The 72,089-nt window shown below is 37.1% G+C and overlaps 1 pseudogene; it reads right to left on the bottom strand.

The window, feature by feature from the left end:
• Positions 1–29,061: 29,061 nt before the first annotated feature.
• On the bottom strand, positions 29,062–71,106 carry LOC100682675 (annotated as a pseudogene).
• Positions 71,107–72,089: the final 983 nt, after the last annotated feature.

Here is a 72,089-nt window from a genome sequence, read left to right as displayed (position 1 = left end):
TGATCAGCGGTTAGTTATGTGACTTTGGTTCTCGTCCCCGTGGCTAAATTCTCGGGAACATTGCCAATATTAGCAGACCATACTGTATTTATCCTACCTTGTTTATTTTCCCTTTTCATATCTCTATCATTATCATCTGTTGCCCTTGATCAAAACCTAATTCTTTTCTTCAGCTCTGTCACTACAGAATTATGGGGAATTTTTTTTCTTGACCTTTATGTAGCTGTACTGAGTTTTTCTTTTTTTAGGTATAAAAATATTTCCTTCCACCACTTGAGTATAGTACTCCACTTTTAGGCCTCCTCAATTTAAACTATGTATACATATATATATATATACACATATATATATATACACACACACACATATGTGTGTGTATGAGATATACATGAGATATACATGTGATATATATATTTTTTAATGATAGGATTTCACAGAAAATCAACTGTAAAACCTGAACTAGATCATACTGGTTGATATCTAGCTTGTTTCATATAAGTAAAATAATTTTAACAGCTTATGAAGTGCTAACCGAGTGACCTAAAGACATAACACACTTCCTTTGACATAACACCATAGAAGCCCAATATTTCTAGGCTCAAGTTAAATAGTACATTTTAGAGCAGTATTTAATTAATAAGGACAAAGAAAGACTAAATCATGCACATAGAAGAAATAAAGAATAGCATGTTTGAGAGCCTAAACTGAAATCAGACAGCCAGGGCTGGGATCCCACCTCTATCACTTATCATCTGTTTGAGCTTGGGCAGGTAATTTAAACAGCTTCAGAGCTCAAGATTTCTCATTGAATAGAAGAAAATAAAAATATCCTCCTTAGATGTAGTCATGAAAATTAAATGAGATAATATCCATAAATATTTGACATACAGTAATTACTCAAAAGCTGGGAATTTAATATTTGCTGCGGCATGCTTTTAACAGGACTAGACCTAGGTCTGCAGCCAGCCAAACAACAGGGAAGAGGACCCCTCATGCAGCCTTGGTGGACAGGTTGGGGAGGCGCCACCTGACAGTGTGATCTTTTTAGTGGATCCACTAACAGGTAACACTTAATGCATATATTCTTTCTGCCTGGAATCATATTAAGACCCTAAATGCATTATCTCCTTAAATCATCACATTAACAGTATGATACAAGCATGGAAACACATTTTATTTTAAGATTTTATTTATTCATGAGGGACAGGTTGAGAGAGAGAGAGAGAGAGAGAGAGAGAGGCAGAAACACAGGCAAAGGTAGAAGCAGACTCCATGCAGGAAGCCTGATGTTGGACTCGATCCCAGGACTCCAGGATCACGCCCTGGGCCAAAGGCGACTCTAATCCACTGAGTCACCCAGGCTGCCTTTTTTTTTTTTCATGGTAACACATTTAATAGGGTGGGGGGAATCTCCAAGTTAATAAGGAGAAGCAACTTCTATTACGCACTGCCAATTGGAGGTATAAACAGAATATACAAACCCAGGTTTCTGACCCCAGAAACTGTGTGTTAATATTTCAGACCAAACTATCAGCTTTCTCACAAAGCAACCCCTTCTCCAGACACCTCTGGCCTTTCCAATCATGTGAAATTCTTAGTGATTTCTTTTTTTAGGGTAAATAGAATAAAATATGCATATACCCTGACATAAGCAAATGAGAGTGGCACGTTGTATCTGTAACCTATTGCAGCATAACAAACAACCCCAAAACATATAGCTTAAGCAGCTGCTTTATTAGCTGTTGGTTCTGTGGGGCTGGAGCTCAGTAGGTGCTCCTCCTGCTTCACCCAGAGCTTCTCAGACCCCCAGATAGATGAATGGGGCTCCATGTCTAGCTCCCTCATGCTCCTCTCAGCAGCTTCATGTTTTCTGTCTCCCCAGGAGAGTTTATTTTTTATTTTTTTATTTTTAGATTTTATTTATTTATTCATGAGAGACACAGAGAGACAGAGGCAGAGACACAGGAGGAGGGAGAAGCAGGCTTCCTACAGGGAGTCTGATGGGGGACTCGATCCCAGGACCCTGGGATCATGACCTGAGTCGAAGACAGATGCACAACCAATGAGCCACCGAGGTGCCCCCCACCAGGAGAGTTTACTTTTTTAGAACAGCTTTACATATACAGAAAATTTGAAGAGATAATATAGAAAGTTTCCACACTTAGTCTTCCGTATTACTAATATCTTACATTAGTATGATACTTCGTTAGAACTAATGAATCAATAATGATGCATAATTATTAACTGAAGTTAATATTTTTTTTTCTGATTTCCTTAGTTTCTAGATAATGTTTTTCTCTGTTCCAGTATCTCATCAAGGATGTCACATTACGTGTAGTTGTCATGTCTCTTAGGCTCCTCCTGGCTGAGTGTATTGTGGTCTTGCTTTTTGTTTTGTTTTCGTTTTTGTTTTTGTTTTTTTGCTGGTATCTTGTCTTCCAGGTCCTCTCCAACCCCAAACCTTGCAAGCAAGAGAACTTGAGTTTCATACATAGTGGCTCAAGACTCTAAGACCAAGGAAGTGAAAGTTATCACACTCTAAGGTCTGAATTCAAAAGTCCCAGAGCATTACTTTCTCTGTATCCCCTTGCTCAAAGCATCACAGAATTCAAGTAGAGGAAAAAGTCCCACCTCTCCATGGGCAAAGCAGCATGTGTGTGATCAGAGATCATGGTCAGGATTGTCACATAACATCTTTAGAGGCAAGCTACCACATGTATGCCAGGCGAATGTCCTCAGTTGTTTAGTTGATTTTAAGCAGGTAATGATGAAATCATTATGACAAAGTGAGAACAGAACTGCATATTGATGTTGAATTTAAATTCTTCTCTAAGGTATATATCTCAAGCTGTTGCCCTAGGAATAGCACATCTTAACACAAATATATATTTTTCATGGAATTAAATCATTCATAAAAACGTTTCATGTGCCATGTGTGAATATGGTACTTTTATTCTTTAGTAAATATAAAAATCATATGTACAACGTTAATAAAATCAGTCTTTACTTTTAGCATAGATTTAGGAACTGTGGCTCTCTGTAGAAGTGTAGGTTGTCTCCTAAGGCCTAAGAATGGAAATACTGATACTATGACAACACAGCCTAAATTTTCTGCTTTGCAGATGCCAGATTTATTTTTAAATGGTGTGAATCAAATCTGTGCTGAGAGGCCAACTTCAAAATATAAAAGAAAAATTGGCAATGGAAGGATTTTGCTGGTTTGGCTGAAGTGAAGTGCTCTACAGCATTTCATTCTAGTGGAGCGTCTGACTGTGAAAATCTTTCCAATTGTAATTCTTTTTGGCTCGCCAAAAGGGGATTATAAACTAAAGTCAATGTTGCAGGAAATGTCACCTGTCCTTTAAAGGAAAATAATAAATCAAAATGCTTTGTTCATCATATTTAAAAGAAAAAAAAAAGTATTGATCTACTTTAGGATCTTCTCTCATTCCTTGATAAAGTAGGTAAATAAACAAAACAGAATTTCACTGTAACTTTTCATTTTAATTCTTGCTCCTCTCCAAACAGAGAAGAGGAAATCTTTCAATAAATATTCATAAAAAGAGGAAAAAGAAGAACAGAGACAGAGAGGGGACAAGTGAGATGAAGAGTGTAACATGACCCAGTAAGTAGAAATCCTCAAGTCAGATATTAAATTAAGAAAGATACATTTTTTTAAAGAATTATTTATTTATTTAATAAAGAGAGAGAGAGAGAGCACTGGGAGAGGGGCAGAGGGTGAAAATCTCCCAGCAGACTCCCTGCTGAGTGTGGACTCTGAATGGGGTTCTCAATCCCAGGACCTTGAGATCATGACCTGAACTAAAATCAAGAATCAGACATTTAACTGACTAAGCTACCCAGGTGCCCCAAGAAAGATACATTTAAGTCATGTTTTGTTCCTTTCACAGATACCATGGTACAAATTCAAGAATAAGAAGTGAATAAAAACAGAATCTGGAGACCAATTCTTCGAAAATTTGAAGCGTTTGTTTTAAGCAAATCAAGGCAAACCTAGAAAACAAATACAACAGAACTGGAAACTATGAATATTTTTTTGTGCTTTACTATTTTTTCCAAGGGTTTTTAGCAATTACATGGCCTATGATGAGTACTTGCTACTTTCGAGAAAGAAAGTGACATCTCTGGCTTAGGTCAACATCCTACCTATGAGGATACAACTCCTTCTTTAGAAAGGTAATTGGTAATGCTACTGTTTATATTTTAATCTGAAAATGTACAAGAGCAATTTTAGAATTGACATTACTACACAGACCCCATTTGCTGTGTTGTTCTTAACCATCTAGTACTGATCACATTTGGAATGTTAATGTGGTGAAAAACTTAGATATGACCATAGACTGGAAAGATGGAAGATAATGGATTATGACATTTGCTGTCTAATATTGCAATGATGTGATTTATTTAGTCAAAGAAGCCAATAAGCCATTTACAAAGGGTATATAGAATATTTGTCGAGTGTTACTACTTTGTGCATTTTCTGGTATGGTTTGTTATAGTATAAATAGCTTTTCATTTGTGATTTTTAAATCAAGACATATTGCATTGCTTAATTTTTATTTGTTGGTTTTTTTACTGAATCAAATAAACTGAATCAAATACAACTGTGGAAATTTGCATTTGAAAAATGCACAAAAAAGAAAATAAACATTCTCTATTTTTTTATCAAGCCAATATGATGACTCAGACAAATAGCAACATTTGAGTGTGGTGATGGCACAGGCTTGTAGTCTTGCTCTGTCCCTTCTCTGGCACTGATGATCAATACTGTCTTTATGATTATATTGTTATCATATTGAGATAGATCACAAAACAGCTATCAGGTTAGGAGGAAGTCAACATTTTTTTAAAAGATTTATTTATTTATTTATTTATTTATTTATTTATTTATTTATTCATGAGAGAGAGAGAGAGAGAGAGGCAGAGACACAGGAGGAGGGAGAAGCAGGCTCCATGCCGGGAGGCCGAGGCGGGACTCGATCCCGGGACTCCAGGATCGCGCCCTGGGCCAAAGGCAGGCGCCAAATTGCTGAGCCACCCAGGGATCCCCGGAAGTCAACATTTTACATAAGTTCTGATTTTGAAAGTAAAAGGTAGATAGAAAAACAGACAAAATCCTCAGCAAAAATTTGCATGTCTTTCACATAGTTGCTGTCTTTATTTCTTCCTTGACTCAGATTTCTAGATACCGAGAGCAAATTTTATTTCTCTATTTTTTCCTTTAACTTTTTACTATTCAACCTTATTATCATTGAGTGTTGGATTATCTGTTGAAATTTTTATTAGCTATTGATTCTGGATCAGCTTCTCACCCCTCTGCTATCTCATCTGAATACTCTGTACCGACATCAGAAGGACTTCCTTTTATAGGAGCATTAGTGAACCAGGGAATCCTTCCTAAATCAGATGAGTACATTGCCCAGTTTTCAACACTTCTGCATATAATCTACTCCACTGCGCACAGCACCCAGTGAGAAGCCAATAAATGTTGTTGACTGACTGCTTCCTATCTAGTTAGAAATGGGGATAAAAATTAAACATATTTTTTGGTATACTTCCCAGCTTCAATATTTTAATTTCTCAGAGGAGCTAAATGTGGTTAGAAATGCTGTAAGCCACTTCAATTTTGTTACCAGAAGTGTCGGAGAAAAATAAATTTATTTAGAGATAGACCAGAAAGTATAAAAAAAGAAAAGAAAAAGAGAAACAGCACAGCATTAAAGTCAAATTACCCGGTGTTTCTCTATCAACATTTTGACCAAGTTGAAGGCATTAAATCTAATTTTAAAATGTGATTACATATGGAAAGCACCAAGTATAATCATGTGTAACAATAGCAGGGGTTGGGCTGAAGGACATACCATTCTTTATTCAAAATGAAAGTTAATTTTAAAATGTATGTGAATAAAAGAGAAATATGGCATGAGAAAGTTTTGAAATAGGATATTGTGAAGTGAATACATTACTTTTCTACTCTGTTCAACAAAATGTAATCATTTAAAAACCTCCTTATTATTCAAGTAATAAAAAAATGTGCTTTCTGAACAGTTGTAAAACACTAGTCCTTGCCTATGCTTCTTGAAAATGATAGTATTGATAAATAAAAAAGGACAAAAGAATAGCTCATGAGTATTGATCGTAGATATAAGTATTTTATTCCAATTTTACCCTATATGTTAACATGTTCTTCCTTTATTCAATTTTAAAATTGCAAATACTCGGGAAATATGTTTATATTACACTTTTAAAATTTTATTTCCCCTTTCTTCAGAACTTAAAAGGTTCTCTGTAGTGTCTAATGATTTTCATTCTTCTACTTAAAATCTACTTTAACATGACTGCAATGTACATGTTGTATTTATACAAATGGCTTAAAGATTTGTAATAATTCAGATTAAATGGTCAAATAATGTTTAGATGCAAGTTGCATATTTAGCTATAGCACTGATGGAAACATAACAAAATATGCAGGAATTATATCTCCATGTTGATATGATTTCTATCACCTTCCTTGTTTGAAAGCATCTAAACTTAAAAGTATGTGGCTTTACCAAATGAGATGGAAGACGACTTTAAAAATGAAAGATTGCAATGAGTTAGTGATCTGGCATTAGTCTTGAGGACAATGGTTATATAAGCAAATGAATTATTTTTGAATTCCATGAAACTGGTTTGTGTATGCTGATGCAGGGAATATATGTTTGCTAACAAGTTACTAATCTTGACCCATGAAGAGCTGCTAACATTTCTGTTGATTGGTCAGTGGATTACAGATGTTTTGGGGTCACTTTCTTCCAATTCTCTCTGCTCCCTTGAACTTTATCCTTTTGGTTCCTTTCAGCTCACTTCCCCTATGTGCTCTGGAGTCAAGTGAAATCATAACTCTCAACCAAAATAGCTTTCTAAGAACTGGGTGCCCACCTACAGTTCATTTTCTGACACTAGTTGCCAAAAACATTTTCTTCAGCAACTGAAGTTTAACATTCCAACAGTAACAGACATTACTAAATATTTCACCAACTTTCCCAGAACTGTGTTTGCAATCCTTTGAAGCCACGCAAGAACATTCGCCTCTCTAAAGAAATGAAACTGTTCACCCCCACTGTCCATCGCCAGGTGCAGATGGAGGAACCAGGAAGCACTGATGGAATCCACGGTCCTCAACAATAAAGCAATTGCTGTTCCCAATCCTTAGCTCTCTTTTGAGTGCTTCAAAAGCCCTTGTCTGGCCTTGTGTGAATGATTTCTTGTCCAAATGACCTCTTTCTCATCTTTTCAGTTCCTCTCCTCTGTTCAAACTCCTCCCTTATCTGGGCAGGGCAAAAAGGTACAGTTAACATGTACCCATATACCGTAACTAGGGAGGGACACTCACCACTCATAGTACCATGTGCCCACTGCAGGGTCCACATCACAAGGCTAAAGATAGTTAAGGATTGCTCTAAAGATCTTTAAAAAAAAAAAAAAAAGTCATCTCTTTTTCCATTTTAACCCTCCTCACTTTACACAAAACTAAAGTAGTTAAAATTCATTATTAAGCATTTGTAATATAACATTTTTCCTGCAAATATTACAATTTAACCATTTTCTTTATGTCATCCTTGTGAGAGAGATTACTAGTTTTATAGCTTCATTCTGCCTTATGGATTTAGAGAGGATTTTTTTTTTTTCAGATTTGAAGTGGATTCTAGATATATTTTGAAGGTATCATAAATTAGCTTTTCCAACCTGGAGTTATTTTCCTGTTCTAGAGTCTGCAGGAATTAGAAAGCTTGAGGAAAAGAATCATTGGTAGTTTGGGAAACAATTAAGGTAAAGATCTCATTTCCCACATTTAAGTAGAGAATGAGTTAGTACAAAGCTCAGTTCCTGGAAAGACTCTCTGTTGACTCTGATTTAAAAAAGAAAAAAAGTTGCCAAGAAAAAAATTGCTACTTCTATTCTGTACAAATGTCTTTCATTCAAACTTAAACATAAAAAGCTGGTAATATCCAGAATGATCATTTGGATTATGTAATCAGTGTTAAGTGGATTTTTAAATATGGAAAATTTCACTAACTTTCTTAGCTTTAACTAAAAATAATTTGAACATGGTGAAGATTTTCATATGTATGTATTACTATGCAGTGTGGCTCTGACTCTGATTGCATTCAATATTCCATCTGGTTCAAACCATGTTTACTCATTTCTCCTCTAACTCTGTACCCTTCTTGAAAACTTGGCTCACTTCTCCTCTTAGAAGCCTTGAAAGTGCTCTGGATCTGTCACAGAAATATATGCCCAGGAAAGTTAAATGCAACAAACCTCAAAGTAACCTAAATGGCTATAAATAAGGAAGTGATTAAGTTTAAAAATTATATGCTCCTATCATGGGAATTTTGCAATGGGGAAAATAGGAGGTGAGACATGATTGCTGGTTTGAAAAGATGTCCAGACATGTTCTTAACTTTTAAAATAAAAGAGAAAGTTGCAGAATGGACTGTGTAATAAGTTCATTTACTATGTATTATATATATATATTATACATTGCATATAATATATATATAGTAATCCCATACAGCTATAGAGAAATATAAAGAGATTAATATCTATAGCTATAGATAAATTAAAAGAGAAATAGGTCGATAGGCAGGTAGACATGGAAATAGAGGTGGAGGTTTTAAGAGGGAATCAACAGACACTGATAACGAGTGTTGTGTTTGTTTACCTCCCCCCCAACAGAGTTCAAATGAAATGTGGGAAATCAGACCTTTACTTTCCTCCAAACAGCTTTACAGAGTGTCTGAATTTTTTCACCAATGTGTATCCTACTTTAAAAGATTATGTGTTTCTATAGTATCTAGCATTTACTTTGCATTCCAGATATTTTGTGTATCTCATTTCTGAGATGCTTTTATTTTACTCAGTCATCTGTTTTCCAACTTAGACACATTACTTATACGTACTCATTGTCCTTGGTCTGAAGCAGCTTCCTACTTTGATTCTGTCCTTCTTCCCTTTTTTGAGCTTTAAAGTTTATCTCTCCCAAGAAAGAAACTGATTAAATAGATTTGGGCAATCATTCTCATCTCCTGAGCATGGCTTAAAGCATATTTTCTCTTAAGCCAGAGACCAATTAACTGCATTTTAACTTAGATATTCAAATTAAATGCTTCCAACATGAAGCACATGACTTGAAATAAAGACTGTTTCTCTAACAGCCATGAATACACATTAAAAATTCAACAACTAGAACTGTCCTCAAAGAATCATGTGATAGGAGAGAAAAGAACTAATTAAAAATGTAAATATAATTTAGAATACATTCTCTCAAGAGGATTGATGCCCGACCAGTTATCAGCACAGCATACAACAAAATGAATGTATGCTCCATCTTTCTGGATGCTTCGGGCATGTCATTCAACTTCTAAAATCTTGCTCTTCCAATTAAATCAGTTTTTATGAATTTGCGGAGGACTGGAAGACTCCTTGAAATGTGCACTCCCTACTAGAAACTTGGTCATTAGTCATCACTTCATTACTGGCACGTCACACCAACCCCAACCCTTCTGCCATCTATACCTTCAACAGAGTTGACCACGTCAATGTTACATCTCATACTGTGATTCAATTCCCTGCGCTCAGCATCTACCACTGTTTCACAGAGAAGTGGGCACTTAATAAATGCTGCCAACCATGTAAAAGTAATGAGAACAGTTAAATGAGCAGCTGAACTCCATTTATTCACCAAGTGCTTGTTGCATATTTACTCTGTACAGTATGTTATATGTTAATGGGAGGCTGTAAAGTGATTCCATTTACTTATTGTTACAATGAGGCCATTGCACTGGATGATTTCTAAGGTGAATTGTGAGTCTCATACTCTATGATTCTGAACATAAATTTCTAAATGAGAAAACAAAGCCTCTTTCTTTGATTTAACCTTATGCTTGGGAAATACAATATTTGTATGTAAAAATATTTAAAATATGAGCACATACTTAAGCAATGCAAAGAAGTGCTGATGAAATGTAATTTGAGGTGGATCAGTAAACAGTGCTTTTTATTTTTCATTTATTATTATTTTTAAAGATTTATTTTTATTTATTTTGGGGAGGGGAAGGGAGAGAGTGAGTCTCAAGCAGACTCCACACTGAGCAGGGAGCCCAGGGCCAGACTCTACCTCACAACCCTGAGATTGTGATCTGAGCAGAAACCAAGAGTCAGATGTTTAACTGATTGTGCCACCTAGGGGCCCCAAGAATGCTTTTTGGACCACGTATACTCTAACTGTATCCTGAAGGATGTGATGAATGGAAATAACAGTAAACTTGAATGGATTCCAAGTAGAACTTGGAGGAATACTAGAATGTTCATTTTTGTCCCTTCCACACTCAGAAGTGACACCCCTTCTGGGCAGAATGAGAAAGTAGAATAGTTTTGACTTACAACCAGTGATAGAAGAAGCAACAGTTTACAAAATATAAGGATGGAGGGGTGACTCCACAGATGTTGAGAAATGTGATCGAGCAGCTGGCATGTGGGGGAAGACTGGAATTTCAGAGGAGAAAGTGTGGAGGAGGAAAACAGAGGAGGTCTGCATGACAGCCAGAGAATTTCCAGGAGAACATCTAAGCATCTAGACTTGGACGTCTATGCCTTTGCATGATGCTGGTAGGCAAGAGATTCTTAGACACAGAAACATTAATCTCCCACCCCAACTCAACTCTGTATAGTAAAAGATAACTTGAGTTAAGGGTTGCTTGAAATTCTTTGTCCCTTATGTAGTAAGGTGTTAGATGCAAGCATAGGTAATGCTACCCAGAGAAATAACTGGCTCAGCATGGCTAATAAAGATCTTTCTTGGTCAAAAAGGGGAGGATGAGGACAGCATGCAACCTGATTTCCCTCCCAAAGCATCCTATAGGGGCCCCACACAGGGCTAACTGCAGGAACAGAAACAGAGCCAATGATGTAGTAGACCTCATTTTAAAACATCTGTATGTCTCCCCCAAATGTATTAAATTTGTTGACTCATTCTCAAGTTTTTTTTTCCCAATAATTGCTCATAAAGCTTTAGAAGCTGACACAGTCTAATTGAAATGTGCTCAGTCTAAATAGTCCTATTCCGTATCGCCAGTAACAAAACTTAAGTGACCTCGACTCTCTTTCTTTTACTGAATTAAATGGTATTCTCTCTGCCAATCCAGAAGCAACTCAGAATTGAACATGAAAAAAGTGGGATTTTCAACTGAGTGCAGTTTTCTTGTGGGTTAGACCTGCTAGAAATGTATCCTCCAGCTTCATTTTGTTCACATGTCAGCCTTGGAAGAATGAGTTTTAAGGAGTTCCTCGGCATAGAACTAGTAAAGAAGGAGAACGACCTAGCTGGTGTTATCTGTGTAGTCATTTTCTAAAGATGATGTTATCGAATAACTAACAATTGTGGAAAATGATGACTAGGCTGTCTTGTGGCTGGAGCCAGAGGATGCGATTTGGGCCTCAAAAAGATGTGCAATATTCGACGAATTGTGAATTTGGAGATTTGTTAGCATCGTACCACAACAAAATTGGAAAGAAACATCCAGGCTTCCTGGTTCAAACCCTTGTGTGGCTATGACAGATGTGGATGCAGTTGGGTTGTTCTGTGAGTAAAAACGCCTCACTTTAATATTGATCTTAAGGTTACACTTGATGTATCTGTCCTGCCAAATGAGTAGGAGTTATTATGGCAAAAACATAGAACAGAAAGCCAGAATATTTCTTCTGAATAGCCACAATGGGCATAATCTTTCCATGTCTGCTCACCTAGCAGGCACGTGACATTGTTCTGCACCAAGTGAAGACTTTGGTTATTTATTTTTGGTCTCTGAATTTCTCATGGAAACTCATACAGCAAACATGATTTGAAAATGCTTCTTTCCATGGTGTAATTTAATCAACCTGAACTGTTAAGCCTCTCAAGACCTTACGGACAGGTTGATGTAATTCCCTGCTAGTCAAGCTTTTAAGTTGAAGAACTACTTGATACAGTCCATTTGTAACTGTTCTTTGTGCCTTAATTGTAACAGACTTAGATGAAGTTGGCTTGGCAGATTATAAAATGCAACAAGACAGAGTCCCGTGGGGTTTTTTTGCTGAATAAACCCTGAGAGTACACTTCCTCAGATTCTAATATAGAGATGTTCCTGTGTAAAATGCATATGTGTCATTTATCTATCTACGTATACAGTCACATTTTCCTTCATGCTCTCACCAGGTGATGAAATTTCAGCATTTTAAAATCTTTCCTATGATTAAATAACAATTTTGCATTGTCAAAATAAAATACTATTGTATCTTGTGAATTTGTTCTTCCTCCTACCTTACATGTTAAGTCTAAATAGCTGATCTTCAAACTGTCTACAGTTTCACTAATGCTTTTAAACATGTTCACAGTCCTACCCACATACATTATGATTTATAAAATATTTTTATTGAAATTTTCACTCATTCTTTCAGACATTCATCCAACAAAATGTAGAATATTATCCTGTGCTGAGCACTGATCTCGGCTCTGAGGATCCAGCAGCTGAACAAAGCAGACATTTCACTCAGATGGATAGCAGGCATTGCAACACAATGTAAATGAGTAAAAAAATAAATATGCTGTTGGAAGGTAATGAATATTGTGGAGAAAAGTATAGTAAGTGAGAAAGGGGAACAGGAGATGCTGGGATGTATGATATTAAATGGGATGGGCAAACAAAAGATCTCAATGAAAGCATAACATTTTTGACAAAAATATAAATGTAGCCAGGGAGTGGACATCTGAGAGAAATGGGTTCCAGGAAAAGGACCAAGAAATGTGGAAACTCTGAGGCAGGCACATTCGGAGAAAGCAAAGAGGTTGGTGGCTAGAACAAAGAGTGAGAGGAATGAAATGAGATGAAGTCTGAAAAGTGAGGAGATGAAGACACAAATCCCTTAAGGTCTTGAATCTCCTTAGGGACTTTGGTTTGCATGCTTGGTAAGTAAAGAAGCTACTGGAAGGTCTGTCCGAGCAGAGAACTGATGTGATCTGACTTATGTTTTAGTAGAATCACTCTGGCTACTGAGCTGTGAATAGACTGCTGGGAGTTAAGGTGGAAGCAGGAGAGACCAGTTATGACATTAATGAATATCAGAATATGTACTATTTCTAAGAAAAAAGAAAGAGAGGAGGAAGAATAGAGATGAAAGGACTCTCAGATCCTTAAAAAAGAAAAATGATGAAAATAATGTCATAAGAAGTTCAAATGAGTTTTGATCACTTAAATTTGGAAATTAATATTGACAATAGAGAAGTTAAAGATTAATAACTTTCTTAAAATATTTCTTTATTTAAGAGAGAGAGCACACACACGTGCATGCACAAGCAGAAAGTGGGCAGAGGGAGAGGGAGAGAGAATCTCAAGCAGGCTCTGTGCTGAGCCCAGAGCCCAATGCATGGCTCGATCTCATGACCCTGAGCTCAAATCAAGAGTCAGATGCTTAACCAACAGAGCCATATAGATGCCCCTTAGGTAAAGACTAATAACGAAGCAATCAAGGTTGAGAAACCTCCATAATCCAATCAATGGATCCCCAAAATGTGTTTTTATTAAAATAAATAAAGAAATGGGTCAATATTAAAAGATTGCTTAATGGTTAAATGCTTCAGCTTTATGCTCAGAGGGATACAAATTTCAATCTGCAAACTGTACCTATTACCTGTGAGATCCCTGAGAGATTACTTTATATTTTTGAGTCTCCGTTGTTTTCTCATCTGCTAACGCTGATAACTTTGGCTTCATATTTGCAGGGCTGTTAAAAAGATTAAATAAAAATAATTGATTAAAAATACTGAGCATGGTACCTATTAAATTTTGAGTGCTTCATAATGATTGGTAGTTCTCAGCTTCAGCTTAGTTTATTATGAAATGTGCCAACTACTTAAAGGCAAAAGAAACTGCATTTTGGGAAATTATACAGGATCAAGCTAGCTCATCTGTATTACATGTGGTTGAAATAAGCAACTACTTAGAGATTCAGTAAGAACCCAGGTGTTGACAAAGCAGGGAGGAAAAGCATGTTTAATCAATCCCCTCCTAACTAAGGCAAGAGTTAGCTGATCTCCGTTTCTTACACTGAACCCCTTGCCACAGAGCACCGAGGTCCTACGGCTGGCCAGTTCCAGGCCACTGGCTCCCATGCAATTCTACTGCCATTTGATGAACCCTACTTTTAGCAAGTGCTACTTGTATTTTTCCCCAAACCTGTTTAGGGCAGGCTTACTCTCATTATAATGATATATTTTAATTAGCTGCTTAATAAAGTCATGAAATAGTACAAACAAGAAGAGTTGTCAAACTAATAAAACTTCGTTTGAAGGTTTATCAACACTAACTGTTAAATATGCTATTATCCATGCATGAGCAAGACAACCAAAACAGGCTGATATGGAGGAGAAAGTCTCGATTCTGCACCCATATTGCTGTCTGATTGTCATTAAATTCTAATTCATTCTAAAGAAGCCATAATTCAAGGTGTCTGCCTTGAGCTCTGGTCAAGATCTCAGGGTCCTGGGATGGAGCCCCATGTTGGGCTCCCTGCTCAGTGGGGAGCCTGCTTCTCCCTCTACCTGCTGCTTCCCCTGCTTATGCTCTTTATCTCTCCCTGTGTGTGTGTCAAATAAATAAATAAAATCTTTAAATAAAATAAAGAAGCCATAATTCTAAAATTGCAGAGATGCATTATGAGTGTGATAAATAAATAAATAAATAAATAAATAAATAAATAAATAAATATCACACTCCCAATCTGTAAACCTGTATTTAAAAATGGGTCTCGCCTCCTATGAAAAATTACCAATTAAATAGATAGATGGATAAAATATTGAGGTATGTAAGTATCACATTTTATGACTCCCACTTACTAACTTTTTCAAATTACCAGTTAGCAAAAGACTAAATTGAATCAGGTAAGAGAGCATAGTCTGCCTCTACTTTTACCGGAGTCCTTCTAGGTCTGCCTATGCATTTAAATGGCCACAGAGAAGCACAATGAGAAAGTTGTACAACACCAGCATTTACTTCCAGACCCACAGTGTACGAGACATTCCACCATAACCACTTCCTTAACTCACCTTCCCCTTCTTTTGCTTAAGGGCTATGACTCAGAAGAAAAAAGAAAAAGCCAAAGTGGGACAGGAGAACCATTTCTCTAAGAGAGGCTATGTCTCTTTGGTATGAAGGGGGAGGCTGGGGTACATATCACCTCCTCCTTCCAAGATAGCTGGTCATATAAGAAAAGATACGGACATCTAGGCAGACAAAAAAATTTCAATAGCAATCATCATCTATAAGAGCTGATAATTTTGTGGGGGTTTTGGTTTTGTTTTAAAAAGATTTTATGTATTTATTCATGAGAGAAAGACACACACATAGAGGCAGAGACATAGGCAGAGGGAGAAGCAGGCTCCATGCAGGGAGCCCGATGTGGGACTCGATCTGGAAACTCCAGGGTCACACCCTGAGCTGAAGGCAGGCACCTAACCACTGAGCCACCCAGGCGTTCTGAGCTGATACTTTTGTAAGCTCCACTGTAAATTTGCAAGTTATATTTGCCACGTTGCCGGGATAAATAGAAAATAAGATATTTTATGCGTTAATAATATCAGAACACTGTTTAAGGAGAGGGCCTGTTCAATATAGTCCTTATACTTTCTAGACTTCTGTATAGCCATCGATGAACACCTGTGCCAATTAGAATTTAAGTGATTCACCTCACCCCGTTTTATTTTGTTTGGGCCCCCCACACATACTCCCAAAACTACACGGAGGCAGGGGAAAAATGTTGCAAAGGAACTCACCAACTGAGTGTACGACAGTCAGATTGTGAAGAAAACTCTTTCTTTGAAAGATTTTGTGTATATTTTTTGAGGCTGTATAATTACACCATTGTTTGACCAGACTATCCTATTTCATAGCACAAGCTTCAGTGTGAAATATATTGGAGTTTTGATTGCATATATGGTAATGAGTGAAAATAAAATATCAAACCAAGCCATTCTGCAAATAACACAGACATTTTAATGTATTAGATTGTGTTCTTGGTCGTGTGCACAAAAACACTCCTGTTCTTTAATCTGCTTTCTATAATGCTATTATATTTTTGTCAGGATTACCTTAATCCTTGTCAGCTCAAGTCTATTGGATCTCATTATGGGTCAGCAGAGCATTTTCTCATCTTTTGTCTAAACTTAAACATTATTTATTCACTCAAAGAGCATATTAATGGGTTACCAATGGGCTAAACCAGGTCCTCCAATCAGACACACATTTGTGCGATCCGCGATGTAAGATTAATAAGGGCAATTCCTTACTGGTTGACCTTTCTTCAGTGTCCTCTCCCTGCCCAATCATATGCTGTCACAACCTCTCCAAAATCCTATGGCTCTAATCTAGTCATCTTACTCTTAAAACTTTTAATGTTGGCCCCCAGCCCCATCAGGCTACTGTCAAACACCCTGATCTCATGGCTCCTGGTTATGGAGCTTGTACCTATTAAGAAGTTGTACCCCAGGGCGCCTGGGTGGCTCAGTCTCTGATTCCTGATTCTGGCTCAGGTCCTAATCATGGGTCCTGAGATCGAGTCCCATCTAAGGCTCTGTGCTGGGCATGGAGTCTGCTTAGGATTCTTTCTCTCTCTCTCTCTCTCTCTCTCTGCTCCTTCTGCTCACACATGCTCTCTCTCTCTCTCTCTCTCTCTCTCTCTCTCTCAAATAAATACATACATACAAAATAAGAAAAAAGTTGTACCTCACCTTCCATTTCTTCATTCACATTCACTATACTCTGGCAAAGACTGTTTTGGTTCATGTATTTCATGTTCCCTAAACTTAGACTATCTCTTTTCTCTTTTATTCAGCACTTTCAAATTCTAGGCCCTGCTCAAACCCCACACCTTCTGAGGTATGAATGTCAGTAGCATTTTACTTTAGTGTCTGAGAGAGAAATACTTGCTTCCTGCTTATAATGAATGCTCTGTGCGTGTCCTGCTCTTCCTGCCCAAGTGGCAGGATGAACACTAATGTCTGTCTTTAACTCTTGGAACAGTTGCCATGGCTTTATATGCTTAGGGAGGATTCAACAAATATTTACTCGTGATAAGATAGAGTTCGCTTAAAAGGTTCATTTAAAATGTGAAAGATGTAAGTTTAGAACAGACAAAAACTGAGGCTGATTGGGTCACTGAGTCAAAGATTTATAGACTCACCTTTCTACCACAATCAGGCTCCCTTTGGCTCTCTCCCTTACCTGACCAAACTGATGACCTGCTTGTCTTTTCTCTTTTCTTTTTGTCTGTATGCAGATCTCTAATATGATGATGTGGGAAGGAATATGTGCTTTGTAATCAGGTACAACTGGACTTTATTCCCTGCTCTGTCACTTTCTGGAGACATAATTTGCAGTATGCACATAGGCTCTTTGAGCTTCAGCTTGCTCGTTTGTAGATTTAGGATATTGAAGAGATATTAATAGCTCCTATTATGGAGACCTTGATAAGTATATACTGTTCTAAATGCTTTACATTTATTATCTTAAGTCTCAAAACACCTCTGAGGTAGATACTATTATTATCCTTGCACATATAGATGAGGTCGATACTATAATTATCTCCACATTATAGGTGAAGTAACAGAGACACAGAGAGGTTAATTGATGCCCAGAGTCACTCAATTACTAAGGAGTGGAGCCAGCATTGAAACTCTGCTCTTGTGACTTCAAAGCTCATACACAAAATGGTTATTGTGAGGATTATTTGCAAAGGTCAATACTGCTATTTCAAAAGGGGTGTTTCTCAGGATTCTAGTTGAATTCTGCTAACATAAGTGTGCCATGTGTTAATTTAACCCTGTTACAAAGATTCCCTTCACTGTAGGATTTAAGGGATAAATGTGATGGTCTAGACCATGATTTCTCTCCACCTGTTGACAGTAAGAGTCCTTGGCCAACTTTTAATGTTGTAATTTTTTAAATTCTGGAATTGTCTCAAATTTCATAAAATAGTAATATATTGCCAGCGGATGACTTCTCACTCATGATGCAATAGCAATGGGCACCTTCCTCATCCTCACAGTCCTTACCCCAAACTCTTTTCTAACTGTCCACAAACAGAGGAAGAGTGCCCAACTAGAACCTACTAAGGTAGTTTGATAGATTTTACAAAATGAACTTTGCTGAACTATTTGGTATAAGTATCTACACATCATGATATTTTGCCTTCTCCATTGTTTCTTCAAGGTTTTATAAATATTGTAGTTTAAATAAATGGCATTTCTTAAAATTATTTTTAAAAATGTCTCTTATGGACTATTAAATTACTTGTAAAGGCATAGGCCATGTTTAGAGATCATCCAGGAGAGAGCAAATCTACCAAATGCATTCATTTACTGACAGTTTTCTTCCACAAACATTGGTAGAGCCTCTTCTAAAACAAAAGCTAATAAGGGCACCAACAGATCCAAACACTTTTTTTTTCAAGATCCAAACACTTTTACTGGATCATATGTGCCACAGTTTTATTCTGTGAGCCCTTCAATAATCTGGATATAATATCATCTGTTCTGTGTTGTTGGTACATTGTGAAAAGGTTTTTATAGATTTGATTTTTCTGGGAAGATTACTAGGGCTATAAGATGCTATCTTCAGGCATACTATTTGTCCTTTTGTCTATAAATTGTCTTTCATCCATAAAAGAGGCTTCTGCTTGGAGCCCAGCAGACCTGACAAACATAAAATGTTGTAAATCTATGATCCAGAGAGGTAGATGGATGAGATACATCAGTGAATCACCTAAACAAGATGCAGGCATCTCTGCACATACTGAAAAGTAGCATAAATGAAAGTGATCACTCTCTTCCCTTCTTTTGCCCCCATCCTGTCTACCAAATAACCTCCTGACAACAGGCCACACTCTTCTGGTTGTGCTCCTATCTTCCAGATTTCAGGTGAGGCTTTGCAGCCCCCTGGAATCCACATATGATTGGCTCAAGCTCCCTCCCAAACACTGGACATGACAAAGCCCTCTACCAAAGTTTTCTAAATTTCAGGATGGGAAGGGCAATTTGAGCAAGGAGGCAAGGATGACCTTTTTATGGTCCTTTCTGTCTCGAACTATTCCTTCCTTTGAGTCATTTTATTCTGTGAAGAGTTTCACCCATGGCCTCTTTCTGCCGTACACATGACAAACCAGACATGAAACACAGCTTCTTTTTCGAGTTGTGCAAGAAAATCATCAACCCATATTCCCAAGTCATGCCTAAGCTGAGCCTAAAGAGGTTAACCAAGCAAAGAGGTTGTGGGTTGGGGTGTCCAAGCAGGAGAAACAAGAGAAAGCATGATATATTCTTGATGTTGAAAGAAAAGCCTGGCTTCAGATTTTTACTCATTTGGGTGTTTCTTTACTCCTAATTTTCAACACAACCCAGTGCAGCTGTATATTCCATTAGATAAAACCAAAATGCAAGTATTTGCTGTTGCTATTCTTTTTATTAGTACCAAATAAAAACTACACTTTCACATTGCATAGAGCATTACAGTTTCCAAAGCAATTGTCACGATCTCATTTGAAACTCTCAACGGCCCATCACCACCAAAGATACCAGCAAATCATCTCCATCATAGACCCATTTTGGGATTTCAATAAAAATGGATTATAAAACTTAACTGGAACATCAAATATTTTAAAAATAATTGAAAAAATTACCAAAATCTTCACCCAAAAACGAAAGATTGGTTTATCAAAGGCACACGAATTACTTATATAAATCAGTTCACTCTGTGATCTGGGAGTGAGAGGCAACATTTTTTTCTTTTACAGCCAAGAACGGGAGGAACAGCATTCTAGAATAATTGGTGACATATCTGTAAAAGTTTAAAAAATAGAATTTATAACACTTTGAAAAAGAATAACTGCTATATTTTTATAAAGCATTAAAAACATAATCTCTTGCTTTTCACCTTTATAACACTCATTTTGGTCTGATAATGTGGAGGGACCAGGCAGGGGTTTCTGGGGCTGCCCAAGCTTGCCAGGAAGCAGTTACTCATTTGGCAGCTGATACCTGAAGATGAACAATTGAGCATAAGGCTTTGCTGACTTGCCTGTGAAGTGTCCAGTTAGGGTTGGTCTATTTAAAACAGTTGTGAAGGCATGGGTCAGCGGTCTTGGGCCAGGGGATTTTTGTACACCACAAGAGGCCTCAGGAGTGATGTGTTCTCCCCAGCTGACCCTCCTGATGATCCTGAGCCAAGTGTTTGTCTGGAAAGGCTGGTTTCTCTCAACGCCTCCTTTCTGTCTGTGTTTCTTGGTTACCAGACTTGCTTACTTTGTAATATCCTCAAAGCCCATGATTTCTTCCTCTTCTGTTTTTTCTCCAAACAACCTTCATTTTCTCAAAAGTGTTCACAAACATCTCTATGTTTTAGCTATCACAAGGCTGAGCACATTTCCTGGTGGCTGAATAAGCTTTATTCAACACAAATAAATTAAGGAGGAATAAGCAAATTGCTTTAACATTGTGAATCCTCATTAAAACTTGGAAAAAAATACTCAGGAGCACAGGCTCGTTCCTTTAGAAGTATGATTGCATCAATAGGTTATAGGAATCTTTGAACATTGAGCATCTGCTCTGCGTGGAAGTGTTACATTGGCATTATTACTTTGGATTTCATTTTCTCAGAGTTTGATCATTTTATTTGCATTCGATTAAAAGTATTTACAAATTTTAACACAGAGCTTCTTCCTCGTTCTCTAAAGGGCACCAGATCGAAGTTGATTGTGCAATAGAAAGGAAATGGTAATCAGAGTGCAAAGCAGTGGAAAGATCCCTATAGCTTTGTAGACCAGAAATGGAGTCAGGAGGTTCCCAGAGGTTCTTTCTTTACTCTCTTTATAGACAGCAATACACAAAACATGTTGTATCTTGTTGTAAGAGTAAAATGGCTCTGGAGTCAGTGGCTTGGCTTTGAAGATCATGCTCTTGAACACTTCAGATACAGCGTGATGGTAAAAACCACAGGCTATAGGATCAGAACTGGCTCAGTGACACTTGCCACTAGTTATGGGATCTCAGTGAAATTATTAACCTCTCCTAAGCCTTAGTTTTCTCATTTGTAAAGTGGTTTTTGTAACAACAGCCTTTTTATACATTCTTGTAATGGAGAAAGCAAAAAAAAAATTATCTATGTATCTATCTATCTATCTATCTATCTATCATCTATCTATCATCTATCATCTCTCTCTCTATCACATATATATAAAGAATTCCCCAGGAGGTATATTAAAAAGTTTCTCATTAGATATATCACATAAAGATGCTCAAAAATAAAACAATATTTTTTGTTAGATCTTAATTTACACCCATTTAGGGTATTTTGTACTTTCATAGATACCTTGGTCAATTCCCTGGAACTGAGTTAAGTGGCTAATTCTGGCTGTGATAAGCTGTTAATCAACAAAATGTTCGACAAACCAAAATCCCAGTACTCTCAGAAATATATCCATTACTACAATGTCATTGAAAGCAGGACCTGGGTTGTCTTCATCATGATAATTCTAGCAGCTAAAAATGCTATAAACACATAGGGCTCAATGGATATCTACTAACTTGAAATGATCTGACATGCTTGATAATAAAATTGTTTACGATAGTAGAAAATATGAGGTGCACACAAACATTGTTTTTTATCATGTACCATTAAGATAAATTCTTAATGGAAACTGAAAGCAAGTAACCAAGAATGACAGATTGTCTATATTGCTGTACAGACACATTTAGTTGCTTGCCGAGTAGGTATAAGTTAGCTTTTATAAATCAGAAAAAAATGTTTTTGCTCTGTTTGTTATTAGTGGAAAATAAATTCCTGTTAGTTTTCCCCTAATGCTGTTTATGGCACTCTAGCTGTCTGACATGATTTTTTTGAATATTGTTATTGTATTTAGAAGTGGTACAAACAGGGGCCCCTGGGTGGCTCAGTCGGTTGAGCATTTGCTTTTGGCTCAGGTCATGATCTCAGGGTCCTGGGATTGAGCTCTGCATTGGGTTCCCTGCTGGGTGGGGAGTCTGCTGCTCCCTTTCTCTCTACTGCTCCTCCTGCTTGTAATCTCTCTCTCTCTGTCAAATAAATAATAAATAATCTAAAAAAATAGTACAAACAATTTAGAAAGAGTTCATAGGAATTAGAGGTGGAAGACAACTATCCAGCTTTTCTTGATTTTTCCTTGTGGTCCTTTTTCACAAATAACTGGAATTCTCTTTTTTTTTAAAGCTGTATTGTATAGGTTTCACAAAATTAAATAAATAAATAAATAAATAAATAAATAACACTTATTAAAGAGGAATTGAGACTGACATTTAACAATTTCATAAATTTAATTTGGAAAGTGTTATTAAGTGAATTAAGGTACATTATGTGTAGTTTTTATTCAGAAGTGCTTATATCTATCTATATTCATCTTTAATAACTATGGTTTGATTAGCATTTCAGTGTATCAGGTAGATATGACCTTCAACTTGCTGATCTAGCTTTTGCTTTTCCTATGTCAATTTATGAATAATTTACATTTGGCCCATGGGCATTTTACAATACACAATGACATGGATATCTTGATAAATTGCTAATTAACAATTTTATCAGCAAACTCTCTCCAATGCAGAGTAGATGTGCCTTAGGAACTTTGTGCTTTTAACTATTTTTGCAGAGAGTAGTGAAGAAAAGTAAATTGAGAAATGGTAGGTTTCTATAAACTACATGATGAATGGTTTGAAGGTCAATTCAAATACTTTCCAAGAAAACAAATACCCCCTTTTCTTCTTAAAGACATTAATGCATTGTTTTCTATTCCATACATGTGGGCTGTATAACTTTACTGCTGATGATTTCAAGTGGTCTGAAAAGTTATCAATCTAAAGACAATATTCTTACAATAAAAAAAGGAGTAAAAACATGTACAAACAGAGGAAAATGCAACTGAAGCACAAATGTCTATAGGAAGTACTTGTAATAAATAGAAATTTGTCTTTAAAATAAGTGTGGTATCTATTACCCAGTTAGAAAATATTTTAAAAATTGATCAGGGATGTCCACTCTCACCACTGCTATTCAACATAGTACTGGAAATCCTAGCCTCAGCAATCAGACAACACAAAGACATTAAAGGCATTCAAGTTGACAAAGAAGAAGTCAAACTCTCCCTCTTCGCCGATGACATGATACTCTACATAGAGAACCCAAAGGCCTCCACCCCAAGATTGCTAGAACTCATACAGAAATTTGCAGCGTGGCAGGATACAAAATCAATGCCCAGAAGTCAGTGGCATTTCTATAGACTAACAGTGAGACTGAAGAAAGAGAAATTAAGGAGTCAATCCCATTTACAATTGCACCCAAAAGCATAAGATACCTAGGAATAAACCTAACCAAAGAGGTAAAGGATCTATACCCTCAAAACTATAGAACACTTCTGAAAGAAATTGAGGAAGACACAAAGAGATGGAAAAATATTCCATGCTCATGGATTGGCAGAATTAATATTGTGAAAATGTCAATGTTACCCAGGGCATTTTACACGTTCAATGCAATCCCTATCAAAATACCATGGACTTTCTTCAGAGAGTTAGAACAAATTATTTTAAGATTAGTGTAGAATCAGAAAAGACCCCGACTAGCCAGGGGAATTTTAAAAAAGAAAACCATAGCTGGGGGCATCACAATGCTAGATTTCAGGTTGTACTACAAAGCTGTGGTCATCAAGACAGTGTGGTACTGGCACAAAAACAGACACATAGATCAATGGAACAGAATAGAGAACCCAGAAGTGGACCCTCAACTTTATGGTCAACTAATATTCGATAAAGGAGGAAAGACTATCCACTGGAAGAAAGACAGTCTCTTCAATAAATGGTGCTGGGAAAATTGGACATCCACATGCAGAAGAATGAAACTAGACCACTGTCTTGCACCATACACAAAGATAAACTCAAAATGGATGAAAGATCTCAATGTGAGACAAAATTCCATCAAAATCCTAGAGGAGAACACAGGCAATACCCTTTTTGAACTCAGCCACAGTAACTTCTTGCAAGATACATCCCCGAAGGCAAAACAAACAAAAGCAAAAATGAACTATTGGGACTTCATCAAGATAAGAAGCTTTTGCACAGCAAAGGATACAGTCAACAAAACTAAAAGACAACCTACAGAATGGGAGAAGATATTTGCAAATGACGTATCAGATAAAGGGCTAGTTTCCAAGATCTATAAAGAACTTCTTAAACTCAACACCAAAGAAACAAACAATCCAATCATGAAATGGGCAAAAGACATGAAGAGAAATCTCACAGAGGAAGACATAGACATGGCCAACACGCACATGAGAAAATGCTCTGCATCACTTGCCATCAGGGAAATACAAATCAAAACCACAATGAGATCCCACCTCACACCAGTGAGAATGGGGAAAATTAACAAGGCAGGAAACCACAAATGTTGGAGAGGATGCGGAGACAAGGGAACCCTCTTACACTGTTGGTGGGAATGTGAACTGGTGCAGCCACTCTGGAAAACTGTGGAGGTTCCTCAAAGAGTTAAAAATAGACCTGCCTTAAGATCCAGCAATTGCACTGTTGGGGATTTACCCCAAAGATACAGATGCAATGAAACGCCGGGATACCTGCACCCCGATGTTTCTAGCAGCAATGTCCACAATAGCCAAACTGTGGAAAGAACCTCGGTGTCCATCAAAAGATAAGTGGATAAAGAAGATGTGGTTTATGTATACAATGGAATATTACTCAGCCATTAGAAATGACAAATACCCACCATTTACTTCAATGTGGATGGAACTGGAGGGTATTATGCTGAGTGAAGTAAGTCAATCGGAGAAGGACAAACATTATATGTTCTCATTCATTTGGGGAATATAAATAATAGCGAAAGGGAATAGAGGGAAGGGAGAAGAAATGGGTAGGAAATATCAGAAAGGGAGACAGAACATAAAGACTCCTAACTCTGGGAAATGAACTAGGGGTGGTAGAAGGGGAGGAGGGCGGGGGGTGGGGGTGAATGGGTGACGGGCACTGAGGGGGGCACTTGACGGGATGAGCACTGGGTGTTATTCTGTATTTGGCAAATTGAACACCAATAAAAAATAAATTTATTATTAAAAAAAGAAAATATTTTAAAAATTGAGAAAATCTTAAAGGAAAGTAGGCACTGTCATATTCTGCTAATGAATTGAACAGTAGCATTTTGCATTAGGTAGTACTTTGGCTTTATGTAGTAATAATCATTCTAAAATCATGCATACTTTTTGACCTAATAGAGACACAATTAGGAAATAAGGTCTAAGGAAATAACCCTAAATTCAAAAAATGCTTTATTAAAAAACATGTTTATGAAAGCGTTATTTATAATAGAAAAGAATCAAGTTAATTTTCCATCAAAAGGAAATGATTATTTTTGATGTTTCCATACAGTGGAATATTATAAACTCAAAAAAAACTATAATGTGGAAAAATACTTAAAATTACATTATATGAAAATAAACTGTAAAACTCTACTCAACAATGTTATAATACATTTCTTTTGACAGATTGAAATATGGGTTGCTTTTTTCTCTTTTCTATTTTTGTGTATTCATGGACTATCTTTTAATCACTATTTTTTTAAATTCAAGAAAAATAAATTACAGAGTTCACTACAATAATCTATTTGGAGTTATGCTCTGGACTTTTTCACGGTCCAAGAAATTATGTCATGAAAACCATGATTGCAAAGTCTGCTTTCAAGGACTCTTCAGAGTAAGGGGCTCTATTAAAAGATTCTTTGGCTTGCCTAGTCTAAGGCAGAGGAAACAGCATTTGTAAAAAATCCTTGATACTGGTTAGAACTCTTTAGGTATGAAGGATTGAAAGAAGCCAGTAGCCAGGAGAGCTTAGCTTAGAGAGGGTTGAGCAGGTCCAGTATCAGCAGATGAACTTCTCAATATATGGACAAGCAGCAGATCATACTTGCCCTGTTCATCATCAGGGCCACAGGAAGATTTTGAAAGACTTGGAAAGAAAAATGACATGACTAATTAGAACATTGACTTTAATTCTTTATAAATATGCTCTCATTTTCTTTTTTCTGAATATAATTTCTACATTAAAATATTCTTTTTCTCTAGGGCACCTAGGTGGCTCAGTTGGTTGATTATCTGACTTTTGATGTCAACTCAGGTCATGATCTCAGGGTTGTGAGACGGAGTTCCTCGTGGGGCTTAACACTGAGCATGCAGCCTGTTTAGAATTCTCTATCTTCTTTTCCCTCTGCTTCCCCCACTCATGCATGCTTTCTCTCTCTCTCTCTCTCTCTAAAAAAAAAAAAAAAAAAAAAAGAAAGAAAGAAGAAAGAAAGAAAGAAAGAAAGAAAGAAAGAAAGAAAGAAAGAAAAGAAAAATCCTCTTTTTCTTTCTTGATATTGGTAATGTGTGTTTTCTTTTTTTTTTCCTTTGGTTTGTCTTGATAGCAGTTTATCACTTTTATTAACTTTCCCAATGAACCAAATTGTGGCTTTGTTAATTTTTCTGTATTGCATATTTTATCTTCTATTTTGTTGACCTATGTTCTTATTTACAAGCATTATTCTACATTTTCAAGCTAGATTTCCTTTCCTAGTTTAGCAAGATCAAGTTTAGATCACGGTTTTTGTTTTTTTTTTTAGGCATTTATTTTATAATATATGCAATTAAGTGTTAAATTTCTTTCTAAACTCTGCATTGACTGCAGCTTGCAAGTTTAATGGGTTATGTATTCTATGATATTCATATAAATATTGTTTAATTTCTTCTTTTGACCCTTGGAATTTTTAGAAATATGTGCTCTACCATCCAAGAGTATGGAAAAATTTTAGTTGTACATTTGGCATTTGAGTTTTGTATTATTGTGTTAAATTCATTCATAGGATTCTCAGGGTAAAATTTGGTATAAAATTGTCCATCTTAATATTTCCACTTATTCATTTTATAGAATCCAATTATCTGGCAAATTTTTCAACTTTTAATCTATTTCTCATCTTTTTATTTTTTTCTTGAATATATTAATTAAAGTTATTTTGTCCCAGTCTGATGATTTTTAACACTTCAGTTTCTCCAGGTGCATTTTTATTCTCCTTCAGTATTCAATTATATGATCCTTTATGTTGGCAAATAAACAATATTTTTATAACCGAAATACTATAAATTTTAAAATGTAGACAAATAGAGAAGGGGGCTGATCACCTTAAAACTGAGCTGAATTAAGCTTAGGTTTCCATTTTATTAGGACCTAGTTTGCGTCTGGTTCATTTCTTATGTCGGCTCCTTGCCTCTAAGGCTTTTGACACAGGCCTAGCTCATATTCTTGGATATTAGGCCACATCCAAATTTGCGGATAATTTCAAAAAAATGTACTTGCAGATAATCATCTCACCTTCCAAGATTAAAGACTATCCTGGACCATAGTTCCTCTAGTGTATGTTGCTTCCACAATTTTCCCATGTAATTAAAAATTATCATTTTATTATACATTTTATTTGGCTTTTTCCCCCCACTTGTTCTTAGTAGTAGCTTGATCTGTCACAAACTATTCCAACCAAATGCAGAAGTACAGATTATTTTATTTTCTGACATTTAACCTGCCTGTAAATTCTGATTTTTCTAAATTTAATTTGAGATTTCTTTAGAATAAATATGCAATGGAAACAAGGATGTCTGCTCTCACCATTTCTATTTAATATTTTACTGAAAGTTCTATCCAGGGCATGTAGGCAAGAAAATGAAATAAAAGTCATCCAGATTGGAAAAGAAGAAATAAAATAATCTCCATTTTAGAATATCCTAAGTAACCCACTATAAAGCCATTAGAACTAATATAGGAGTCAATAAGATTACAGTATATACAATATCAATATACAATAATCAATTGCATTTCTGTATACTAGATTAATCACTTGTAAAATGAAGTTAAGCAAGCAATTCAATGCGTAATAGATCAGTAAGAATAAAATACTTAGGTATCAATTTAACAGAAGTGAAAAATTTATACACTGAAAATGACAAAGCACTGTTGAAAGAAATTAAAGACATCTAAATAAATGAAGATCCATCCAATGGTCATGAGTCAGAAGAGTTCGTACTGTTAAAATGGCAATACTCCAAGTGGCAATAATGCCCTGCCTCAAATATGTCCACGTGCTAATCTCTGAAACTGTGAATGTCTCCTTATATAGAAAAAGAGACTTTATAGATATGATTTAATTAAAGATTTTGACGGAAAGAGATTATAGTGGATTATCAAGATATACATAGTATAACTGTATGGACCTTATAAGAAGGGCACAGGAGGAGTCAGAATCAAAAGATAATGAAATTGTTGAAGCAGAGATTGGAGGAATGAACTTTGACAATTGAAGAAGAGGCCACAGACAAGGAATAGAGGCAACTACCAGACAATGAACAGGCAAGGAAACAAACTCTCCCCTCACTGTTTCTAGCAGGAGCCGGCCCTGTGGATATCATGACATTAGCTAAGCGAAACTTATTTTGGATTTCTGACCTCGAGTACTGCAAGGGAATAAACTAGTGCTGTGGTCAACCACTATGTTTGTGGTGATTTGTTAGAGCAGCAATTAGAAACTAATATACTCCTCAAATTCGTCCACAGATTCAATGCAATCAGTATCAAAATTGAAAGCATATTTTTACTCTAAAACAAAAAAGGTAGATTTAATGCAAGAATAGAATGAACCTGAGGATAAATAAATCCACAACATAATTTAAAGTTTGATTTTTTTCCTTTCTTTGTAGAAAGAATGGTATCTGAAAGCATAGGACTGAAGATGTCAAAAAAAAAAAAAAATTGTCCAACATCCAGGATTTGAAATACTGTTGATCCTCCCTTGCCAGTCTTCTAACACTCACTATTGGCCAAAGGTGATGGTTTTACCTTTGTTTAACTTGGGATGCATGTTAGTTTCAAGAGTAACTGGATGGCTTGTTTACTGATTTAACCTTCTGTGATCCTCTTTTGCACAGTTTGGGTACTCACTGCAATCTCTTCGTCCATGGTTTTCAGTCGCTTATCGAGGTCTATGTATTTCAATGTTATGAAGCATGGTTGGACTCTATATTATATTCTGGAGGGGGTCATTATAAAAACTGATCATAGGGGTGCCTGGGTGGCTCAGCGTTGAGCATCTATCTGCCTTTGGCTCAGGGGGTGATCCTGGTCTGGGATCAAGTCCCACATCGGGCTCCCTGCATGGAGCTTGCTTCTCCCTCTGTCTGTGTCTCTGTCTCTCTCTGTATGTCTCTCATGAATAAATAAATAAAATCCTTAAAAAATGGATTATAATATTCTTTTGATTAACACTGGCAAAAATTTCACCATCTTCTATCATGTGTAATGGATATTTTTCCATCTCTTGAGGTCCAGATTGCACACAACTTGCCTTATTACTAAAGTAATGTTTAAATAGTCTTTCTGAGCCTTTCAGTATTCTTTTAAAGGGATGAAACACTTTCCTTCTCCAGTCCTATGATGTTATCCTAAGTAAAAATTTCATTGCAAATGTTGACTAGGTTTCAAAATTCTGAAAGGTTAATTGTTTGAATACATTTGTGCTAACTCATGGCAAGCACTGCTAAGGGACTTAATGAATTTACCCATAATCTGAGATGTATTTTTTGGTAGCTATTGTACTCTGCCAAGTTGTATCAGAAAAGCTAGAATACATTTTTTTACATGACTCCAACATGACGTGACTGATCACCATGGCAGAGGTGAGGTTAGCCTGTTTGGAGAACTAAAATGGTCTTTAGCCTGGTGTAGATTATCCTTTCATACAACAGTATAGTAAAAAGTTCTTTGCATTATATAGGTTCCTGTTCTAGAGTGCACATTGAGATTTTTATTTTTTTCAAATATGGAGAGGCCAATAGATCAGGGGATAATTGCCATTGAAAATATTATTGCTAAATAGCTCCCAAGAGGAGGAGACACATGGAGAAGCACCATGGTTGCTCAAAGCCTTTTTTCTGGTTCTTGGAGGAAGAAACAAGCAAAATAAAGCAGGCAAGCTAAGCAAGCTTAGGAATAGATAGTTTGAATAATTTTGGTAGACTCCGGACTATAGCAGTGATGCCTAGTTGTCCTGTACCTGGATCTGGGGTGATTTAGGTCAGGGTATAGTGTTCCTGACTGCAGGAATCTGAAAATGAGACAGAGGTATAGCTGGAGGGATTGTTTGGTTTGCATATCAGATGCATGTTCACAGGCAAGCTGTTAGCTGCCTCTAGGAATTAGCTAACCCCTCCCCCAGTCCATGGGACCCCTTAAATGGTCAAAACATCATAAAATACAGAAAACAAAATGCAGGACTAGTAGAGCTCTATTCTTTTTACAGATACCCATAATATCTATGTCAAGATATGGAGGGGCACACGAAAGCATTTTGCTTGCAGGCAAAGCTGGCAGAGATAAGTATGTATTGAAGTTAGTTTATATTCATCTGAAGCTTGTCTATTGCAGCCTTACGGATGCCAATTCTTCCCAGGGGCTGTTTGCTTCCACAACTGCATTTATTAACTGGCTTGAAAGCCCAGTGAAATTATTTGTTGCATATTGATATGTTCCCCATTACAAGTACTAATGAAAAGCTATGCCTTTAAGGGACACCTGAGTGTCTCAGTGGTTGAGCTTCTACCTTTGCTCAGGTCATGATCCCAGGGTCCTGGGATCAAGTCCTGCAACGGGCTTCCTGCAGGGGCCCACTTCTCCCTCTCCCTGTGTCTCTGCCTCTCTTGTGTGTGTCTCTCATGAATAAATAAAATCTTCACAAAAATACTTAAAGAAAATAAAAGAAAAGTTATGCCTTTAAGAATCATATTTGGAAACCAGGAACACTGGGCATAGAAAACTTTGCAAACAAAAAGGCAAGGACACCCATGAAAAGTTCTAGGATATCCAGAGTCCCAAATATAGTGCTCAGCTACAATGAGTTACAAAAAATTTCAAAAAAGTTCCTTATTCTTGTTTATCAGTTCATGAGGTTGAATCATTTGCCTTTGAGCTGAGAACTAACACTGTTCACAAATTGAGGGCAGACACTGTGTTTTCCTCAGAGTAGCCCAAGTGGCAGAGGCAGCTTGGCCAAGAAGAGGTGGCCACTCTGGAAGGGCCACAGTGAATCACCAGAGGGCCTCCAGACTTCTTACAGAAATTTATAAGCTAATTCAAACATCTATATGGAAATGCAAGGGACCCAGGATGCCAAAATAACTTTCAAAAACAAGAATAAATCCTGAATTAAAATCTTACTATGAAGCTACAGTAATCTTGGTGTGAAGATAAATTTACAGATCAACAAACAGAACTGAGAATTAAGAAATAACCTATACATATATAGTCAGTTGATTTCTGAGAAGGATGTCAAGACCAATCAGTGGGTAAAGCATAATTTTCAGCAAATGGTCTTAGACAACTGAATATCTGTATGCAAAAGAATAAATTTGGACCCTCTACCTCACATTATTCACAAAAATCCACTCCTAATATATTATAGACTTGAATGTAAGAGCAAAAGTATAAAAGGCTTAGAGGAAAACATAGGTGTAAATGTCTATGCCTTGGTTTAAACAGTGGTTTCTTAGAAATAATACCTAAAGCACAAGCAACAGCAACAACAGTAACAAAAAGATAGACTATATTAAAAATAAAAACTTAATTTGCAAATGATAATGACAAGTAAGTTAAAGGACGACTTGGAAAATAAGAGAAAATATTTGAAAATTACATATCTGATAATGGACTTTGATATATCTATAATATATAAAGATCCTTTACAACTCAATAATAAAAATATAACTGAATTTAAACATGGGCAAAGAACTTGACTAGACATTCCTCTAAAGAAGATACACAAATGGACAATAAACACAAAGAATTGTTTATCATCAGTAACAGTTAGGAAAATGCAACTTAAAACCACATGAGATACTAATTTGTACCCAATAGGGTGGTTATAATCAAAGAGATGGGCAGTAATGGGTATTGACAATGATGTGAAGAAGTTTGAATCCTCCTTATTCACTGCTGGTAAGAATATAAACTGGCACAGTCACTTTGGAAATATTTTGGCAGTTCCTCAAAATGTTTAGTAGTTACCATATGATCTGACATTTCCATTCTAGGTGTATCAGTAAGTAAAGTATAAGTAAAATATATGTCCACACAAAAATGTGCAGGTGAGTATTCATAGTAGCATCATCCAAAATAGAAAAAAAGAATGGAAAGCTCTTAGATGTTCTTTAACTAATGAATGGATAAATAATGTGGTGTACCTATATAGTAGAATGTTATTTTACAATAAAAAGGAATAAGGTACCAATACATGCTACAATATGGATGAAAACATTATGGCAAGTGAAAGGAGCCAGTTATGAAGGGCCACATATTCCATGATTTTCTTTTTTTAAAAGATTTTATTTATTTATTTATTTTTAGAGAGAAAGAGAGAGAGCACAAGCAGGGGGAGGAGCAGAGGGAGAGGGAGAAGCAGACTCTGCACTGAGCAGGGAGCCTGAGGCGGGGCTCAATCCCAGGACCCTGAGATCATGACCTGAGCTGAAACCAAGAGTTGGATGCATAACTGACTGAATCACCCAGGCGCCCTTCCAATATTCCACTTACAAAAAATGATCAGAATAGATGAATCTATAAAGACAGAAAGTATATTAGCCTACTGCCTAGGGCTGGGAGATGTGAGGGAGGAAGGATTATAGAGTGAATGCTATTAGATATGGGTTATTTTTGTGTTGATAAAAATGTTCCAAAGTCAGATTGTGGTGATGACTGTAAAACTCTGTGAATATACTAAAAAACATTGAATTGTAAATTTCAAATGGTTACTCTTACTGTGTGTCAATTATATAACAATGAAGATGATAAAAGAAAAGTTACCCAAAAATGCAGTGGAAATTAAAGTATGAACGCATAGTGTTGTATTAAAATTACATCACAATAAAATACTTGAATTATACATAGTAATATTTATGTGTGTTTTAGATCTACTACTATTTATTTAAATGTACAATCATGAGCGTGGCAATTGCTTACTGATCCAATTTCCATAACTTGCCCAGTGTCATTTAAGTTTTAAAAGAACCTAAAATGAAATCACTGAGTCCTTCCACATTTTTCTGCCAGACATGATGGTAAGCAGAGTTAAAGATGATCTCTTTCACAATAGACAGGAGATTCTGATCTACTTAGAAAAATCACTGATGTTGCAAGAGCATGCTCCCTCAAGCCTAGTGATCTATTGCTGTAGAAGTGTAACCAACCAATCATTCTCATAGCACACCTGCCTGAAAAGTACTTGGTATGACTCATTTCTACTTCTGAGTCCCATTTTTTCCCCCAATAATCTAACCTCTGTTGCATCCAGTGCTAGAAGTATAGAAATAATGATACACAATAGTAGAAATGTATATGATATCATTCCTCTTTTGGTCTTTGGGATTAAAAATGAGAAATGGAGGTAATTATGAATCTTCAAAGTGTGCGGTAACATCTAAAGCCAAGGAATATGAATATAGATAAAATAATTACTTTAGTTATTTATAGTTTTAGGTGCCCACATGTGGCAGAAACTATGTAAAATTACATGTGACTCTCAAAGCAACTGGGCAAAGGTATGAATGAAGAAACCAAAACCCAGAGAGGCTAAGCATGATGCCTAAGTCTCTGCAGTTAACAAGCAATTCATACACCCAAAATAAAATAAATCAACCCAGCTCATGTGCATATATGTAATACATATAAAATACATATATGCATACTATATATATGTATATTATGCATATATCATATATACTATAACTGTTTATAGTTGAGTATCATAATAAACAGCAGTTAACATTTCACATCAGTTTAGACTTTTTGAACTTTGTTCACCAGGGCTCAAAGACGGTAAGTGGCTTGGTCCAAGTTAATAAGGTAGTTTGAGTAGAAACAAGACTACACTCAAATTTAAGGCTTCTGCTGAAAAGGTATTTAAAAATATGTCAGGGGATTCCTATAGTATAACTCCCTACACCTGATGAATACCGAGATTTCTGTTTCAGGTCAAGGAGCTGGAATCCTTTGTTAACTTTCTTCTTTCCCCTCTCGGTCTTTCACTCTAGGTGTTTGAATTGTGAATTGCATTAATAGACATCCACTTTGATTTTCTATCTCTTCCAATTTGCCCCTCTCTTATCCAGAAGCTGATCACTTTAGCTGTGTGTATATATTCAAGTGCACTGGGAAGTTGAATAATTATGCATTGGAATTAGAACCCCGATTCTTTGGGGAGGTCGATAATAATCTAACCTGACCAACCAATTTTTTTTTTCAAAATATCCACTGAGCATTTCTATGCAACTCTCTGCTTCACTTAAGTGATACAGATTTGAAACAAGCTATGACTGCCTACTTTATAAAAGTACTTCCTCTGAACCTACTGCTTCCATAATCTAAAAGGAGCCAACTTTCAGAGAATTTCTACAGTGATGAACTCTACCAATTTAAAAGAGAGTACAGCAGTGTCAATGAGAAAAGGAGGAAAAAAAAAAAAAAAGAAAGTGAGGAACTCTTAGGATTTATGAATTTTATATTCAAGGTTTTTACTGTTCTTGCTATGTTGGCTCACTTTTTTCTCCCTTTCCTGTCCCCAGACTCCCAACCAACATAATGCTGCATTGTTACCTGTTTGATACATACAGTATTTTTACATTCATTATAGTATTACAGACTATGTTATTTTAAATACTTTCTTTAAAAAGCAGCTCTTTTGTGTCCTGTTATTTTGCCTGCTTTAATTTCACTCTTTCTTTTTCTTTTCTTTTTAATGGTTTTAGTAGTTAAGTCTTTCAAGGGAAAGGAAGTGCTAGTAAATATTGCCAATTTCAGTATCTTACCCTCCTGGACACAGTTGGCCAGGGGTGGACATGTGACCCTACCTAGGCCAATTTAAAGTTCTTTTTTGAGACTTTTCTAAATGGAGCTGGAAGAAAAGTGCATTTGCCCCAGGGTTCTAGGGAATTTTGGCTCTCTCTACAAATACTGCTCTCCCTAAAGCCCTTCTGAGGGAGCATTACATTCCAGCCCTCTGTTCAAGGTCATTGCTTCCTCAATTCTCCCCTCTGCACTTTACTGTAGCACCAGCCTCAGCAATTTCCCTCTTTATTGGATCATTCCCATCGCTATGTAGACATACTTTATTCTTCCTCTTAAATATCTCTTAGCCCACCTCACAAGGGGCTCCTCTTTATAGTGAATTGCTTTGAAAATGTTTGTATTCGTTGTATCAGATCCTTCTTCTCCTATTCTCTCCTAAATTCTCTTTAGTCAGTTTGCTTGACCACTCTCATCAGTGCTACCAAAGAGAAGTTATTCTTGACTCCTTTTCTTTTTCTCACAATCCACATCCAAACCATCAGACAATCCAATTTGTTCTACCTTCAATTATTTCTGCAATGCAATTGCTCCTCAAGCTCATTAATCTGGTGCAAGGTACCATCCTCTCAAACTCAGAATATGCTGGATGCAGGCCACCTAGTCTCCCTGCTACTATCTGCCCCAGCACTTACAGAGTTTGGGCTCAACACTGTAGCAAAATGATCTTGTTAAGTAAAAACCATATCCCTCCTCTGCTCAAAACCCTCCGGCAGCTTCCCACCTCCCTGGGAGTAAAAGCGAAAATCCCAGTTGATGGTTTACAAGGCACTACAGTATCTGTGTCTCTCCTAAGCCCTCCATTCTCTGACCTCACCGGGTGCTGCTCCCATCAGCTCCCTCCCTCCAGCCACACCGACCTCCTGCTGCTCTGCCAATAGGCCTAAGGTGCTTCTGGCCTGAGTTCTTTGCTCTCTGCCTGGAACACTGTTCCCTCAAATAGCTTCAGAGCCAACTGTCTCATCACTTTCAAGTCTTCACTCACAAGCTGCCTTCCCAGTGGGACTTTTTGAATTAGTTTGCTAGAGCTGCCGTGACAAAGTATCACAAAACGTATGGCTTAAACAGCAGGAATTTATGGCCTGGCTGTTCTGGAGGCTAGAAGCCCCAAGTCAGCAGTATTGGTTCTTTCTGAGGGCTGTGAGGGTGGATTATATCCCAGGCCCTTCTCCTTGGCTTAGAGATGGCCATCTTCATGTTCATGGAGCATTTCCCTGTATCTTCACATCATCTTCCCTCTGTGTGTATCTCTGTGTGCAAAGTTCCCCTTTCTTTAAATCATATTGGATTAGGATCCACCCTAACAACCTCATTTTAAATCTCTGTAAAGACTCTATATACAAATAAAGTAACATGGGAGGTGCCGAAGGTTAGGACTTTAATATACGCATTTGGGAGGAGACACAGTTCAACTCGTAACACCTTCACTGACCACCTGCTTCAAATTACAACCCCATTCACTCTTTATCATCCTTCTAATGGCACCTATCATTTTACAGTATACTATAAAAGTATATCCTCATCCCCAGGAAGATAGGACCACTATGTCCTCAGAACATAGAATAGTCCATAGTTTATAGTAGGTCCTCGATAATTATTAATTAAATAACTTCACCTATCTGAATCCATTATATCTTCTTCATCCAGAAATGATTTTCTTTGGGACAGTAACTAAGTACCCTTTCAGTCATCAGACTCAAAGGCCAAAAATGTCTGACTTGGCTGCCTAGCTCCTTCTGTGGCTCTACCAAATCTGAAACTACCCAGAAAATTTTTGACTTCGTTCTAGGAACAACCATTGCCAGGAACTTGATAATTCACTCCTAAAATGCCTTGAAAATATAAAATTGATTTTGCATTAAAGTTAACTTTCTGCTAAGTTTGACACTTGGGGTTTATACTTGATAGCCATACAAAAAGAGATCCTTTTCTTTTCATCTCTTTTGTACATAATACATTGCAAACACGCAGGCTTGTTTGTTGATAAAATGGTGACTCTTAGGATGAAGAGAACCAGTCATAATCAACTTTCTTGAAATCAAATTCTGGCTCAACTATACAATCATGGACAACTTTGCCTAAGTCCTGTGCACTTGGTTAAATGAGTAAGAGATTTCAACAAAATGGTAGGAATTCCAGAAGGTCCTTTTCTCATTTGTGTTTCTCTGTTTTTGGATGAATATCAAATCTCTGTGAGAATTATGTGGATATCATTGGTTTTAATTTACCTGCTCAATAGGGAGAACTAGTGGTTCAGATAATCCAAAAGAATATCATGAAAATAACATAGTGTAGCTTTAAAAATATTGAGAACAAACATTCATTGCTACAATAGACGAAACTCATTTGCAAATCCCCAACACCCTCAGCTCTGTCCTATATTTACAATAGACAGGGAAGAGAGGGGAAGGAGCTTATTTACTTAAAAGGAAGAAACAACTACTAACATACATAACAAGTCATTGAAAATAATAGAGTATTATGAGGCAAAGTATAATATCAATAAATCTTTAAATAACTGCTTTTGTGGACAATTTTTTGAAGGATATTTGTGTTTAGAGAGCAATTGTTGCATGGAAATATAAACTACATGTAGTGTTATATAATGTGTACCTATCTTGTCTGTCCAGAATCAAGACTATTTTACAATATGAGCATGAAACTATCATCTCTCTATTTGTGAATGTAACATTCAATGAAGATCTTTTTTTTAAAGATTTATTTATTTATTCATGAGAGACACAGAGAGAGAGAGGCAGAGACATAGGCAGAGGGAGAAGCAGGCTCCACGAGAGGCGCCTGATGCAGGACTACAGCCAGGGACTCCAGGATCGCACCCTGAGCCAAAGGCAGATGCTTAACCGCTGAGCCAACCAGGCGTTCCCATTGAAGATCTTAGAGCACTGGTAAACTCTTTTTTGCCATTGTCTTAATTTTTCTGTCATTTAAGAACATATTTCTAAAGGAGGGCATGAAATTTACAGCTCACATTTTCCTAAACTTTAAAGTTCTAAATGCATAAACAGTTGTACTTCTACACAATGGAATACTATGCTCCTTTAAAAAAAGATGCAAACTTTTTTTATATTACTATGGAAGAAATTTTCAGGATACACTATAAGCAAAAAAAAAAAAAAAGGTGTAGAACCATTTTTGTAGCATGAAATCTTTTACTAAGAAACTGGAGAAATAACATATCTGTATATATGAAGAAACATTGAAGGATACAAAAGAAACTCAAAATCATGGTCATTTTCCATTATATCATTTGTATGTCATTTTGATTTTTAAACCATATGACTGCATTGTCTATACAAAAAACTTCACAAAACTTGAATTATTTTTATCTTATTGGATAAAAGCAGAACAAAACATAAACACTGCAAAAGGGGAGCTATTTTTTTCATCTTTCGTCTCATGAAGTAGATTCAGATAGAAAGGGAGAATCTCAGCTTGTTGCTGTGTATTGTCCAATTATTGTCTTCATTTTTATGAGAATGAGGGAATAAAAAGAGAGCTGCTCTTTTAGCCAGGCTACTGTGTGCTATAAAATGACTGTTTTTAGAAGAGTCTTTTTTGTATTTATTCAGAATTAAAACTTCTTTCCATTGGAAACTTCAGCTATAATTGAAGGGCTGCAGATGCCTATGTCTTCCAGGAGTCCCAGAAACAAAGCAGCAAAGGTACCCTCTGCTTGTTCATGATCATGCTTTACTTGGGCTGCTGTGGTTTTCAGAAGGGGTGACGTTAATGCAGTGAAATAAATCTATTTTGTGTGACACTAAATGTTTTCATTTGCTGTGTAATCATATGCATAATTCCTATTCCTAATGAATCCTGGAGCGAGCTCATAAGAATGTCCACATTTATTGTACAACAGGAAGATATAACAATGCTAATCCTATACAATGCAGGTGAAAAGCAGCAAGCTGGATATTAGTTAACTTTTTACAGTGATCTATATAATTTTCTGAGTTAATTTTTCATATACCTCACTCTTATTTAGGGGAATAATTTATCCATAATACTTATGGCTAATACATGTATCCAAAAATAAAATATATAATCCATAATCCATACATCAAAAACTATAAAAGCTATTGTTACTGCTATTTTTTAACTTTGTGTTTCATGACTTGTTGACTCTAAATATTCTTAACGGATATTGGTAATGGGGTTAGAGCCTAAGAGTTTCTGTATAATCTGCTCCAGAATTTTTAGGACAAAGTATAAGTATCAAGATAATTTGTTAAAATTTGTTGAATGGATTAAGTAGACAGGAAAAAAATGCTTAGAAGAATGGTTAGGAACTGTCTTCTCTGAAAATGAATGACATTTCAATAGGAAAGATTTCTCACAGAATTACCAACCCATCAAGAGTTATATTAACAAAGACTGAAGTGCAGTTCTTAATGGATGTTTATTCCAGTTGACTTACCACCCTAGTGCTTACTTTGATATCTTTCAGTCACTTATTCTGTGCCAATTAAATAAAATTTTAAAATAACTTGATGAACTTTAGCAAAATGGCCATCTCTCTAATTTTGCATAAATTCCTCATGTCTACACATCTAGTCCTACAGGGTTGTATTCTTGTTTTTAAAGTTTATTTATCTATTTTAGAGAGAGAAAGAGAGACAGAGAGAGACAGAACATGAGCAGGGAGGAAGGGGCAGAGGGAGAGGAGAGAAAAAATCCCAGGCTGACTCCATGCTCAGTTCAGCACAGAGCCCCATGTGGGGCTCAGTCTCAACCCTGTGAGATCGGACCCTTAACCGACAGAGCCACCCAGGTGCCCCAGAGTTGTATTCTTAGATTTGGAGAAGAGGAATGAAAAGAAGGAATAAGGGTATGCTATTATATTATTTATGACAGCCAACAGCCTTTTGAGTATCAACTATGTAGTCCTACATATTGAATGGCAAAATTCTAAATGTTTTAGCAAATGGTTAAAGATATTCCAAACAATGTTCAAATAAACAGTTACTTCATGTAGTAGGAGTTAATGTCACACAGATCTTGAGTCACTGAGGCATACTGAAGTGCCTTCTGAATCATCAAAGATGCAATTATAGTTGATTTAATTTTAGTGATAAGAATATATTAGTATGAATTTTTTGAAATTTTTGCACAGGCCTAATAATCTCTCTATATAGTTGCTTATGTTAACCAGAATTTTAAGTTCATAGATATTCACATTGGTCACATGTTTGGAATTTTCTGTCCTTATAAAATTTGAAAATAAATGATAACAATAAACAGTGTTGATAATGCTTTAGAAATGTTCTTTTTTTAAAACATTTTATTTATTTATTCACGAGAGACTCACAGAGAAAGGCAGATATGTAGGCAGAGGGAGAAGCAGGCTCCCTGTGAGGAGCTTGATGTGGAACTCAATCCCAGGACCCTGGGATCATGACCTGAGCAGAGGGCAAAAGTTAACTAAGTGAGTTACCCAGTGGGATACCCAGAATGCCTTTTTTAGCTCTTTCATATTTAAATAAGTGATCCTCTCCCAATGGCCCATAGCCCCTTGTACTGCATATTATATGGCAATTAGCTGTTTACATATTCATCTCTTCTCAAAGATATTCAGTATCCTGAGGACAAGGACTGTCTTATTACATATGGGGGGAAGTTAGCAAACACGGTTTTTATTAACAAGGTATTGAGATATAATTGACATGTAATATCACATTTCATGGCATCATGTATGCCATAATGATCAAGATATGTATATATTGTAAAATGATCATCACAATAAGCCTAGTTAACATCCATCACTACACATATTACAATTCTTGTGATTTTAAAGATCTACTTGTGATTTTAAAGATCTACTCTTAGTGACTTTCAGAAACACAATACATATTATTAAGGACAGTTGCCATGCTGTTTGAGTTGCATTGAATAATATGAGTTTTATCAAAATATGAAACTTTGAGTTTTGTAGAATGATATATCTGTTGCCCATTTCTATTTCACAAATACCCAGGCTTCTACTCAACAAAACTGCATTGAACTCCTGTGATATGATTGTCAGCATATTAGGCAAGAGCAGGAAAATGAAACAAAAATCCAGAGATGTTTGTGGTTAATCTCCAGTAGTGTCATCTGGGGAAAGACACAAATACATAGATAATTAATTACAATACAAAGAGATCAGTGTAGTCTGGGTCAATGCACTGGGGCAATGGGGATACAGAGAAAGAAAGAACCAAGTGTGGAGATGGAGAAGGGGACACTTGAGTATAGTCCTAAAAAGTGACCCAAGGTTTGTTCTCAGTGAGGAGAGAGCACATACAAGGTGAGGATCCGTAAGGCCCTCAAAGATGTAGACTGGGAGAAGTTCAGTGGGTCCAGTGGTACAGTTTGTGGGTGGCCCTGATGGGAGCTGATACTGGACAGGAGGACTGAGTAGATGTGGAGTTTTGGTGCATCTTTGTTCGGTGGATGGCAAAATGTAGATGGAATGGATGTAGATGTAGATGTAGATGGAAAAGCAGGACGGAGAAATGAACAGTGTGTTGGGCTGATTAGAAGCAAAGGAGAGTTGCAAGCAAAAAACACACTTTGAAGCTACTTATACATCAGTAGCACTAGGCAGTTTACGAGGCTATCTATGGCGCTATTTAATCCCTGTGACAGCCCCATGGGTTAGGTACCATTTTCATTTACAGATGAGAAAGGCTTACTGATGTTAAATCACTTGCCCAAATATGAGACAGGCAAATGGTACCATCAGGATTCAAATCCAGATGCTTCTAACTCCAAAGTACATGCACAGAATCACTAAAATCTATGCCTTATACCTAATTTTTTAAATGGATATTACTGGGAATAACAGAGGATATATATAAAAAATGAAAGGATCAGAGGGGATAAAAAACAAAACCAAAAGGAAACAAGGTATTAGTATCTTGGTCATTCTCATTACACATCTTGCGTTCTCTCCAGAGGCACACTGGGAACTCCTGCCATGGAGCCTGGGGATTCTGGGCCCCAGAGTTTGCCAATGATTGCAATAAGTGCATGACGCTGAGGTGATTACTATTGCACTTGTTCTGCTAATGCAATTTTTAACTGAAGGCATCCAGTAGACGCCTTTCATCAACTGTGCAGGTCGAATTTTACCAGAGCCCTAAAACCACCGGAGGAAAAAACAAAACACTGTAAGAGTAGTACAGTGGCATATGCAAATGGATTTAGGTCACCAGAATATGTAATTTTTGGGCAATTTGCCTGATACCCTTGCTATTTTATGTGCTCTATTGTTTGAATATCCATATTATTAGTTTGCTCTCCCCTGGCCTGTGAAATTGATCTTATGAATTTTCTTTTCAATACATTTCAGTAGGTGTTCTAATTTACATTTAAAATATCTGGGCAGTGAAGTGATAGCCTTGAGAGACTCTATTACACTGATACCAGTAAGTATGAGCATGTGCATGTTGTGTTGGGTAATCTCTCAGGGAGGGGTTGGCAAGGGGGCCCAGAAGAGATGAAACCCTCTCAACCATGACTGTATTTAGCCATGTTTTCCTTCATCTGACTTGCCATTTCAATCCTTAAAAAAGCAAGGCGTCAAGTAAATGTTAAGTGCAGGGATTTACTTATTTATTTAATTTTTGGCAGCTGAAAAACATAGTTGGATTAAGTGTGTAGTCCTGAGCTATAAAGCTACTTACATCTATCATCGCACTGGGATGATTTGGTGGCTGGGAGTCTCAATCCACATTTAATTAAACTCCTTTGCTTTTTCAAATGAAAAGCTCAGGAATACACACACACACACACACACACACACACACACACACACCACTGTTTGCTTTTAGTGCAATGCTTCTGTGGCTACCAGAATTAGATTGATTTCACTGCATCCTGACTGATCTATCACAACAGGAAAAACCTTTTTTTTTTCTTTTTCCATTTTTGCCTGTGGCCTCTGACTTATTTTATTTGAGAAGAATTTGTAGAATTTGAGTTGTTTGAATACTTTTGAAGGCTCAGCACTCAGATTTATAACCTTGCAAAATTCTAGCAATAATAAATAATGTGAGTAAATAAAATTTTGATCAACTTAGAAGACCTAGAACATTTGATTTTATAGAGGATTTTTTTCTAAAGATTTTATTTATTTATTCATGAGAGACACAGAGAGAGAGAGGCAGAGACACAGGCAGAGGGAGAAGCAGGCTCCATGCCGGGAGACCGATGCGGGACTTGATTCCGGGACCCCAGGATCACACCCTGAGCCGAAGGCAGGTGCTCAACCACCGAGCTACCCAAGGATATAGAGGATATTTATAAAATACACAGAAGTTAATGTCAACACTAGGGTCTTTCATGAGGTTCTGAAACATCCAGTAAAGAGCTGAAGAATGTAAGAAAGATTTCAGTAAGTTATGTGCCCCCTCATACCCTCAAGTGAACACAAATACATTATAGCTTGTATTACATGAGAAAGGAAGAAGGGAAGTGTGGTGGGATATGAGTAACTAGAATATGATATATTTTACAGGCAGGACATTATAGATTTTTTTTACTAATTTCCATTTGTATAACAGTATCCTTAAGTTGTCATGAAAATTAATACTTTTGTAAATATCTGTTTTCTGTCACTTCCTTTCATAATACAATTACAAAATAAAATAGCCTATTTCTTTATGACAAAAGATGGCAATTATAAATGCATACCTAAATTTTAAGGCTCAAAACATTGACTAAAATTCAGGAAACAAGAAAAAATAGCGTAATATTGTCTGAATTATTGCCACACACCTGACAATGAAAAAATTAAGTTACCAAAATGTTATGATCCTCATGAGAAGGAATTATGCTTTTAGGTAAATACTTTGTCAGTCTACAAGGCTGTTCTAAATACTGTTTTTTGTTGATATTAATGTAAAAAGTACATGGTTTGTAAGATGAGAACCGATGCAGTCATCCAAATCATTCCTTTGAGTTCAGTTCAGCCCAGGGCTCATTCTAGAATTACATCATAGTTCTAATTACCTAATCAGGTTTAACAACAAAACAAAACAACCAAACAGTTATTGTTCAAGTTGGCCTAGTAATTAAGAGAAATTTTGATTGAATGCTTGAATGATGAAATGAACACACCATATCATCTAAGTCCAATATGTATTTGCAAAACTTTCTCAACTGCATTAATCATGCAAGTATTTTGTCCAGTGTCATCATCATGCATGCAACAAACAAGTGCCAGATTTGGACTGGGGCATATCCTGTAAGGCCAAAGGATCCAAGCCAACATTTGCAGAATCATAAGGAGGCATTGGTTTGGGAACAAGGTCCAATTATACTAAGTTCGTAATCACAGAATGTAAATTAAGATACTGCTTAGTCATGGTTTGTATTTTGGCACTGCATACAGATGACCTGGCTTGGTACAAGGTTGTTGGTCCCAGCAGGGAATATTTAGCCTATTCAAACAGGATATTGTTGGAGAGTTTAATAAAGAATCTATTTACAGAGATGCAGATAGGGCTATGGGGACCCAGGAAAGATATAGAAGCATCTTCGCAGGAGGACAAAGCCATCACTACTCCTCCCACCCTCACCCCCCAGCAAAGGTAGGGGGCTGTAAGCTGCAGGGGATGGAGGCTTGAGCTCTGACCTTTGGTATGGGAGGGAACATAGTCATTGCCACCACCCAGTGGAAAAGGAATCAGGGAATAAATATACTAATCTCATTACTCTTGTGTCCTCTGCTAGTCTGCATAATTTTCCATTGGTTGAGCCTAATCAGAAGGCAGAGAGCAAGAGAGACCTTTGATGCAAACCACTGAGATCTCCCGAGGTGCAAAACAGAAAAACGGGTGTGGGGGAGACTGATGGACAAACAGACAACAGTCACACAGCAGATTAGCTAAAGAAGCAGAATGACCAGTGAGTGCCGTGCTGAGCCAAATATCTGTGATAATGATTCCAGCTTTATTTCAAATCTTTATATTTTGCTCTTCATGTATTTTTGTACTCATTTTGATTTTTTATCAAAATTAATTCTCTTATATTAACTTATCTTGAGTACTGAGTTTTCTGATGACTCCTTACGTTTTGTACCTTAGCTATTGCCTGGATCTCCAGGTGATGGGGGGCAACATTCTGTGTTTTGCTTTTTGGTGATTACCTGGAAGTGTATTGTGGGCTTTGTTATGTTTGTGAGTGATTGTTTTATAACTTAAGTTCTGAAAAAATGTGAGCAGAAGTGACACATTTATGACATAAAATCTAAGGAGTTCCCTTGTTTTGAAATAAGCGAGGTTATATCTACTAGTAAACTTTCTCTGAAAGAAAGCTGCTTATCTTTGATTCTGAGTATGATCTGATTTTCTTTTCTTTTATTTATTTATTTGAGAGAGAGCACAAGCAGAATAGAGGGAGGGGCACTGGGAGGTAGAGGGAAAAGCAGACTTCCCCTGAGAATGGAGCCCAATACAGGGTTCCATCCCAGGATTCCAGGATCCCAGGATCCCAGGATCACTGCCCAGCCCAACTGAGCCACCCAGGCGCCCTGACTATGATCTGATTTCTACAGACACCGTGTATTTGAATGAAAGCTTTTGTAATTGAGTTACCAGCAACAATCGATTCTTTGGCTTGCCCAGTAGATTTATTTGTTTAATTTTAAGACTAATGTCTGCCTGTCCACCCCCTAGATTGCAAAATTCATGAAGGCAAGGACAGGGGGTTTTTGAATTTTTGTTTTCCCTCACAACTGTAGCCCCCCAAACTTGCAGATATTAGGCAATCAATAAATATGGGTTGAATAAAGTAAATGAGTTGGTCAAGAGCCATATAGTATAAGAACCACAGATTTTAGATAACACATCTCTTGCTAACAAGGTTTAAGGAAAATAGGACAACAATCTCACTGGTTGATGCAGAGTTTTCGGCTTTCATGATGTGGTTTGTGATGATTTAGAATCAGAAAATTCAGCTTTAGGGGGAAAAGAAATGGAAGAACTCACTGCAGGTGGCCAAAAAGCTTAGACTAAATATACATCTAGAGCATTTAATTTCTCTTGCTAGGGGAACAGGTTGCTCCTAGCTAATCTCCATTTGTCTGTGCCCACTATATACTAGAAAATCAAAGGAGAAACTGTGTAAGAAATCACTTTATGAGTACCTATAAAGATCCTTAAATAAGTGGCTAAATCAAAGAAGGAATTCTTGATGCTGTTACTAGAGTGGGACCATTTAAAATTTCACTACTTTAAATGCCTAAATACCTAAAGCACTGATGTTTCAAATGTCAAAATCCTTTTATTATTTGGAATATCACATGCCCTTTATTAAATTTGGTAGCAACATTCACACTGAATATGGCATGAAGCTAGATGAGCTTAACTTTGGGGAACTAGAAGTTTCTATGTCAGATGGTAATATTTGAGTGTATACTAAAGAAATTCCTCTATGGTACTGCAGTGGTGAGCAACATTTGCCTAATGATCTAATTAGCTTGCATTAGCATTTCCCAAACGTGTTCTTGTAGGATGTTAATAGGTGGTGTGTGGTCTGTATGTGTGTTTGCCTGTGTGTGTGTGTGTGTGTGTGTGTGTGTGTGTGTGTTGGGGGTGGGGAGGTGGCTATATGGTCAAATACTTTTGCTAAGTGCTGGGTTAAACAGATTCTTTACTTTATGTCTCCTCAGAGCCAAATATGCTGATTGGAGTCTTGAATCTCCAAGAGTGTTGCGCCATGGTGGTCAGTATATTTGATTCCAAAAGCCTTTTCTCCATAGTATTTCTCAGGGAAATGTTGGTGTATCCAGGAGTAATACTTTCAGTTCTATATTAATTTCCTATTGCTGTTGTTAACAAATTTCCACAAAACTAGTGGCTTAAAACAACACGGATTAATGCTCAGTAGTTCCAGAGGCCATAATTCTGAGATGAGTTTTACCAGACTAACATTGAGATGGGGGCAGAGCTGCTTCCCAGAGTCTTCGGGTGAGAATCCTCCTTGCCACCTCTGGTCTCCAGGGGCTGCCTCACGCAACTTCTGTTACTGTTGCCACTTCTCCCTTTTCCCTGAAAAATCATCCAGGACCGTCCTAGAATCACATTTAAATATGTCTCATTAATTTATAATACTTTAACTCAAAATACGTATTGAGCATCTACTCTGTGTGTTACTTTCAGTCATACTCTGTGAAATGCTTCTCTGTTAAACACAGTCCCAGCCCTCAAATCATTTATCACTTAACTATAGGTATACACCAGGTTCCCAGATGTCCACATCTCAAGGAAGATTGTAAGTGGCCTAAAACAAGTCACAGAAATGACTGAGGATTCAGAGAGCACAACTGGGGAATCACAGTGGGGCTCACAAAGTAGGTGGGGAAATGGGTCTTAACTATGCAGACTGTGACTGGTTAAAATGTGAAGAAGAGGCTAGCAGGGGATAGAAAAATCAGTGCAAAATGAACACCACAGAGCCTGATACACAGAGCATGAAAACATTTTGGAGAAATGCATAAACTCAGTGTTTTGAAAGTGCAGCTGAGAGCCAAGTTGGATTGTAATGCACGAGACGTGTAAAAGATTGGAAAAGCAGGTTGAAGACAGATGGTGTATTTTCTTAATGTTTTAGAATGAGGTAATTTTTCTTAACTTGGTAGGTAATTAATTTGGTCATTTATCATTTTTTTCAACAAATGATTATAAGCACCTAATCCATGTCTGATGCTCTCTAGGTGCAGGAGGTAATGTAACCATGTCATCGCTGAGGAAGTGGTAAAAAAAAAAAAAAAAAAAAAAAAAAAAAAAAAACGTGGAGTTTTAAAAAGTAAGTGAATAGAATGAATGGGGTACTACTTTGGTTTCCTAGGGCTGCCCTAACAAAGTGCCATAAACTAAGTGGCTTTATAATGACGGAAATTCACGGTCATAGTTCTGGAGGCTAGAAGTTGAAATCAGGATATACTCCCTCTGAAGGTAGAAGAAGAGGATCTGTTTCAGGCCTCTCTCCTGGCTGCTCGTAGCTCCTTGGGTCATGTAATTCCAGTCTTCTTGTACTATTCTCTCTGTGTGCCTGCCTCTATTTCTATGTCCAAATTCCCTGTTTCTCTAAGGACAAAACCATATATAATTGGGGTTCATCTCGATGGCCTCATCTGAACTTAATTTGCCTTAAATACTCTATTTCCAATAAGGTCACATTCACATGTATGGGCTTAGAACTTCAGCATCTTTGGGGGAGCCACAGTTCACCCCATAACAGACTGGAAGAGGGCAAGTAAGGACGGGAAATACTGAACTGTTGCAAGCTTGAGCAGGACAGGAGAATTTGCAGTACCCCCTCAATAAATAACTGGAGCCTGAGTTAGGGTCCTAGCAGTGGAATGGGAAGAAGTACCGGACGCAGTGTGGAGCTTGCATGCCATAGCATTATTTATAATGAATCTATTTTTAAAAACTTCCAAGTAAGCAACACAACCTCTCATTTAAAGTTCATCTGCAAAGATGCAATAGAACTATAAATTTGCTGAAAACGGCAACTCTCCCATCCATTTCTCATCATGATTCTCTTTCTACTATTGACCGGATAATGGAAATAATCAGCACTATCTACACAGCGTAGATATTTTTATTTATATTAAATTGAATTAACTTTTTGTTTTCCCCTGAAATGATAAACATTTCATTTTTAGGTGATTTTTTTTTCTTTTTCCTATAGACTACATTTCTGACTTTATGTCTTGGCAAGTTGAAGATTTCAACATTGTTTTAAATTTGAATCAAATGCATATACTTTTTTTTAATGTAAGCAGATTGCAATCATCTGGTGGTAAATGTTGTCAAGAATCATGCAGTACTTAAGTCTTTTTCGAGAAGCTTGTCATGCATAAAATCCTTGATGTATGAATTCTTGCAGTCTTGCCTTTCTTAATGAATGTTCTGAGAAGACTTCAAAAAGACAAATTAAAATAAGTTGTGCCTGACATGAATATCTAGGGTACATCAAGAGCTTTTTAATAAATTCATTTAAGGATTCATATAGGCCAAAATATTTTTATTTTCATTCTTAGAACTGATAGATCGTCAATATTCATTAGTGTGGGTGCAAATAACATTATATGGCAAAGATCATCAATGGGAAATAAAAATTAAATTGAGATGTCACATATGTTATGATGAACAATTGTCTCAGTCTTGCATATGAGAATTACACATGAATATCATGCAACCAGTTCTTGGTCACTGAGGAGTGCTCACAATTTCTCCTGAGAAATGTGTTAACTACTTGCCCTCTCTCTTCACATCCTCTTCACCAACTCTTGGCTCCAATCTCTGTTTCTTTGCTTCTGAAATTGCCCAAGGTCACCTCCTAGGCAGCCAGCCAGTCTAAAAGAATCAAAGTAGCTGTTTTACAGGGTTTCGTTCATTGTTATTTTAGCAAACTCTTTCCATGTTCCGTGGTTCCCTCTGACGCACATCTGAGAAGAATGAAATTAGCTCACAGTCGTGCATTTGTATTCTTAGAAATCACTGTTCCTGCATAATTGCCTTATATTCAGAATGATCTGACAAGAATCTTCTCTCTCTTACAATTGAAAGTGGTAAAATGTAGTTTGCCATTCCACTGCCAGGAACAAAACTCCAGTCTCTCAAGATTCTGAGCTGGCAAGTCATGAAGTCTTACTGCAGACGAAAGAGATTTCAGGAGGTTTAGAAAAGAAGTTGTACAGAATTAGTTAGTGTTCCATTATTTCTTGCCAATTCAAATTTTGCTGAGTTATAATTGCTTCAATTAGAAATAGGTCCCATTTTCCTTGAAATATATACAGATTTGTAATCCAAAGGAATGTTGTTTTGTGCCCTTTCTCTTCTCAACCTCTGACTCTTTCCTTCCCTCCCTCCCTCTCTTTCTTTGTCTCTCCCCATTTGCAAATTTGGTAGGAACTAAAAAAAACAATTTCCCTACTTCCGAATTTTGTCTGTGTCTACACCCTGGCCTACAACTGTTAAATACTCTCAGCCTTTTTGAAAAGGTGATAACAAGGCAGTCTTGACATTTAGTGCAAATTCATCCCCACTGCTGGGAAAACCACTAAAGCTGGGGCCCGCTAATGGTGCATCAATAATCTTTGTGTCATAGGTGAAGACTAGTAAAATTAGCACTTAATGTAGGCAATCTTCCTGCCCTTCCTAAGTAAATTTATGGAAGGAAGTGGATTAGTCTTTCTCTACTCTTGGCTCTTCTACTTTTAATGTCTACTTTCTTCCATGAAGACATCATTCATTTTCATGGATTTCATATCAATGTCTTGGAGGCTGACTTAGTGCCCTCATAAGCTGCCAACCAAGCCTCAGTTATCCGACCTCAATCTAATTTTCTGGCCTCATCTGTTTCCTTTCCCTTTCTCCTCCTTCCCTCTTGCCTCCTTGCCTCTGTTCTCCACACTGATGCCCTTTTACCTTGCTGTGTGCTTGTTATTCTAATGATCTTTGTCTATCAAAAAATGCACTCAGCTCAGTAGCTTTCTTCCTGGTGGAGTCTTCACTTCAAATCCTCTTTTCCAGAGGCATAATAAATTTTCTTTTTTTTTTTTTTTAAACTTCTAAAGCACTTAACTCTATTCTAACATTTAGCATATTTCTTCAAAACTATGTAAGAATTGGGGGCGCCTAAGTGGCTCAGTCACCTAACCGTCTGACTCTTGATTTCGACTCAGGTGTGATCTCGGGGTTGTGAGATCAAGCCTCATATTGAGCTCCATGCTCAGTGAGGAGTCTGAGATTCTCTCTCTTGCTCTCCTTCTGTTCTTCCCCCACGCACGTTCTTTTTCTCTCTCTAAAATAAATAAATAAAATCTTTAAACAAAAAACTATGCAGGAATTCATATAGAGTAGATGCTCAATAAATATTTCTTTTTTTCTAGCTTTATTGAGATATAGCTGACACAAAATACTGAATAAGTTTAAGATGTGTTGTTTGATATTTTAGAAAATTACCACCATAGTGTCAGCTAACACCTCCGCCACATCCCATAACTACACTGTTCTCTCTGTAGTGAGAACATTTTAGACTTACTCTTTCAGCAAATTTCAAATATATAATCCAATATGATTAACTATGATCACCATGCTGGATGTGGGATCCCCAGAAAGGATTCATCTTATAACTGGAAGTTTGTATTCTTTGACCAGCATCTCCCATTCCTTCCACTCCCTAGTCCATGGTAACCACTCTACTACTCCCTGTCTCTGAGTCAGGCTTTTTTAAATTCTACATATAAATGATAGTGTAGAGTATTAGTCTTTCTGACATTTCACACGGTCTAACGCCCTCAAAGTTCATCCAAAGTTTTCTCAAATGTCAGGATCTCCTTCTTTCTCATGACTGAGTAGCATTCTGTTGCATATGCATACCATATCTTCTTTATCCATTCATACATCAATGGATAATTACTTTGTTTCCATATCTTGGTTATCATAATAATGCTGCAATGGAAAAGCAGATATCTCTTTGAGATTCTATTTGCACTTCCTTATGCTCCTCAATAGCAAAACAAAGAAACAAAAAAATCTGATTAAAAATGGGCAGAGTACTTGAATACATATTTTTCCAAAGAAGATATAAAGAAGACATACAAACTGTCAACAGATTGTATAAACACTAGAACGTCCACAAAACAGTTATGTGTTCAACCAAATGAAATTGTTGTATATCTATAAAGAAGATATACAAATTGTCAATAGATACATGAAAAGGTGCTGGATATCACTTATCATCAAGGAAATATAAATTGGAACCACAATGAGATATCACCTTACCCTCATTTGAATGGCTGTCATCAAAAAGACAAGGAATAACAAGTGGCAATGATGTGGAGAAAAGGGAGCCCTCATGCACTGTTGGTACAAATGTAAATTGGTATAGCCACCATGGAGAACAGTATGGCATTTCTTCAAAAAATTAAAAATAGAACTACCCTATGATCCAATAATTCCACTTCTGGGCATTTATCCAAGGGCAATATTTCTTTAGTTAATGAATTACTTATCTTTTATTCCCAGCACTTTCTTCACCATATTGCCAATGCATTAGAAGTGCCCCCCTCCCTAATACATGGAAGCAGGACATTTCTCTAGAGTGGCCTTGCTCCCTTTCCAGCACACCTACTCATCTACATTGTTTCTCCTCTGATCTTGACTACATTGCAAACTCCTCGAGGTCCCAGTCTATGCTATATTTTCAGAGTCTAACACCGTGCCTAGCACACAATAGTCACCTAGTGAGTACAGAATGCATGAGTGAAAAATTCAAAAGGCAGCATGTCCAGTTTCAGGATTTGTGACTGCAGTGACTTTTTCTCTCACTGATGTCTGACCTTACTTCTCATTTGTGTCTCAGTTTAACTTGTGGATAGAGTCGTTTTCCTATCTTACTCTTTTTCCCCCCTTTGTTTGAAAATATTGTCTTTCCACTGAGCTGTTAACTCATGGAAGTCTTACAGCTCACATCTTCCTAACCTGCTATGGTGATGCAGGTTCTTAGTGAACAGATTCTTTCCTCTGCAGGAATTACCTCTCAAACAATTGCACTAGAACCTCCACAAAACACAGTTATGTGTTCAGCTAAATGAAATTGTATTATGGGGAATATATGAAAACCCAGGGAAGGTATTGAAGTTCTTATAGAAGGGATCTCAATGGAGTTTCTCATACCACATTAACAACCTCATCAGCAATTAGTCTGATTGGTATTAGATTCAGTTCATAGTCTAAGTTTTCCAGAAGTTTTTGTGTAAAACTATAAATTTGGGAATTTTTACTATGACTCTCATCCAAAACACTGAACATTGGCTAAAGAATCTGAATCTACTATCTATAAAGCCATAATAAAGTTTCTCCAATTTACTGTAGAAAATGAGCAAAAAGTTCAAATCAAAAAATATTTTGTCTCAATTATCTAGTGGTAATGAGAAAACGGATTTTTTTTTTTTAACCTTGAAGTACATTTACAATTGACTTCAAAATACCACTTTTCTCAGTTAGGCAGATAAAACTCAATTTACAATTACCTTTTTATAAAGTTGTTCTAATTAGTGGCAATTTTTGTGATGTGAGTACTCAATTATATTGTTTGATTGTCATAGACATTTAATCCTTTTATCCAGAAGCATCCTATATCATGTTTCCAGCTCGCCTTTGTTTTCTGAATGAATAGTGAATAAAATAATCCCTAGAGAATAAAGGATTAGAAACCATAAATTACCTGAAAGATTTAGGGATTTATGCCATTTGAAATATAAACTTAAATGATGTTTCTGTAAGAGGAAAGCAAGTCTAGAAGGTATTCCAGTTAAGTAGAGCTGGTCTGAAAATGCTGAAAAGCTGTGAATTGTCATTTTTGTTTGTTTGTTTCAGGCCTCTATACCTAGAATAATTACCAACACAATGTATGACCAAGCTCAGGAGCCAGAGCAAAAAAATGCAATCAGTTCTATGACAGATTCTTTAAGAAATTATCGAGTTATAGTTCCAGAATTATACAACTTAAACTTATTCTCTGTCTAGGTTACATTTAGATTTGTCCAGGTTCTGTGTTTTTACGACAATTTTAGTGTTTCATTTCTGGGGAAGAAAACAAGGTTGCTGGTCAACTATATTAAATTTTAAACTAGTACATTAGTTAATATAGCTGCATTCCATGTGGCTTATCACATGGTGTGATAGATGGACAGAACAGCATCACTGGCATCACGGGGACATCTATCACTTACTATGTGACAATCAACCGCTTTAAACTTTCTCCTTTATAAAGAAGATATCAATGCATTCCTCATATAATCGTTGTGATGATTACATAAGGCAACATACTTAAAGGGCGCAGAATAATTGCTTAGCATATTTAGGCCATTTTAGAAAGTAGTTACACTTTTATGTACTGAAAAGATTCATTTGCAGCAAAGTCACTGCAAAAGTGCTTAGTCAAATAATATGACTGACTTAATAACTAATGGATTAGACAAGTAAGGGATTTATAGTTCTCATTTAGAAGTTTGGAGTTGATTCAGGACAGAGTCAGCTTCTCATGAATGTTATCAAGGACCTGGATTCCTTCTCTCACGCTGTTCTTAATCCTTGGTTGTGGCTTTTCATCCTTGTGATCACAAGATTGCTCCTGTACTCCCGGTATCACATCTGAATTCCAGACACGAAAAGGGCAAAGAGATAAAGATCCAAAAACCTTCTCCAGGCAGAGATTTTGTTCTTTTTTACTTGTAAAGGTAGTTGCTTCCTAGCAGACTTTCAATTATATCTTTCTTTAAAAAAAAAAAAAAGTCTCACCACTTTTAATGCTTTTTAAAAATTATAAATGAGAAAAAAGAGCTTTCAGAAATAAATGTATTCTACACATCACCCCAATTAGTTGTTTTTATCAAAATTTAGTATCATGAGATGACGTTTCGTCTTCCTCACAAATGTTAGAAAGTCATCAGGGTTCAATTCCGTGGTTGTAGTGTTGGTCATTGGAGGAAAGTACACCTTTTCACATCCACCTTCCAAAAAAGCAGAATCGGGAACAAATTTCGATCCCATCAACACAGAAGAATGCCAAAGGTGTGGCACAGCCTTAGCCAGCTTTTAGTTTTCCTAGCATGGCTGTTTCATCAGCAAACTGAAGATTTCCCTCTCAACACCTAACTGATTGGCAAGATCATTTGAATTAATTTGTCTATCATGAAGAATGGTCACCAGCCAATAACCTGTTTTCCTTCTTGTCTTTAAGAAATAAGTCCTTACTTTGTGCTCCTTTCAAATGTTGGATATGAAACATCATTTCTTCAACTGTAAACACTTCCAGGTGCTATACAACCTCTGTGAGATGGTCAGGGTGCCAAGGCACTGCTCCCCCTGCCACCCACACCTTGGTACCAGCCATTCAGCTGTCCTGGCCAGAAGAGAGAAACTGCTCAACTAGATCTTATTGATGAGAAAAAAAAAAAAAATACCATATGGTGATTCAACACAAGAGCACTGAGAGCTTTTAGATTTTAAGTGGACACATACCCACGCCTCTCTGTTGCATGTGTTTCTGTGTGGACGTGTTAAAATAATAATAAAGGAAGAACGGGAATTGGACAGTCAGCCAACAGTGTCAGCCACACTCATATTCAAACTATGTATTTTGTGGCTTGTTAGAAGTGGTGCCTAACTATGATCTCAAAAGACAAGCATAGGTAAAATATTTTCAGCCAATTTTGCCTTTCTTCAAGGTACTACATACCATTGTCCAGCCTAGCGAAAAACATTAGAATGCAGCTAGAGTCCTGAGTTGTGGCCTTGGAACTGTCACTAGTTTACTGCTTAGCTTTGTGCAAATTACCTAATTATTCTACATAGCCTTTCTTCTTCCATCAATTGTGGAGTTTGAAATAGATGATGTCTAACACCACTCTCAGGTCTTAAATTCTGGGGTTTTATGATTGTAATATTTATCTCTTCCCCCTTCAAAAATTTATAATCCCCAAAGCTTAATAAGTTTTTTGAAAAAAATGAGCTCTGATTAAAACAATCATCCAAAAGTCGTTTACTGCTCTTAGAACTATGCTAGGCTGCATATAAGACACAAAATAAAATAAATACCTGCCCAAAGCAAAAACCAAACCAAAATAAAACAAAAACAAAAATAAGACAAGAAAACAAGTTAAAGACACGACCCCACTTATGACACTAAGCACATGTGACGTGGCCAACTATTCACTATTAGTGCAGAAGTTCTGAGAAGAGACAGGTCAGTATGAAGAAGCTTTAGATGACATCATGAATGAAATGGAACTATTTCAGCAGCATTTGAAATAAAATCCAAAGTAGAATGAAAGGATTTGGCTAGAAGATATGAAGTAATATCTCAAACCAAGGGTTACAGCATTAACAGAGACTAGAGGGGAAACACTCTTTTAGGGACCAAGGAAAAAGCCTATCCCAATCAAGTGAGCAAGCATATGTTGGTGACTAATAGGCCATGGTTAATTATAAAGTTTGCACGCCTTCTTCCTGCAATTCTTATTTTTGGGGCACCTGGGTGGCTCTGTCATTTAAGTCTTGGATTCTTAATTTCAGCTCAGGCCCTGATCTCAGGGTGGTGAGATCGAGCCCTGCATAGGGCTCCATACTGGGGATGAATCTGCTTAGGATTGTTTCTCTCTCCCCTGGCCCCTCCCACCTCCTATGCCTGTGCTCTCTCTCTCAAAAAATTCTTATTCTTATGTAAATATCTACTAAGACCAAGGTGCTTCTTCCCCTCCAAGTCTCTCTACAATTTGCATGTGCATGTGCACACACACACACACACACCCACACACATATTTAGATACAGAACCACCTGGACACAAATTCCTGTGACCCAGAAAGTATAATACGTCACTTCATTTCCATGCCATGCCAGATTCAGACTCACAATATGTACATTTTGCTAATACTATATCTTGACATAGCTGACTCCTGGATCTTGGATCTTAAGCTAGGGGGAAAAATAAACTTGTCTTATATTCTTTTGTTGGATCTTTAATTATGAACTAATCAATCATGATTTGCAACCTTATTCTCACTCACCCTTATCTAACTGGTCATATCACGTATGCGTTGGTATGAGAGATAGGAGAGGCATGCATAGTATTGCTTCACTGAGCAATGAGAAGAAGCCATTATTGGTACTTGAAGAGAAAGTGGACTGTTGTACAGAGTTTTGTCCCAGCAGCATTTGAAAGAAAAAATAAAATAGTTTAGCATCAGGAAGATGAAGTAAAGGTATTACCTTGGAGTAAAATCATGAGGATCTAGAGTAAGGGAGTGGACTGTGAGCAAAAAAGAAAAACATAGGATTTGAGCTATGGATTGGGAACAAGGACTGAATCAGAATATATATTATGTGTGTTTATGTAAGATGTATGTTTGTACCATATTTATGCATTTCCCACTTGGGCTATATGATCCAGAAGGCTCTAGAATCTGAGATTCCAGCTCAGAAGGTGAGGGCACCAGATCGATGTGATGGAGAAGTGAAGGATGATCCCATGCAGTGATTGTTCATTTCACATAATGCAGGCATTGAGTAGGGAATCTGCCTGGGGATGAGAAGACTTTAACTCTCTAGGCTGCTTAAACTGGGATCATAACAAGAAACCTACAGTGATGCTCTTTAGGTAATTAACAGTTAAAACTAAGGAAATGAACAAAACTTTTAAAAAGTCCTTTGCATTGTAATATTCATGAACCATTTTAAAACTACACTATCTTATCTACAGACTTTATATTTCTGGATGGAATCTACCTAATAGCTTTATAGCCTCAATTTATAAGCCACTCAATTTTTAAAATACTTGACCATCTAAATCCCCATATATTGGTCTGTTGTTAAAAGTTTGACCACCATAAACTTAAAAAAAAAAAAAAAAAAAACCTTACTTTTAGTAAGTAATGTAAAAAGGAGGAAAGAAAAGTATGTGAAAGTATTTTCAAATAATGGAGTTATAATTTTAGTTCAAGTTCAATTGTTAAAAATACTTAGAAGATTTTTTAAAGAAAAACGAAAATACCACATTATTATCAGAGGCTTTTAAGCGCTAATTGGGAAACATACCTTTTTATAGTCTAAGTCTCCTCAAATACTTTTTTTTTTTCTTTTTAAGTGACTTTTTGACATAATGCTATGGCTTCTCTTTGTAGGTAGAGTAACTTTAGCCGTAAATCCCTGTGGGTTCACATAACACAGACCAAATCAAACTTCATAGCTCCTGGGAAATCATTAAACATTATTGCATCAATTTGCTTGCTACATATGTGGCCTTAGTTAATGTTAGAAGTACTTTTTTTTTTTCTATTTCAGGTGATTTTTTTTTCTCCATAGTATTTGAAGGACAGCTTTCATATTTAAAAGCTGAAGTCCAAATATAGTTTATTCTGACAGTGCTTTGTAATATTTTTTGGGTCAAATCGCCCTTTGAGCCAATGATGAAACATTTGTCCACACAATTTTGGAGGGATTCGTGAACCCCAAAGCCAGTCTATATTATTGAGATGAAGACTCCTTTATTTTATTATTATTATTATTATTATTATTATTTTGAGATGAAGACTCCTTTAAACCACACGATTCATTGGTACCTGGTCCATGCAATTGGAGGAGAGCTTCCGGTTGGAATAAACATAAATGTATTCACTAGGACTCTGGAGCACGTGTCCTGAAGACGCTGCTGCGATTTCTCCCCAGAAGTGAAAGCCACAGCCTTATGGAGCTACTGTTGCTGGTGGAAAGTGCTGTAACCTTCATATATGTGGAAGGAATCATTAACCTGTGGTCTCTTGACATTCTTCCCTATTTTTCTGGAGGACCACGGCCCTGAGCATTTCATTCCCTCATTATCCACTTTTCTGTCTACAGTCTGCCACCATTCATGTGACAAATATTAAGTGTCTACTACTTATCAGACCCTTGGGACAAAACAGACAAAACTCCCCGCTCTATGTGACTTACATTCCAGTGGAGATGACAGCAGAAAATAAACGTTAGAGAATGATTAATGCTGTGGAGAGGTAAAAGGTAGCCCAAAGTGCTTTGACACTCCTTCCAACAACAAGTAGGGTGCAAGACCTCCCCCTCAAACTTCTCCTCCCCAGAGACAGATCTCTGTTCACTTTGACCAAGAAACAATTGTGGGAGTGGCTCTGTGCTGGTTTCCAGTCCAAACCTGCAGAGACTTGCTACTTCCTGTCCTGAGCCACTGTGTTAGAAGTCTGGATAATCAGATGGGATTATGTGTAAGATACATCAAGAGTGCATGGAGAGGGACGCAGGTGTGCAAGATCCCAGGCATCCCTGCCAAAGTGCCAGACACGAGAGTGAAGTCTGCTTGGGCCTGGCAGATCCCCCCAGCCACCAGCTGAATAAACTGAGCGACCCCAGTCAATGCCATGTGGAACAGGAGATCTACCCAAGCACGTGGTGCCATAATTTACCACCCAGAGATCATGAACATAATATACTGACTATTGTCTTCAGCCACTGCACGTGAGACGGTTTGTCAGTCAGCAGTACGTGACTGGACCCATGGTGGTCCTCAGAAAGGGAACAAAAATCATGCTTTGTCATTTCAGGCAAGAACTCAGTGCTGCTGCCCATTCTTTACTGAACACTAATTGACTCCTCTTATTTCCAACACCATTGTTCTGGACCTTTCCTATTCTATTCAAACTCAAAACACATCCTTCACTCCCCTTACAATCATCGTAAGACCCGCCTTTCCCTAAATGAAAATATAAACGGTGTCTTTGTCTGATATTGAATTATCCGTATTAACCTTTTCTACCCTGCTTTACCTCAGAGTCCGGTGTCTTCACTCATGTTCTCCTCTTACTCTCCTGTCTTAGAGGAAACAATCTACACCAATTTCCAAAGTTCATTCTTCCACTTTGCCTGCAATCTCTATCTCCCTGGTCTCCCTAGTTTCGCCTGGTGGTAGCTTCTTCTTCTTCTCCACCCCTGACTGGTCCTAAGTCTACAAGTGGTCTTTACTCAGTTCTCATCCGGTTTCATAGAGGCAACATTCCTCTTGAAATATGTGCTCTCCTGGATTTTTTTAGATCCTGAATTTTAAACCATCTTTCCCAAATCAAATATTATACCATGTGATTCTCTTTCTCATGAACCATCAGTGGCTCCCAGTTACCCTCTATTTTTTTTCTTTTTTTCTTTTTTTAAGTTTTATTTATTTATGATAGTCACAGAGAGAGAAAGAGAGGCAGAGACACAGGCAGAGGGAGAAGCAGGCTCCATGCCCCGGGAGCCCGATGTGGGATTCGATCCTGGGTCTCCAGGATCGCGCCCTGGGCCAAAGGCAGGCGCCAAACCGCTGCGCCACCCAGGGATCCCTACCCTCTAAATGATACCATATGCTTAACTCTCCACAAACAACCGTACTTTGTTTCTCTTGTCTTGTTTTAGAGGCTTTTATTCAGCTGAATGTTTCAGACATCTCTGCTTCCTTTCATGTTGAATCTTCATTTTAAAAATTTTCCTCCCTTCCTGAATGCTACTTGTTCTTCAAGGCATTATTGAAATCCACCTCTCGAACCCAAGCCTCACTAATCACCAGCACATTATGGACTCTCCTTTTTCCCACCTACTTTGAACACCAACTTTGCTCTTCTCTTATAGTATTTTTTTTCTGCTTTGTTAAATAATCTGCATCATCTTTACTTTTTTCACTATTAATCTATTCAACATTTTTAAAGGCTATGTGGTAGTTGACACTGGGATTTGTGCTAGAGAAACAAAGGCAATAGACACTGCTCATTCTCAAGAAGCAAACATTCTAAGGATGCCTGGGTGGCTCAATGGTTGAGCGTTGACCTTTGGCTCAGGGCGTGATCCCAGGATCCGGGATCGAGTCCCACATCGGGCTCCCTGTGGGGAGCCTATTTCTCCCCCTGTCTATGTCTCTGCTACTCTCTCTCATGAATAAATAAATAAATCTTTAAAAAAAAGAAGCAAACATTCTAGTACAAAAACAGTGACTTGCAATAAGTTTCTTGCAAACTGATAGAAGTAATGGCTCATAGGATATGTTCAAGTCTATGCAAGGAATGTAGAAAAGACTTCTAGAAGGAGGCTAAAATCGAGTCTTTAAAAAAACGTGAGGGTATTCAAGATTAATGAGGGAAAGGCAAATTAGGTGGGGGATGAGGCAACAGGCATGAAAAACTTTGAAAAATTGAGGAAAGTGCAGGCAGATTATTGATGCTGGAATAGAGGATGCCAAGTAGGATGAAGAGAAAGATGAGGCTGGAGAAGTAGACAGGACTAGAAAGGATGATCTTGTTTGCCAAGACAAAGAATTTGACTTGTCACAGAGGAAATTGTGGATGCAGGGACAACTTTCACAGATATAGATGGGAAATGACATGACAACAGAAAACTTCGCAATTCTGGTTTCAATGTCTGCCTTCCATGCACCACCACCACCTGTAACCACCCCCCCCCCACCACCACCAAATTCAAGATTTCCAAGAAGATGGCGGTACTGTGTTTACTTTGTATTTATATCACTCCAGAAATGTATGCAATGTCCCATACATTGGAGATACTTAATATTGCTTTGCTTTATGAATAGAGTTTTTAAGTTATTATGTTTAAATAATTTGTTCACTAGATCTGTTGTTATTATTATTACTTTTAATCTTCCAATGAAGAAAGGAAAGGAGTGTTTAGTAAAGGTGACTATGAATAGCTCTCCCACCAACCTTGCAAGAGAGAAATCCAGTGTTCTGAAATGACCCTGCCTGGTGATCAAAGCTCTGGAGTCCTGATGCATGATTGTGATCTACTGCTCAGCTGTCAAGAGACAATGTCTGTTTAGGAAATAGAGTTTCTTGGTCCCTTTCTCTATACTTCTGGCTAGATTAGGAAAACTGGGTCTATGATTGGTCTACATTTCCTTGAAAGGGCTACTTCCAAACCAGACTGAGATCTGAGGATGACATCTTATAAGGGACTCGGTCTTGTTCTTGTTTCTGCTCTACCATATAGGTAATGGTAATAGGGAATAGGCTAATAAGCTCACCATCTTTTGTTATATACTCTTCTAATGCACTAGCTCAAACTAGGAATCTTGTTGGAAGGTAGCTTATATCTATTCCCTGTCATAATTAAGACCAAGACCTCAGGTGCCTGTTGGAATAAAACCCAACACTTCTTAAATAAGATAGTTTTAAGTGGGCTGAAAGAGATGAGGAAGGCATAGCAGCTGCTCTGAGAATCCACTCATCCATCCCAGAACTGTGGATAGAGAAGAGACCTCCAAAGCAGTGCTGAAGAAATTGTGTTAGGAATTGCACCTTGGTATAGTCTTTGCTGAGTGTCAATGTTTCCCTTCTTCCTTCTCATCTATTTTAATTATCTGTATAAGTGATGCTGACAGGAAACACATGACACCTGGACATGTGAGGAAAGAGGGAGTTTTCCAAATGGGAAAGATGTGACCTCAATATAAGTGCAGACTACATACATTTCAACAAAGTGTAGGAGAGTGGGATCAATAATTATGCCATGCTCCAGAGGTGCAAAATCTGGAGGATCTCCCTTTAATGGTTTCCAGAAGCTCAGATATCCAAGGTCATTGCTGATATTAGGCAATTTGGCATGGGTGAAGCTGAAAGAATAGCTCTGCAAAGGGCCCATGTCACACCACTCTCCTGTATTCTGTCCCTTCCTGGTAATATTTCTCTGGTTTATGAGCAACCCTTTTACCTCCTTCTGGTAACCCCTGGGTGAAAATTGCTTCTCTGAGAGTTTCAAAATTCAGATAGGGCCTGAAGAGCAAACTTTGTAGTTTATCTTACCTAACAAAATTGCCAGCAAGAGAGAAGTGCGAACTTTTCTTCACATAGCTCTCCCATTTGGATTATAAAATCTTTGTTGAGGGGGTGATGAATGTGATAGAAAACACATAACTTGTTTCAGATGTAAAGAATGCTGACAGCCTCAAAAACATTACTTTACCTGATTTTCTTGGCAAATTCAATTTGTAAGAAAAGCTGGGAGTAGAAAATATCCAGGTGTCATTTTGGTGGTCACTTTCCCAAGCATAGCCATCTTGATTATGCGGTTATACTCATTGCAGAACTCTGATCAGCTGTATCACAAAGACCTCACCTGCATATAAAGCCCCCAGTTCCTGCCGCAGCTGTAATAAGAAGTTTCATAAAAGAAAGTGACTTTGTTTCTTTGCTTAATACTTGTGAGTAAATGTTGCAAGGAAGGGGAAGTGTTAACAGACACAGTTTGGATCCCTGACACTTTGAAAAGTGGGTCATTGATAAGTGACGAAGTTTCTTGGAGCCTCCATTTCTGTGTAAACAAAATGCACAATAAACGCACTTTATGAGAATATCTTGATATTTAATCACAAAATGAATGTTGCTTGGTATTTGGTAAATGAGTATCTATTATTACTATTTCATAAACCCTTTTGTACATATCACTAAATCACTGCTTCTGACACTAAAAGTATATATGAAGATCTTTTATATAGAGAAGCTCAAAATTCTTTGTGTAATTCATCTTTTCTTTCCAAGGATCAAGTAAACTTGACCTTCTCATGTTTCTATCAGTCATTATTTTTTTTTATTATTTTACCAGACAAATACATGAACAATTTACAGCCATAGTCATTCATTTCTTCAACAAATATTTATTGAGCATATACCAGGGGCCATGTGCTAGTGCCAGGAACTGTTCAAAGCAGTGAAGACACTGCAATAAGTAAACCATAGAATATTTATTCATAGAATTTATATTCTAGTGCATACAAGCAAGGGAGAATGAAAAGAACCAGGTAAGACACAAGAAAGACATACGTAGTATGCCAGATAGTGCTAAGAGACATGGGAAACAATGAAGCAGGACAGGGGACAAGGAGTGCAGAAGCAGAAACCTTACAATTTATATAGCATCATCATGAGAGGACTCCCTAGCAAGATGTCATTCCAATGGAGATGTAAAGAAAGTTTGATTATTATAAGCACATTGTAAGCTACATTGAGGCTGGAATTGAGGTGATCATTCAACTTGCATTTTGGTCAGAAATTGGTGTGAAAAACAATCAACCACAGCCATTCTTTTGTCTGCTTCTCAGGCCCTGACTTCACTGTATGCCAACAGCCAACACCATGCAACAGTCAGAGGACGAGAAACCTCTGTGCTTTCAATGAGTCATGGCAGATAGAATTCCAAGTGTCTATATTTGTCTAGGGTGAATAAACTGCCTTTTCTAAATATATGCCTTACCACTTCCCATTAACCAAATTCCCAAACACATATTTCTGCTGGGAAAATAGAACACCAACCATTCTGTTCATGTAAAAAGCAGCCAATTTCTCTGTTGCTATCAGACTTAGAGGTGACACAAATTTTAAAAAGAAAAACTAATGTACTTGTTGACAGGATAAAGATTCAAAAGACCTTGACATGCTGGAATTCTAACAAAATCAACAAGATAAAATTAGGAAAGATATGTATAAAGTCTAACATTTAGATTTTTTTGAAAAATATTTTTTTTTTGTTTATTTCAGAGAGAGAAAGAGAGTGAGAGACAGCACAGCAGGCCCAGAGAGACAGCAAGAGAGAGAATTTCAAGTGAACTCCATGCTGAGTACAGTGCCCTACTTGGGCCTTGATCCCTGGACACTGATTTCATGACAGGAGCTGAAACTGAGAGTAGGACACTTAACCAACTGCACCTCTCAGGCACCCCTGACATCTAGATTTTTTAAAAAATCATCAGCACAAGTTTGGAATTAGAGTGATCTTGAAGATTATCAAGTCATCTGAAACAAACAAAGACAGATATTCAATGTCTAAAAACCTAATATATGAGTTCACTTGACAATCATATTGTCACTTGCTAATACCTCAATCATAGTTCTTAGATAATATCAGAATTTATTTAGAGGGTATTTTTAGTTTGTGTCAGCCTGAGGCCCTCTCAAAGCAAAGATACTATTGACTCACCTTTTTAATCCAGCTCCAATAACAGTTCTTGGCAAATAGTATTTTGATCTATTTATTCATTGAATCTAACACATTATTTGATTACCATAAAGTTGTATATTACATACAGGAAATGAAGAATGTCTCCTTACAGGTTGCAGTGCTTAGGCTATGTCTGTAGTCTGTAGTTCCGTCTTCATATTTGAGCACCCACTGCTGTTTGCCTACTGGAGAATAACCAAAGAGAACTAAAAGTCTTTAAACTAATACCATATAAAAAATTATCACATAAAATGGAGTGTTTCTAATCTTGGAGAAAGGAAACTTTGGAAGAAATAATAGCTGTGTTCAAATAAGTGTAAAGTTTTCATATGGAAAAATAATTAGATATAGCTTCAAGGAAAAGAACCAAAATCAGGGATCCCTGGGTGGCAGGCGGTTTGGCACCTGCCTTTGGCCCAGGGCACAATCCTGGAGACCCGGGATCGAGTCCCACATCGGGCTCCTGGTGCATGGAGCCTGCTTCTCCCTCTGCCTATGTCTCTGCCTCTCTCTCTCTCTCTCTCTGTGTGACTATCATAAATAAATTTAAAAAAAAATTAAAAAAAAAAAACAAAATCAGTGGAAGACATTATAAAAGGACAAAATAACACAAATAATGCAAAATTCAACAGTTGCCTCCAAAACAATGAGATTCCCATCACAGTGGAAGTACTCCAATTGAATCTGGATCAGGATCTTTCCAGAAATAGGAATTTGGTATCAATGGGTACAAATGTTTTTACCCAACTATGATCTGTTGATTCTGAAATTATTCAACTTGCCAATAATAAGAAATATCCTTCCGAATCAATTATATTTTAGAGAGGAGCACTTTAACTTCTCAGGCCATTATTTTTAGACTTTTTCCATGTGAACTCTGTTTTCTTGACCTAACCATGCCATTCCACTGAGCAATACTCTTGCTCGAAGACTGATGTTGATTTTAGACAATGCAGTGGTAATCCGTGTGGATTTCTAGGTAGTGTACAAGGTCAAAATGTCATCCTGCTCAAAATTTCCCAAGATACTTGGTGTCATACTGTTATTCCCAGCATTCCAAGAGACTCAGAGTTCTGTGAATTCATGCTCTGTCTATAGATATGTTTCTTTGTCAGAGATTATTAACTCTAATAAGGAAAATCATGTCCTTATGGCACATGTTAATGTCTTATTACTCAAGCACAGAATTATCTATCCATTTGGTCAATGAAAACTCATTAAATAACGTTTATTTAATACAAGTGCATGTGTCCTAAGGATATAGTGGAAAATGAGAGGTTCTTGACTCCAAGAATTTCCAGTTTGGTTGAAGAAACAAACATAGGCCAAATCATTGCAACACAGTATAATATCGGCTGTAACAGTGTTTGCACAAGACCCGAGCAAACAAAAAGAATAGAGCTGCTAGTTTTGGGTAGATTCAAAAGAATCCCATAGAGGAAACTTTAGAATGAGCCTTGAAGAATAAGTCAGGTTTTTTCAGGTAGACAAGGCCATCCAGCAAAGAGAAAAAGGAGTATTGTTATGGAGGAATATTGTCATAAGATTTGCAGTGGATGTTTGGAAAACAATAAATAGCTTCGTGAGCCCATTGTAGAGTGTGTATGGTAATCTGAGGAGGTACTAGGCAAATAGGCAGAGCCTGAATCATATGGAAGATTGACTGAAGATAAAAAACAAGAGACAAGCAAACTACTTCAGAGTTTATTGCAATTGTCCGCATGAAGGAATGATCTAATGTGTCATAATTCAGGTATGAAAGGAGCTGAGGGAATAGTAAGGAAATATGGTTAAAAGAATTTACAGGATTTATTGAATACTTACAGGTACTGTGCTAACATGAACTAGTAAAGTCAAGTACACACAATCCTTTGCTTTCAAGAAACTAAAAGGTACTCAGTAGGAATATAGGCTTCAGTAGCAGAGAGTCCTCCATTTAAATCTCTACTTTCCTACTTGAAAACTCTGTATTTCACTTTCTTAATCTGCTGCTTGAGAACATTTGTTCACTTACCCCATCTGGCAAATAAAGGAATACTGCCATGGTTACCTGCCCAGGGGAACCTTCGTCTCAAGACCCTCTGACTTCAGAGAAGTAATTCCTAGAGGTTGGTATAAAACTATAAAATGTAACTGAGTCAATTGGAAGAAGTACGTGTAGCAGAGATATGACACAAAGTAAGTGCTCAGGAAAACATCCACAAAGGATTAGTATCCTTCATCTTTAAAAATGAGCATGGGTATATCTGAATTCATAATGGTGTCTGTTTGTTTCTTTTAATATATTGGTCCCATCAAAATAATTATTTCTTTAAATTTAAGGGTATATCCCAGAACACTGAGTTTTGGACATTTCAAGTTTTTTTAAAAGACTAATTTACCAGTATTCTCTAGGAAAAAAAAATGATAAAGAACAAAACTTATAGAAAGAAAAATAAGAAGGATAAATACTGTTAAAATCAATGTATATTTGATTTCTAAAACATAGGATTACTATACTTATATTTCAATAAAGTGTTTCTCATAAGCTTCTCTTCCTATTTTGATATTCCCTCTTTTCTTTTAGAGTCATAAAGTCTTGTTTCTTTCAGTATTCTTACCAAAATGACTACATTAATTAGTTGAAAATTTGCGTAAATTTTCCTCAAACCAATCCCTTGGTCAAAGAATTTACAGTTGTTTGGAAGAAACATTGGTTAAAACTAATCTCACAGAAAAATCTTACTTCATTATATAAGTAGAGATAAAATTATTTTTAAAATATAATTTTAAAATATTCCATTGATATCACCCAGATATGATCTATTTTTGGCCACCATGTTCATCCACATTTGCTCCTGGGATACTTTGGAATAAACAGCATCACATCACCTGATTTAGCATCCATGAACACATCTGTATTTAAGTACAGAAGGAATAGAAAAGGAGACATATACACTTGCCAAGCTCTTGATATTTGGTCCTTTTGATTTTAAGCTGCTGTATTGGTAGAAGAATCTAAGTACGTGTTCAAAATACTCATTCATATTGAAGGTGAGGAAAATATCTATATTATCAATTTTCATTCTTTTGTTTAGTTCCAAATAAACAGAGTCTAATTAAAAAAAAACTAGTTTCTCTAGTGCCATCTTTTGTTCATATGGCAGAGATATTGGAGTAAATTCCCTTAAAAAAAAGTCAGAAGCAACAACAGAAAGGAAGAAATATTATTTTTGTTGTTTTCAAATGAAAGAGCTCAGAATGTTTACCCATGCTGGATAAAATACACCCAAACGTTACCTTCACTAATTAGAAGCTTAAGTCTGCATATAAAGATCCCTGCAACTGCAAATTTATCCCAGGAGCTGAAGCGGAGAGATTTAAAAATCTACTTATTTTTTTAAATGATTTTCACCAGATGCTTTATACCTCTGTTTGGTGCCTGGTGCCTGGGAACCCCATATGAAGGCAGGTTAGCTGTCTCACATATACTGCTTTCCTTGGGTTAGCAGCATAATCCAACTTCTGATTAATGGAAAAGCAAAACATTTGCAGTGTGTAATCTGATACACTGATGTTCACAGCAACGACCACTGCATATTGAGAACTCAGCCCTAATAAAGTCAACTACCCCTCTCTTAATTGCTTTCTCCTTAGTGAAATTATTCTTTCTATATTGAAATAAGAACAATTATACTTCCCAGCGATAACCGAATTTGAACATAATGCGATTGGCTCTGTCCTCTGCCTGGACGATTCTTTAACCTGGAAGATACAAATTCTTATCTTGTGATGGTGGAGGAATGTAGGAGGGCCAAGTGGACGGACTGTGACATGGCCAGTAACTTTATCAGGGAAGCATGTAGGAGGAGTCGGTCCCTGCCTGTCCAGCTGAATTGTCCTGGGATAAGACCTACAGACTGATGGACTAGGGCCACCAGCTAATGTCACTATTGCTGCCCTGGGAATCCCAGTGAGCCACAAACCCAGAATATCTAGCTGTATTCAAATACAAGTAGATAAATCCATCAGGTGAAATCAGCAACCGCTGATTTGGAATGGATTTGAAGGGGAGAATGGACCATGCCTTAGGTGACCCACAGTTTACCTGAATCAATTAAATTTTTGGATTCCCTTCATTGGGTATGGGAGAGATTAGAGAGGTCACTAATTGGTGATCATAGCTTTGGTTTTTGGAAACGCAACAATAATAAATACCTGGATCATATAATCCGAACTGCTTCCAAAGACACTCTCCTATGATTTTTTTTCAACTCTCCTAGAATTACTTGACATTATTCCATTAAGTTATAATGAAAAATGTTGTACTATCTTATAAATATTTAAGTACATTTATTGTAGGGGTGCTCTTGAAATATTTAGCACATCACAAAGAGTTTTATTTATAGATGCTTCTCAGATTTTAATGTCCAAAAAATCACCTGGGGACATTGTAAAGGTGCACATTCTGATTTAGTAAGTCTGTGTGGGATCTGTGATTCTAGATTTATAGCAAATTCCTATGGATAACAATGTTTCTGGTCTTTGGACCACACTTTGTACAGCAAGCTGTATCTATGTCCCATGGTGGAAATTTACTTTCAGAAAAGCTGCAATTGCTGGCAAATATTGTTTTTTTTTTTTTTCATTATGTAGTACTGTGAATTGTACTGGGTTGGACCATATGAAATTACCAATGTTTAATCTTTTTTTTTTTTGACATATATGGGACAATTTCTTGTAATAATATAGTATAGAAATGGTATTCTATAATAGATTTTTCTCTTTTTTTAAAAAAGGTTTCATTTATTTATTTGAGAGAGAGATAACAAGCACAAATAGGGGCAAAAGGGGGGGGGAGCACACTCCCCATTGAGCTGGGAGCCCGATATGGGGCTTGATCCCAGGAGCCTGAGATCATGAGCTGAGCTGAAGGCAAACATCTAACTGACTCAGTCATCCAGGTGCCCCTTCAGATTTTTCTTTTTGAGTCGAGAGCCAGGAAGCCTGTATGCAAAATTGTGCCCCACTCCCATAACAAAGTATATAGAACAATTTGCAAGGAGCATAGTTTAGGCACTAACTTCCCCTCCTTCCTTTGTAAGTAAGGAATCTTTAAGTCACAAGAAACAAAAACCTAAATTGACTGGCTTAAGAAAAAATAGACTTACATAATTAGTAATTCCAGATTTAGACCTTGTCCTATGGTGTGGGTGGATATAGGAACTCAAACACTGACATCAGGCCTCAGTTTATCCATTCTCTCAGTTTTGTTTGCCTCTGTAATTTTATTCTTAGGTAGATTCTCTCTCCACTTAGATGATTCCTTGTAGCTCTAGGATTACAGGCTATCTTCTTAGCAACTCCAACACAAAAAGAATGTCTCCATCCAGGAACTGAATTTCATTGGATTTGCTTTGGCCAGAAGAATGGAAAGCTCTGGTTAGCTAACCCAAGTTCTCATGCTCTCTCTGGACCAGGGTCAACTGTGTCGAACCCACATTGGCTGAGAGTTAGGGATTATTCTTCATGAGAAAATTGGGTGACTATTACCAGAAACAGGAAAAATATTGAGAATCCTTCCTTATAATGCCTTTTCTCTTGAGAAGATTATCCGTCCCTACCTCATTGTGGTCAGCATTAGCTTGTGACTTGCTTTGGCAAATGACCTGTGAGCAGTAGTGATATGTGTCATTTCTAAGTGGAAGTTTTAAGAACCTGAGTGTGCTCTGTCATGTTCTCTCATCCCACTGCAGTGTTCCAAATAAGAGCAGCTCCATCAGTTTGGGTCTCGGTGTAAGAACATGCAATGTAAGAAGCCTTTATTGTTTTAAGCCACTGATAACTGGGTTGAACAAAAAGTAATTCTTAGCCTAAACTGACTGATGAAATAGGCAAAACAACAGATGTTCACAATAACTACTCATCTCATTCCAAAATGCACGTCAATTCTTCTTTTCAAATATAAATTTAAAAAAAAAATACCCACACCAAATTTAATGCACATATTAAATATTCATCTGAAATCCACTCAATCTTCCCCAGGGAAAGAGATCATAAAATCTTGTCCTCCAGACAAGGATCTGCCTCCAGATTCAAGATCAGGATTTTTGAGTGATGGGAATGTCTCTAGGTCAGATCCAGATGAACTTTTACTGGTGGAGGAATCTATAGTTAAATGATAAATTAAATGTATTTAAATGATATATTTAGCCATCCCCAATACACATAATATACAGTGGTGGAAGTAAAAAGAATAATTATAAAACAAAACAAATTCCTCTTCCTCTTTTGAAAAGAAGCCAATGGAAAACAGCAGAATGGTAATGGATCCATAGCAAATAAGAACTAGAGCTCTCCAAGCAGAATGAGTTTCCTGGTTCACCAACCTGTCTTTTCCAATTCTTCCTTCTGTGAGGATGTTCTTTATTTATTTCTATTGGCACATCTGCGATGGCCTGAATAGAATTCTCCATTGCGGCTACTGTATGAGCTAGTATGGAGCTCATCTGGGCCTCCAGCAGAATGTTAAAGCAGAAGCCTCAGAAAAGGAGTAAAAAGTGATGTGTCCTTTGCCCTCAGGCTTCATTTTTAGTCTTGGCTTCTTACAAGGAAGACCTTTGCTAGGAGGTGCTTGGGTGGGCCTGCCATATTTATCTTCCTATCTATCCTCCACCCTATTTATTATCTTACTCCTTTTTGGGCACTGACCTAGTTTAGCTCATCAGGCCGAGCTTTGTATCTTCCAAGACTCTAATCTCTTAGCTCTCACAGATTTCCAGGCACTAACCAGAAAGAGATCATTAATAGACAAAATAAAACAAAACAAAAATATTTTTACTTTTTCTTTTCACTTTTCTGCAATCAGGTTGTAGCTAAAGTAAAGGTGGTCTCATTAATAGAATCTTTGAAAATTAGTCAACGCATGCCAGACTCTGTTCTTTTCCTACCACATCACTAATCTCCTGCCTAGGAAGTGTATGGGCCAATTGCCAAGGTACAAGACATGGTAGTTAACCAACCACTTGGCTATGTCACAGAATTTCCAGCTTTCCAGTACAGGAGAGGAATTCTCATTGCACTTCATGTTACTTCAGCTCTCTTCTAGGAACTTTTTAAAAAATATATATATTTTTTTAAGATTTTATTTATTTATTCATGAAAGACAGAGAGGGAGAGAGGCAGAGAAATAGACAGAGGGAGAAAGAGGCTCCATGCAGGGAGCCCCATGCAGAACTCGATCCCAGGACCCTGGGATCATGACATGAGCCAAAGGCAGCTGTTCAACCACTGAGCCACCCAGCTGCCCCTCTAGGAACTTTTTAAACATCAGGTTAGGGTTCCTTGGTTGAAAACCAGAAAAACCCTCTCTGGCTGGCTGAAGGGGACAAAAATCAAAAAAGATCTAGACTACCTCACAGAACTGAAGGAAAAGTTAAACAACCAAACTCTGGATAGG

The sequence above is a fragment of the Canis lupus genome, chromosome 16 (genome assembly GCF_011100685.1).
Source record: "Canis lupus familiaris isolate Mischka breed German Shepherd chromosome 16, alternate assembly UU_Cfam_GSD_1.0, whole genome shotgun sequence".
Classification (NCBI taxonomy): domain Eukaryota; kingdom Metazoa; phylum Chordata; class Mammalia; order Carnivora; family Canidae; genus Canis; species Canis lupus.
This window is presented reverse-complemented; position numbering and strand designations above follow the sequence as displayed.